The sequence below is a fragment of the Heloderma suspectum genome, chromosome 5, assembly GCF_057233095.1.
Source record: "Heloderma suspectum isolate Gila_16-S chromosome 5, 16-S_ref, whole genome shotgun sequence".
Lineage (NCBI taxonomy): Eukaryota > Metazoa > Chordata > Lepidosauria > Squamata > Helodermatidae > Heloderma > Heloderma suspectum.
Genome location: NC_139462.1, coordinates 67,969,920 through 68,042,008, shown reverse-complemented (window position 1 = coordinate 68,042,008; position 72,089 = coordinate 67,969,920). Strand labels below are relative to the sequence as shown.

The following is a 72,089-nucleotide window of genomic DNA, read 5'->3' as shown; positions in this document are numbered from 1 at the left end:
GACATGTTTGTATTTGTGGTGTCACTGTTTGACAGAAGGACGTGGGAATATATTTTTGAAGGCACAGACCATGGCGTTCAAGAGAGAATTTGAACTGTCAATCCCAAGTAGGCATATACCAATCAAAAGCACCACTCAGAAACCACTGAGCCATAACTTTCTGGATGTGTGCTTGCTTACTTTTGCAGGTTAGGAAAGAAAAATGGAAATTAGAGGTATATATGGTGTCACAATGATCGCAGTCACCTATTCGCAAAGGAAAATGCAATCCACATTCCAATTCCCATCTGAGAATGAGCTCCAAGGTTCAGGGGCAACATTATGAGCACCTCTTCCAATATCCTTTCAGAGCAAAGAGCAAAAAGACAAAACGAGACATAAATGAAGATACGCAAGGACAAGGGCAGCTGTCCCCAACTGGGTGCTCTCTGGATGTGTTTGACATCAACTCCCATCAGCCCCAGCCAGTGCGGCCAATGGTCAGGAATGCTGGGAGTTGTAGTACAAAACGTTTGGATGGGCACCAGGCTGGAGAAGGCTGGGCTAGGTGATGTGGTGTATCTCTGAAAAGAATTGGCAGGGAGGAGAGGGAGACTGAGGGCGCAATCCTATGGGTATGGCCATAAGCCACCGAACTTGGAGGTTTACAGCCATCAAATGAAGAGTGAGAAGTGCGATGGAGGCAATCTTGGACTCCGTGCTCCCTCAGCTCTGCATATTAGCTAGATGGGTGTTTTTGTCCATCTAGCTGAGGTGTCAGGGAGGGGAAGGGAAGGGGGCTGGGGGAGGCTGGGGGTAGCTCATATCCCTTCTTCCTCAGTCCCCTCCTCTCCTTGCCCATGGGAACACCCCCTTTCTGTCCTCTCCAAGTCCAAGGTCACCTTTGCGACCTTAGAGGCAGCTAGCGTGGTTTTCTCCATAAATACCAGCTGCAAGGGGCAGTGCGGAGAGGAACTTGTACTCCTGGGTCCAAGGTCGAAGCAGTGTCTTTGATCTCAGATCCAGGACTGTAAAGTATCCTATGGCTCCCCAGACTCTGTCTAGGGGCCACAGGATTGCTCTCTGAAAAAATTTATTCTTCACCATCAAAGTACCAAGGAAAAGATGCTACATCTTCTGAAGGCTCTGCTTAACCCCTCAGATGCTGCTGTCTGGATAGTTTGTAGATATGTCCTTTCCAAAGCAATGGAAAGATCTAAATCAGGGACAGCACAGGGAACCACCTGTGTGGCCCAGATGCGCCCCCTGGGGGTTCCCCATCCAGCTGAGAGCTTCTTTTGCGGTCATTGATCATTGATTGGAGATAAGAGGGTATTTCAAGGCAATTAACCTTTAAATACCCTGCAAAGAATTGAGTGGTTCCCTTCCCAGAACAGGGCAAGTCAGTGGAGCTTACAGAAGGGTAAGCTCTTCTGACCAGCCCCAATCCAAAAACAAGGGTTTCCAGGGCTGTTTCAGGAACTGCTAGTTCCTGTTGTACTGCCAGTGGGTCCCACAGCCGCAACAGAGCTAGCAGAAGTGCAGTGGCAGTGTAGGGTACTGCCCTGTGACCTGATCAGCTGACATCTCAGTCCTCCAAAGGATCTCCCCCCCCTCTACTTTTACAGAAAGATGGCTTTAGGAGATATTAGATAACTATCTCTGCAAAGCTCCTGCCTGAATGAAATTTCATCAGGATGTTCAGCCTTGTCATATTTTTGCATCTCCTGGAACATAGGACAGTAATGATGAAAGGATGCAAAATTTGTAAGGCTGCAATCCTATACCCATTTACCTGTGAATAAGCTCCACAGAACTCAATGTGACATCCATAGATGTAAACCTGTATAGGATTGCACTGTAAAGGTGTTTGCCTCTTGCATTGGTGGGATTTTGCATCCCCTGAACAAGGGGGAGGGATAATGTCCAAAACTGCAAATTTCATCCTGATATCTTCTCTGCACCAGATTATGCATCTCCTGGATTATGAATAATATGTGGATTAAGGGCAGGGCATGCAACTTGAAAAGGATGCAGAAACTGATTCACATACAGATTTTGTTGTCAATTACAACACCTGTCAAGGATGCACTTTCCAGGGCTACTTTGGCTCTGGTCGGGCATAACCTCAGTCTAATGAGTGAGCCAGAGAGTGATTGTATTACTGTGGAATGGCTTAGAAATGTGGTGCAGATGTGTTTCACAGGAACATAGGAAAGTGCCTTATACTGAGTTAACCCCCTGGTCTATCTACCCAGTATTGTTGACATTGACTGGCAGTGGCTTTCCAGGACTTCAGGCAGGGGTTTTTCCTGCCCTACCTGGAGATGCCAGGGATTGAATTTGGGACCTCCTGCGTGCATAGCATATGCTTTACCCCTGAGCCACAGCCCCTCCCGTTCCACTCATTGTGTGTTAGAAGATAGATAATGGGCTGTCTTTCTGGTTAGAGCCACTCCTTGGTGAGTTTTGAAGTTGCTACCATGCAGTAAATCAGGCATGTCGGAGATCAGGACCTTCTTAGGGTTCTTTGGATCCCCATTACTGTGCTTGTGATAGTCAATTTGAATTATTCATGTTTCACAGCCTAAGCTTTTCTGTTCCCATAGCAAATGGATGGTAAATTTAAGAAAAATGTTAATATAACCTTACTGCAGCTGAAACTCAGTGTGGGACACTTGTCTTTTCCTACTCTTGTGATAGTCTTCAGATCAAGGTTCTATCAGAGTTAGATCAACTTCAAAATGCCCTTCTGGTCAGGATGCCAACCACTGGGACTGACTGATGCACGCAATCTCATGCTCCTGTTTTTTCCACTGTGACCTTAATCCCCAGCAACAATATAGGAAGTACTTCAAAGCAATCAATCTCTGAGAATTAAAATACTAAAGGAATCAAGAGTTTGAGGAGCAGAAATGAGCTTAAGCAACAGTGCAACCCTATCTTCAAATTACATCTCCTGGATGAGGCCAGGATCGCTATTACATTCCCTACAACAGGGCTGGGCAAGTTTTTTGGGGTGGAGGGCTGATTGGTGGCTAGAGGTTCCAGCCTCAGCAGTGAGTGGGGCTATGGTGGGCAGGGCCACATAAACACCTTTCCCCTCTCACACACACTCACACAGAGATGTTCTCACACAGGGACACACGTATTCTTCCCCCACATGTCCACCTAGACACGCACACACACATACACAGAGACACACAACCTTCCCCCCAGACCTCCTTTATCTCTCTTGTGTGCACGCACATTTGCATACACATACACCCCTCCCCCACCCCCACCAATGCTAGGGAGCCTAGTAAAAAAAAGACCCAAATTGTGCAAATGGGATCTTTTTAATGTAACCTTCCTTGGAATTGCAGAGGAATCCTGGGCTTTCACTGCTGGATGACTCTCTAGCAACCATGTTCTCTATAGTCAACCTTCTGCTAGGATGTTGACCACAGAGAGCGCAGCAGCAACACTGTCATCCTCTCTCCATCGCAGTTGCGTGGCATCTCACCCAGCTCACTTTAACCAAATGCCAAGTCGACACTGAATCTGGCACTCTCTGTGGTCGGCAAAATCGTGGGCTGAAAATTGGAAGCAGCAAATTGGTGGCAGGGAGGGAACTTTAGGAGATGGCAGGCTGTAGGAGAGACACCACCACCAGGGCTGCATGCAGCCTAGAGATGCTGGAGAAATTCAAGATGGACTAAAATAAGCTCAGATTTCTAAGAATCTGACCTGTGGAATCCACTGCAGACCAACCCTCTCAGCCATGCGGAGTCTATGGACTTCTCGATCTTTTTCTTTTTACTTTCCTAAAATTTACGCATATTTATGTGTAGGAAAACACACAAGTTTCTGCTGAAACTGGTAAATATACGTGGGGGAAAGTTGACTGGAATGGAGGACAATACGCTAAATGTTACGTACTAAGGTATTTAATGTAAATTGTTGCAAACTCTCTTAAGGAATTATTTGCGTATTTTTCTGCACAATGAAAAAAAATTGAATCCGTCTGTGAGTGGACAACGGAATAAAAGGTGCCTGACAATCCATGAAACACAGACGGAGCGGATTTTACACAATCCATACATCCCTAATGCAGCTTATGGGCTGTGACTGCTTGTATGTACCCTACAATGATGCAGCTGCAAGTTGGCATCTTGCCCTTCCCCCATGGCTTGGTCCCACTTCCCTCACTGGAGAAAAGCTCCATCAGCCAGGCAGCAGTCCGAACTAAGTACACACCTATTGGAGTTGAGGGTGGGCCCAAGAGGACTCCCCCCCCTCTCCATCACCCAGCCACATTGGAGGATATTATTCCTCTTTCATTGAGGGGGTGGCAGGGACACATTGCTGACCTCACCCCCAACGTCAGCAGGCATGCTGGCTATGTGCCATCCCCACAGACTGGGGAGCTGTGCGAATGCATATGTCTTCGCTCACTTAGGTTCCTACACCTGACTGGGAACCCTGCATGCTCCCCATTCAGACCTTCTGATGAATGTGTGGCAGTGAGGATGCTGATATTGGGGTGGGGGTAGCACACACTCTCCCACTCCCCTACCACACATTCAGTGAACATGTGGAGGGCACTTGTGAAAGGGCCTTAACTCTGTTGCTGATCCCAGTGCAGCACCATCTAGACATGGCACGAGGCTTCCTCACTCTGTCCCAATGTCTATAGACTGTCGGGGTGTTCAGGGGTTGTGCCAACCTACAGACTCTAGTGTAGTATAGAGGCTGTATGCGGGCGGGAGCTGTGGGCTTTTCCCAGCATCATGGTTGTACATGATGTGCAAGATGGTTTCTGTGATGTCATCTCACTGTTCTCACCATCGCTGTGGGTTAATTGGTGCCTTCCATGCAGGGCAGGAGTCAAGGGTAGGCATGGTTGGGCACCTGCCAAGTGCCCACACCCCAGCAGGGGCCCACTGACAAGAGCCCCTGGAGTTGCGCCTTCTCTTCACCCTTGCAATCTGCTTGTTCACCTGACTCGCTCTGGCCAGGACATTGGTGGCAGTGAGGAAAGGGAGCAGTAGAGTAGATGCCACTGTCTACTTGCTCACAGGCTCTCTGCCTGTCAAGCAACCAAGTGGTAGCACTGATGAGAAAGTGCTCAAGATAGCAGCAGCTGGTGACAATGGCGGTGGGAAGGTAGACTCACTGAGGGAAGGGGGCCATTGGGGGTGCGTTGCCCAAGGGCCCTCAAAAGACTTGACCTGGTACTGCTTCTATTCTTGTGTTGTATAGGGGCATCCTGGCAAGAGCCACTGTGATTGGTAGGTGGCAGTGGAGTTCAGGTGACACTGGGAAGAGCTGTCAGTTTTGTTGTGTCGAAGCTCATTGCCTCTCCCCCCCCCCACACCATTACTATTGCTATTATTTTGCTTTTGATGTTGCTTCTGGAGAGGCACAGGATCCCAGCCAGTTATGCTGGTGTAAACTCTGTCATAGTGGTAGCCATTTTAGCTGGGCCCTTGGATTGTCCTGTCTGTCTCCTGTATATTTTATGGCTGAGAAGCCACAAGATAATACTCACTTTATAGCACAGAAACAGAAACTGGATGACAGAAAAACAGTTTTGTTCTCAGAGGACCAAAATCATTTGAAGGCTCAGTGCACAAGCTGCTCCCCTAGCCAGATAAAAGTTATGGCTTTATCTGTCAATATTTAATTAAAAGCTGACACATTAATTTTGTTCCAGGCACAGTGTGTGTGTTTTTGAAAGGGCATTCCAGAGGGAAACAAAGGTTACTGATAGATTTCATGGTGACAAGGCAGAGAGACAAGTGGGTATGAGTAAAGTGAAGAATATACAGTTCAATTGCATTTCATTGTCTGGACATGCAAAATGTATCTCAGCTTTCCAAACAGTACTTTTTTTATTTTAAGCGCTCACTCTTGATTTGCTGAATGACCAAGCCAGAAGGGGATGGGAAATTATGATAAAAGCTGGACTGGATGAGCAGGGTTGGTGTCAAGGTTAAGCATGGTTGGGTTCCTGCTGAGGGTCCAAACCCCAGCAGGGGCCCACTGACAAGAACCCCCTGGAGTTGCTCCTCCTTTTCACCATAGCACCTTCCTTGTTCACCTTCCCCTTGCTCTGGCCCAGACAACGGCGGTTGCAGTGCAACTGCTGCTGCAGTGAATCTGACTGGAGGGCCTCGTTTGAAAAGCAAGAGAGGCTGTGTGAAAACTCCTGATCACCACCGGCTTTCCGATGCGCAGTGAGTTCTTCATCAAGAACCCCATTATAAGCTTCCCCCCAAATAGACAGACTAGTTTAGGCTATAGATTAATGATACTTCTAGAGATTCTCTGGAAATTTTGCGACTAGAAGCCTAACACAACATCACAGCTCTACAACATGTGAAGGTTTGCGCTGCTGTCTCCCAACAGCCATGACAACACAACAGAGAGAATGAACTATTCATGTAATTGAGCCATATAGGGATAAGATACCAGTGATGCAGGAGTTTCAAGGACTCTGGCTGAGTCTGAACATGGGCAGGGGGGGCAGTGTTTTGTCCACAGTGTGATCCATTGGTCCATTGAAATGGGACTCCCCACATCTCCCAGGCTGTTTTTAACCCCTCAAGCATGTCCCAGAACTCCAATAGTAACATGGCATAGATATAGGGTCTCTTGTCTTGGTGCCTGCCAGGTGCCTTGCCCCTTCTGAATTTTTAAAAACCTTTTGAAATTGTTGTTGTTGCTGTTGTTGTTGTTAACTGGGAGGCATGCTGCAAAGCCAAGTTTCAGTCCCCAGCACCTCTTTAGTTCCAAGAATGTATCTGGCCCAATGTGGCAGAGAGCATCCTGGGGGATTAGAGGGGGGTGGGGAGTGGGGGGGGATTTCTCTGTGCTAAGTTACGGGGTTTGCCTGTGTGTTAGCTGGTTTGTTTTGGTGTGATGTGGGGTTTGCCCAGGTTTTGTGTGTGGCGTGGTGTGGATGTGTGTGTGCTTTACCTGATTTTGCGTGGGCATGGCTGCCTGTTTTGCTTCTGTGCACGTTTATGTGTGCCTCTGTTTCTCTAGGTATCACCAGTGCCCCTTCTGTGAAATGGGTATTTTGTTGTGCTTTCAGGGGGCAAATATGTGATTTGACTTTTTCGGCTCAGACCCCATCTCTACCCTGTACCCACTTCCTTGGCCAAGTTACTTTCTCTGATCAGGATGCCTTCTGAGAAATGGGTGCTGGAGCAGAAAACTCTGGATTTGAAAGAGGGGTGTTGTGTTTTGGAGCTCAGACACCACCCCTGCCTGGTACTTAGGTTCTTGGACAAGTTACTTTTCTTTCAGTTTCACCAGATTGCCTTCTGGGAAATGGGTGTTTTGTGACATGCCACTTCCAAGATGGCAGCCATTTTGTGCATAGACAAGCCCCCCAGCTAGAAAAATTAACTAAAGAGCTAAGGGCCATGCGTAATAATGGAATTGACAATGACATGCTGGCAACCCTGGATTTCTTTAGCCAACCAGAGCGATGAGGGATTGATACTTCCACAATCACATGTAACCGTCTGGAAAGACCTAATTAATTAATTAATACTCCCTAACTAAATCTAGATTGGTAGACTTTTAAGAGGAAGTTTAGCACATGTTGTGTCATTCACTGATGAAATGATAAAACTTTTAAAAAAGACAAGCCCTCCCAATGGCAGCCATTTTGTGAGACCACCCACAACACTCTCAAAATTCCAAATGTTCCCACCAACTCAAAAAGGTTGGAGATCCCTGGCATAGATAAGTGATACTTAGGGATGGATGGACTCACTCGAGTCCATGCTTGGCGGGCACTTGAGGAGGTGCTGCTTTTGCTCACCCGTGAGAGCTGGACTGCGCAAGCCCCTTGAGGGCTAGTCGGCAAGCAGTCCAGGAGTGCCCTGCAGCCACTCGCTGCCATTTTTATGGAAGATGGGAACTCTAGATTTTTGTTTCTGCAACATTAGATATACGAAAAGGGCAGAAATGGCCCTTTACAGCTGCCATTGTGTGCAACATTAGATAAAGAAAAATCTAGAGCCCCCATCTTCCATAAAAATGGTGGCTTGCATGGAGCAGCGGGTGTCTGCTGAGCATGAGCGGATGGGTCCAGTAAGTCCTGGAGATTCACTGAGATGGGTTCGGGGGGGCGAGCAGGGGGATTCCAATGGACTCCCAGACCCAGTCAGGCACACCTGACATCCCTAGTGATACTTGGCCTTTGGAATTAGCTGAAGTAGTTAACACTAGCCTTTCAAAGCCAGTCTGAAGGCCTAATGCCTTCTGAGTGACTGTAGGGGGCACAAGAAGATGTCTGGTTTGGTGCAAATTAAACCAATAAACTCATTGGGCCGATCTACATTGCACCCGCCATCGCAATGAATTCGGTGTCCCATCGGGTTAAACGCTCTCACATTAAAATGTGATTATTCACACTCACCCATTTTCCCCACTGCAGTGCTTCACTGAATGTGCAAGCTTGGTTCACACTTGAGCGCTGTGCTGTTTTCCTGCTGTTTTCCTGCGCGCGCTTGTCTGATCTCGGATGCTAAGCGGGGTCGGCCTCGGTCAGTAGTTGGATGGGCGACTGCCTGGGAATCAGGCTTCCTGCACTGAGCAGGGGGTTGTTGTATCCCTTCAAATGAGACTAAGTTTTACCCCCTCCTATCCCCCGCTCAGGATGGGTTTTTTTAAAATTAAGGTGTTATCCTTGCAGAATCGGGGCTTCTCCGCGATTTTTTTTTTCTAATTGAGGCATGATCTTCGAAGCTTCAAAGTTGTGAAGTTTCACAACTTTGAAGCGTTGAAGATCATGCCTCAATTAGGAAAAAAAACATCGCGGAGAAGCCCCAATTCTGCAAGAATAACGCCTTAATTAAAAAAAAAACACATCCAGAGTGGGGGATAGGAGGGGGTAAAACTTAATCTCATTTGAAGGGATACAACAACCCCCTACTCAGTTCAGGAAGCCTGATTCCCAGGCGGTCTCCCGTCCAAGTACTGACAGGGACAGACCCCGCTTCACTTCCGAGATCAGACAAGCGTGCGCACATCCATTCCTTTGCTTGTTGTTGAGGAAACGGGGGCTGCTGAGGAAGGTATGCGATCGGTAGCCAGAAGAAGACATGGGGCCGTCGAGAGCTGTGATTGAACAGGAGGAAAATACAAACACCGCCACATATGGACAGGCGGGGGAGGGGACTATGACTGGATATGGTAGCGAAGGCGGAAAATCAGAACACATTAAGGGGAAATACTGGGATATTAGGGTATTGAAAGCAGGAGCACGGAAGTGGGAAATTCCGGTTCCAATTTGAGGCGGCTACTGCATAGTGTGAAAGGCAGACGGTGAAACCTCATTGGAAGCGAAAAAAGGCGGTAAGTGTAGATCCAGCCTTAAAGAGTTTGGAGGAGTTTGCACTGAAGATCGCATCTGGTATGGCTGTTACAAGTTTTGCCAGTGCTCTACTCTTACTTATTTACCTCTTGGCAAGAATCACTATAAATAAGGTATAATTGAACAAATTTGTTTTAAAAGTAATCCTAAGAAACCTTTTACTGCTATGAAAATTGTATATTCAATAAAGTTTCCATGATAGACCATATAAATACTGTACTCCAGCCTGCTATAATGACACTGAAATATATTCGCCACAGAACTATCTTTAGCACACCATGAAATCTTTTCATGCTCCATTAAAAGTGAGGTGGGGTAGGAATTCTGAAACTTTAACATCTATGCTTTAACCTCCAACTATGTGCCCTTCAGAAATATATAGTCATTGCTAATCCCTTTAAGAACGTGATACTTATAAAGTAAAGAAAAGGAGGTCATAATTAGAAAGGATTTAAGTACATCTGAATCGGACACACCAAATCCCAATAGATGGTGTTTATTTGTAAGCAAAAAAAAGATTGACACTAAATACAGCACACGTTACAAAGCAAGCAAGAACTTGGCCTTTTTACTGCTACGCATTCTCTTCTGCTTTTCAAATAAATAAGGGGCTATTAAAATGGAACATTTAGGTTCTTCTCTTCAGGCAAACACACCTACAGCAGCAGTCAAGGAAAGGAAACTCTGTGGAGTAAATTGTTAACAACTGCATAGCACTGAAACAAGTTTACAGGAGGCACTTGAGTTTCATTGTGTTCCATCCCTGCACGGCTATGCTCAAAACATCTAGGCTGCAGGTAACCTGGACTAGAAAAGCAACCTGGAAATGGCAGTGGTTCCCAAAGGAGGGAAGTAGTTGTACATTAGGAATGGTTCTGAAATTTTCCCCATCTACATTTCTCTTAAGATTCATCCTAAGCTGCTTTTAATTAATATTTTAGTGCTCTGTAGGCTGTATCCAATGGATCTCCACTAATGGAGCGGACACTGCTGACAGATTGAATTTGTTTTCCACCCTGCAGCACACTGTGAACTCCCCAAAACTGTTCCAGAAGGTTAGAGGATCCTCTGGAGCAGATTTTGGAGGGCCTGCAGTGGGCTGCAGGAGGGAGGAGGGGGAGGGGAACGCCCATTGCTGTTCACATAACGTTGGATTTAGCCCTGTATTTATACTGCTGCTATTTTAATGTCTTCTTTTTAGCTTCTAGATGTACTATAGGCAGGGTTCTGCTGGGGCAATATTTTTGGATGTTTAAGGCTGCAACTTTTTCCTAGGAGTACATCCCATTGAACTCAATGGGGCTTACTTCTGAGGCAACATGCGAAGGATTGTACTTTGTTTTGATCAATGTGATGGTTTCCGCATGTTGTGAGCTGCCTTGAGAGGGCTCTCCTGAAAGGCAGCATACAAATGTTGAAATTTAAAAAAAGATTTGAGAGTTCCAGGTTACGTTGATTTATTTTGGAAATGGACCTGATGCATTAGGAATCTTTCTTTGTTCCATTTTTTATTTCTGAATTATGTACAAATTCTACACCAATACGCAGAAGTACATGTGCATATTGGTAAAACACTGCTCAAAAAGAATCTCAACACAATCATATGTACGATCACATCAACATTGCTTAGTTGCGGTATTTTAACATTCTGCAACTGTGCATCAGTACCATAGGGTGGGTGGGAGGGGAGAACATATAAATGAATGGAAGGAACTAAAAGCTGCAGCAAACTGCACATCCTCCACTTCTGGAATTCATTTTAGAAATTCCCCACTTCATTCAGAATTCAGAGCAAGTGAAATAACAGGGCAGAGTGAATCCATAGAACCATAAAGGAATAGAACAAGGGAATGTACTCATCCTTAGCACTATCCTCATAGATACTCAAGCTTTCTTCTGCACCACCTGCAACACACACACACACACTATATGGCTTATCACAAGTTGCTTGCATTCATCTATAAAAACTTGTATAACCTCCTGGGTCTGATCTTTAAGATCAGAAGAGGCGGCCCCACTTAGAACTAGAGCTGTGCACAAATGGCCTCTCAGCATTCTCCAGCATATTTGTGGGCAGAGAAATTGGGGAGAACAATGTCACCAAATTTCTCCTAGGGGAGGAGAAATTGTCCAACCATTTCTCACAGATAGGACTCACTATTGGCAGGGGCTGTCGCAAAGGTTCTTTCTTTTCTCTGAAGGGTTTGCGGTTTACTGCACTGCTTCTGTAGGGGGTAACAGCATCAACTGTGTTGAGGCTTCCACTTTTCTGAGGCAGAATTTTGAATTTCTTTTGGTGGTATTTTCGAGCTTACCCAATCGCTGCGAGCTGGCCGAGGGTGCTATGTGTGTTTTCTCTCTCTATTACACATCTTTCCATTGGTCTGCAGCCTCCCGGGCCACCTGTTCTTTCTGAACTGAACAAGCCCCATGGGAGGAATTGCCTCATGACGTCTTCCTCATGATGGCTTTAACTGAAGTCCAGGAAGCCAAGGAGGCTACAGGCTGCCATAGAGTTTATTGTACAATGACAGGCAGAACACTCATGCACACTCCTCAGCCACCTCATAAATAAGGTACGCACAAGAACCCCAAACCCACCCCATGAGAATTTCTCCAAAATTTCTCCTCCTCGAATTTTTTTTCAAAAGCAATTTATTTTCTATCAGATTGAATGAGAATGGTAAAAAATAATGTGGGAGAAATTTTCGGCACAGCACTACTTAGAACATGCATGTCTGTCAGAGGCATTTGCATTTGCTTATGTGCCATCAGAAGCTTAGTTACTGGCATTAAGAGCTTTAAGCTAAAAGATGATGGCATTTTGCTCATCCCTTTTGCCTTTGGCCCCATCCCCCACTGGAATGTGAAAATGGGAAAAAGTCAATGAGGTCAAGATTGATCTGCCAGTCCAGATTATCTGCAGTGTACAAGCTTTGAGTATACCTGTACTGGGATGATAAACACACATATATGCACACAATGACTGGATTTGCATAAGAAGATAACCCACACTCAGTGGTTGAGTGTGGGTTGTCATTGAAGTATGGGTTGGTGGTGAACTGTGGGTTACCATGTTGTCTGAACATTTTCTGCAGGGCAGCTTGTTAACCAGCCTAAACAAGCCAACAACAAACCATGGGTTCTCAAGGTGGCTTGTTCAGGAAAAATAAGCCACCCTGTGTGGTTAAGCCACCCTGCACAAAATATTCTGGGTTCAGACAACACAATAACCCACGGTTCAGCAACAATCCATGGTTCAATGACAACCCTCAACCACTAAGTATTTTGTGAACCCAGTCATTCTCAACTGCCCAGTTTCAATGAAAACTGAATTCATTGACATATCCCTACCATTGCTTCTGCAGGGCATCTTGGTACCTCACGGACTCCTGCTAGTTGCACCTGATGTGCTCAGTTTTGTCTAAACCAATGTGTGCATTTCCTTAGAAGTGCTTGAGTGAAATAGTAATAAAGGAATAGTGGGAAAAGAAAGATCTTAATTAAATCAAAGGGTAGCATACAATCAATTTAGTAATTTTAATGAAACATGCAAAATAGCTAATTAGCCACAAGACTTTTTAGGAAACACTGAAAACTATTTCATGAACAGATTAGCATGCTATTTTGACCGCATCTTGATCTGCTTTCGGCTCACTTGCATTTGCCAAGGAAAGAATGTTTCAATGCAGGCCAAAATGCATTTATTTTCCAGCTGCAGTTTCTCATGAAATGCCTTTGGGAGCACTCTGCTCTCCTATCAGGCAAACTCACAATGGCTTGATAAATTTCACTGTGCTCTACTTATGCTGTGCAATTAATTTAGTATTTAACCCTGACAACTTTATAGCAATGGAAAGCACCAGCAAACATCATCTGTGCTCAAAACGTCATATGTCAAGCCCTCATGTGTTTGATCATAGATCATAGAATCATAGAATCATAGGGTAGGAAGGGGTCTACAAGACCATCGAGTCCAACTCCCTGCTCAGTGCAGGAAGCCTGATTCCCAGGCAGTCTCCCATCCAAGTACTAACCAGGGCTGACCCTGCTTAGCTTCCGAGATCAGACAAGATCAGGTGCATCCAGCCTTTTGCTCCTGAGGAAGCAGCAGGCCACCCAGATTGGATCGACTCACATGAGCAGCTGCATCTTTGAACATCTACTCCCAGTGTGATGGCATCACAGGTGGGGCTAGCTTGGGCACACAGTGTCAGGGGCAGGGCCAGAAATGAACTCCACTCCTTAAATGCAGAAGTGGCCTATGCATAAGTCATGCATGAATAGGGCAAACAAAACAGGAATTGGCCCACAACCCTAAGCAACATAACAGCAAAACTACTGGGTTGGGCTTATTGGTGATAATAAATATATATAACAAAATCTAATGATAAAGGTTTTTTTATCTGTGTAGTTTAAAAGCATACATCTAAACAACAGAAGAGAATACAATATTATTGTGCTAAAAAAAACCTAACCATACCAAAAAAACCAATACCAAATGGACCAAATGCATTTCGACATACAGTCTTCCTCAGTGGTCTAGTACAATTAGGAGGACATGGTGTAGTATCTAAAAGGTATGCCAAAGAATGAACAAACATATGCATGCAAACACACTGTATACAACAGAGGTATGAAGAGGGCTACAATGTTCACCTTATCAGATGTCAGTATACTGTAAATGAGGGGTGGGCAATTTCTGGGGGTCTGGGGCCCAATTTTGCTGCTGTGGAACCCACCAGGGGCTGCACCCCTACCACCACCCCACAACCAAACTGCTGATCTTTGTGTGTGCTGCCGCCGCCACAGCTAATTTGGCGGGGGCAGTGAGGGGTCGGAGCAGTCACACAGAAGGTCAGAGGGGTCGCATGTGCCCCATGGGCTGCAAGTTGCCCACTCATGATATAAATGGGAAAACATAGTAAAAAGCAAAAGAGCAGTGAATTTAGAATATTGCACATTTTAGATAAGTGAACATGGGTAATGGAAGTTTCATCATAAGTTTTATTTTGCTATATTTTGCACTCTTTTTTTCTCTCCTGCCTTAAATGGTTTTTGAGTGCATGGGTGAGGTTGGTTTTTTTTTTTTAGTTTTTAGTTTTGTCTTTTACATAAGAGGCTTTGCCAGTTGCTTTAAACAAACAAACAAACAAACAAAACCCCTCAAAGTTCCATCATCGTTTAGCCTGCAGCTTATTTTTGGTTCACTGGTGTCACTTCTGGAAGAAACAGAAAACATAAGACCACCTGATTAATGAACATGGAGAGAAAAGGAACAACTAACTGCACATAAGAAGAATGCACATTATTTTGGTATGCTGTCAGAAATCATAGCTTTTTGGCTGCTGTTCATCTTGTCTCTTTAATTACTCATCGTTTAGCACCAAAAAAACAAAATATAAATATTCACATTACTTCAACATATTATATTGATCTGCTTATATTTCCATTTTGCTTCCATAATTTAAGAAAATAAGCAAGAACTTCTGAACATAAACTTTTCAACACTTTGAAAAATGTTGCTAATTTGATTGCTGTTACCAGTGTCCTTATTTAGGCAAAATATGCCATTTACTTAATGTCATGGAAAGGTTAGAGAACACAACAGTCAGGAAGCTAGAAAAGAACTTTGGTGTTTCCCTTAAGCAAAAACAGAACAGAAACAGGAAGTGCCAGATTCAACAAAGTCCAGTGCCACCTAGTAACTAAACTATATAATGACACTATCCACATAGGGATGTCGGAGAAATCCACAATGGAACCAAATGAGTTCAGATTTTCATGAATCTAACTAGCAGATTCCACAGCAGACTGTCTCCCCACTCCCTGCCCCTGCATTGGGTGGATTCTGCAGACTTGTAGACCAGTTTTCTAACTTTCCTGAATTTTGTGCAAATTTTATCGATGAAAAATAAGCAGAATTTTTAAAAGCAGGCCCAAAATGCATATTTCCTCCATAGGTTAAAGTATGGAAATGTGCATTTGGGGAGATTTGCACATTTTTGCACATGCAAATTTGCACAAATGTGCATTTGCGCAAATTTGGAAACAAAAAAAAATCAAATTCTGTCGATGTGCAGACGATGGAATGAAAGGCTCCTGACAATCCACGAAAACACAGACAGAATGGATGTTACACAGTCCATACATCCCTATATCCACACACCTCCCTCTTTTGTTTAAAGCAGGGATAAGGAGGACCCTCCCTCTCCCTGTCCCTCTTTTTCCTGCTGCTCAGCTGTTCCCACCAATCAGCTGAACACCATGGGGCCGAGGGGGCAGAGAAGTCATATGGAGACAGTAATTTTAAAGCCTCCCCTTCCAGTCCAATCCCCCCATGCTGCTTAGCTGATTGGCAGGGAGGGAAGAAAGGGTATGGCTTCAGCATGCCACTGATCAGAACAGTAGACAACAGGGGCTTTCCTCCTCAGTGTTTTCCTGATCAAAATTGTCCTGAGAGAGAAAGAGAGAGAGAGAATCTCCATTTCAGGTTAACAGCAGCTCCAGGAGCAATTCAGAGCAGGAAAACAGAATAGCAAGGAAAGGTTAAATCCTGGCCTACCACCACACTGCTACTGTCATCAAATTCAGAGCTTAACCTATCCCATGTGGCAGCTTTTCAGCAAAAAAGTAGCATGTCAGAAGATGCAATCACAGATTTCCAGCAGAAATTTGGCCCTTATGTAAACTTAGTACAGATAGCAAGTAAGATCTTTGGTACTGGAAACATGTTTTGTGAATCATTATTTATCATCATTATTTTCTATTACTTTGCACATTTTCAGTTCTTCATATAACCTGGGGATGGGGAATGTGTGGTCCCACAGATGCTGATAGACTACAATTCCCATCAGCCCTAGCCTGCATAGCCAATGGCAAGGGCTGATAGGAGCTACAGTCCAATCACATCAGGAGGATCACACATTCCCCCACCCTGATATAACCCATTATAAAACTAGCTTAGGGTGCAATACTATTCATGTTGCAACAGAAAAAAGTCCTACAACTCCCAGTGTTCCCCAGCCAGCCATGTAGGACTTCTGTCTAAACATGCATAGTACTTTCTAATATTATAGCTTGGTATTGGGCATTTGTATTTGGAAGTAAACTATGTCCAGTGGCAATTCCTTATAAGTAAGCACTTCCAGAAACAGGTAACCATATTATTATTCTATAACAAAGATCATTTCAGTCTCCCAGGACATTTCACTGCTGCTGACCTGAAAGTTGCTGTCCTTCAAGAAACACATTTCACAAGGAGACTTCTGTTCAAAATTGCTGAATTAGAATGTATCAAGAAATTGTGTTCCATGAAGTAGGATGGAACATGATCCTCTACATGATCTGGAGTCCCAAACATGTAGAAGGCTATGCAGGAACAGCTGCACATGCATACATTTCTTCAGTGCAAACTTCCATACCAATGTAGGGCATCTGGGAAGCGGGGGGGGGGGGAGCAGCATGTCCAATGCTGGGAGAAGCCCCACTTCTGGTCATCACCAGATGCCTCTTCCATACAATTCACAAGTAAAGGGATGCTGTACCTTTTGCATTTCATTGGCATTGGGTCCCATTGTTTACATTTCCCTGCTCTATGCCCCCCCCCCGAGCATGTGTGTAATACTGTCAACTGGGACTAACACTTTATGCATCAGATGAAATGGGCTGTAGTCCATGAGAGCTAATGCCAAATGCCACAAGCCTCTTCGTTGTTTTTCCCAGGCAACTGTGCACAGAACTGCAGCCTTTAATCATAATTTGGATCCAAACAATCATTTGATTTCAGTCTCCTGTTTCAACTGTCATTTTTGCACCAAACACTTCATTCATATTTGCAGTAAAGTTACTAAAAATGTCTTGCTTTCTAAGTTTGACTATAAATGGTGACATGCTAAATTAAACATCAACCAGCAGCTTATATGTGTCTGACTGGTCTGTCCATTTGTAGCAAAATCTTCTGCTGCCATCCTCTGGAGTTGACAAACATTACTACTTTAAAAAAAAAAGAAAAAAAGCCCACCCTGGTCCTAATGTGTTGTCAGTACAATGGTATTTCACAAGATTGGGAAGTAAAATGTTGAGACGTTTTCAGAAATTTGGGTTGCAACATTTTATGGACCATACATATGGTGGTCCATTAGAAGTCTAAAACTCATAATGGCATAGTTTGTCTACATTTTCTGTGAATGCAGAATAATGTATGCAAATGAACTTCTGCTAGTTATGCCTGCAGTTTTTTTTGTTTTTTTTTTTAAACATGTTTGTTAAATAAAAGGAGGGAAGACTTCAGGAGGCAGCAAACAGCAGGGGTGTTTGTGTGTGTGTGTGTGTGTGTATATATATATATATAATTTTTAAAGACCTAGGCCTAATATACACATAGCAGTTTTACCATTATCATACTGCAGTTATAACTATTGCTGCACAAGACACCAATGGGCACCAACAGTTATCACTGCAGTATGATAACAGTAAAACTGCTATGTGTAGATTCAGCCTTAGTAAGGGTAAATTATTTTTCAGTAATATAATGCTTAGTGCTGATGTTTTGTCATCTTCACTCTGAAAAATGAATTTACAGAGCAGGGTAAGAACATGCAGTACTTACGAGTACACATCAGTGACCCGTCTTCCAGTCCAAAAAGCCAAATGAGCAAAGTGGTACCACTACCAACTTGTAAATGTAAGAATATAAGAGCCTGGCTGGATTAGATCAAAGATTGATGTTGTCCAACATCTTGTTTTCCACATGGCTAGCCAGATGTTTCCAGGAAGTCACAAACAGCAGCTTTACACAAAAGGCCTCTCAAAATTCTCCACTCTATTTATGGAGAGAAAAATTGGGGGGACAATTTCACTGAATTTCTCCCGAAAGAGAAGAGATTCTCAACAGTTTCTCACAGGTAGGGTTCACCATTGATATGGACTGTTGAACATTCTTCTTTCTTTTTTCGTGTTTTGGTTTTGTTGTGCTGCCACTGCAAATGATAATAGCACTAACTGGTCCCCATTTTGCATCCACCGCAATGCAGGTGTGAGAGGAACAGTGTTCCATCCAGTTCCAGGGAAGAGGTGGAGCTAGTGATGTGCCAAAATCTGTCCTCCAATTTCCTGAACGTTTTCTTCCCCCATGAAGATGTCTTCCGCCTCTTTCACAGGGTGTTGTATAATTTATTTTTGTGGTGTTTTTTGTTTCCTTTCATTTACAGTATTACATGTCTATACCGCTCAAGAGCCGAAGCTCTCTGGGCAGTTTACAAAGATTAAAAACCATTAAAATATATTATACAAAGTGTAAAAAGTGTTTCTGAGCTTACCTAATAACTGTGAGGCAGCCGAGGGTGGTGTGTATGTTTTCTTTCTATTACACATCTCTCCATTGCTCTGCAGCCTCCCAGGATGCCTGTGCTTCCTGATCGGAAAAGGCCCTATGGTATGGGAGGAATTACCGCATGATGTCTTCCCCAGGCTTTAAATGAAGTGTGTGGAGCTGAGGAGGCTACAGGCTGCCAGAAAGATAGTTGTACAATCGAAGACGAGACACTCCTCTGTCAGAAAGTCTGGTGTGACCTACAGCAGAGTTACTTTATACAGAGAAAACATGGCAACACAGCCTTTATTATTGGAAGCAATAAACACAGGCTAGAGCCAGTTTAAAAGAAGTTCAAATCAACTTACTTTATTAGTGCTTTTATACACATTGTCAGAGAAGTCTATTTAATAGTATAGCTACAAGCACCATCTAAAGCTGGGTGAGTGTAAGTGAGTGAAGGCATGAGATATGGTCACTTGCTGTGTGGCGTTGCTTGTTGCAGAGGCAGAGGAAGGAGGGGGAAGAAGGGAGGGGAAGGGGAGGCAACAGGAAATAGGAATTGATCAAGCTCAGTGAAGATGTCAACCCAGTGTGCGGCCACTGTAAAAAAGGCAAACTCCATGTTAGGTATAATTAGAAAAGGGATTGAGAATAAAACTGCCAACATCATACTGCCCCTATACAAATCTATGGTGTGACCACACTTAGAATACTGTGTCCAGGTCTCCTCACCACACCTAAAAAAAGATATTGTACGGCTGGAAAAGGTGCAGAAAAGGGCAACTAAAATGATCAAGGGGCTGAAGCATCTCCCCTATGAGAGAAGGTTACAACAGCTGGGATTGTTTAGTTTGGAAAAAAGGAGGGTAAGGGGAGACATGATAGGGGTCTATGAAGTTAGCATGGTGTGGAGAATGTGGACAGGGAGACATTTTTCTCCTGCTCTCAAAATACTAGAATCCAGGGTCATCCTATGAAGCTGATTGGTGGGAGATTCAGGACAGATAAAAGGAAGTGCTTCACAAAGCACGTAAACTATGGAATTCGCTACTACAGGACGTAGTGATGGCCACCACTTTGGATGGCTTTAAAAGGGGGTTAGACAAATTCCTGGAGGAAAAGGCTATCAATGGCTACTAGTCTTGATGGCTATGTGCTACCTCCAGTACCAGAGGCAGTGAGCCTATATATACCAGTTGCTGGGGAACATGGGTGGGAGGGTGCTGATACTCTCATGCCCTGCTTGTGGGCTCCTGGTCGACAGCTGGTTGGCCACTATGTGAACAGAATGCTGGTCTAGATAGACCCTTGGTCTGATCCAGCATGGCTCTTCTTATGTTCTAGGGATGTACGAAACACTTACCTTATTCCGCGCTGGGGCATCCGCAGGGGGGGTAGGTGCTCCGTCCTTCCCTCCAGAATCCTCCCTGGCCGGCTCCACGGAGCCGCCAGCCAGGGCCGGCCGCAGCCAGAGTTCCGGCCGCAGCGGCTGCAAATGGCAGCTGTCGTAGCGGCCGCCATTTGCACCCCTGCTCTTTGCCGTGATAGGCTACATAAGTATTTACGTAGCCTATCATGGTAAAGGCAGCCACGCAAATGGCTGCCTTTACTTACTTACTTACTTACTTACTTAAATACTTACGTAGCCTATCATGGCACAGAGCAGGGGCGCAAATGGCGTAGCAGCCGCTATTTGCGTCCCTGGTCTTTGCTGTGATAGGCTACATAAATACTTACGTAGCTTATCATGGCTGCCTGCAAGGATGCAAATGGCGGCTGCAACAGCAACTGCTATTTGTGGCCACAGCAGCCCAGCAGCAGCTGGCTGGGAAATTAACCGGAGCCGCTGCTGGAGCCACCACCAGAGCTGCCGCCGCATCCGCCCCAGGTAAGCTCTGTCCCGGGGGGATTCCGCAAGGGGGCAGGGGGGCAGGAGGCCATTCCGCCACAGAATTCTCAGACATCCCTATTATGTTCTTAAGCTACATGACATTCTCCATCGCCCCCTAGTGTCTGGAAGCATGCGGCATTGTTCCTATTATCTAACATCCTCAGCCACTTCCTAACTAAGGTAAGCAAAAGAAACTAGGGTTGGAGGAGAATTTCTCCACGAATCTTCGGGAGGCCGAGTGCCGACGCATTCGGCCCCCCGAAAGTGTTGGGGAAATTCTCCGCCGGCCCCCCGCCCTCCCCCCCCGGGATGGGACTTACCTTCAGCGAATGTCCCTCTCGGCGGTGGGTCCCGGCGGCAGTTCGGCGGTGGTTCGTGGGGGGCGGGGGCAGCAGCCAGTCTCCCGACCGGCTGCCGCCACTGCCATTACAAAAAAAAAAAAGTAAAGTAAAAAAACAAACAAACACCCGTGATAGGCTACATAACGATTTACGTAGCCTATCACGGCTAGATTTCCAAAGTCAGCCATGATAGGCTACGTAAATCGTCACGTAGCCTATCACGGCTGACTTTGGGGAAAAAAATATCACGTACGCAAATAGCGGCGCCCATGGGGCGCTGCCATTTGCGTTCCTTATTTTGGCACGTCTAGACTATGTAAAGATTTGCATAGACTATGACAAAAATAAGGGCACGCTATTTGCGTTGCCCTTATTTTCGCCGTGGTCTACGTAAATATTTACATAGACTAGACGTGCCAAAATAAGGAACGCAAATGGCGGTCCCCATGGGAGCCGCCATTTGCGTACGCATTTTTTTTTTCAAAGTCACCCGTGATAGGCTACGTGATGATTTACATAGCCTATCATGGCTGACTTTGGAAATCTAGCCATGATAGGCTACATAAATCGTTACGTAGCCTATCACGGGTGTGTGTGTTTTTGTTTTATTTTTTACTTTCTTTTTCGCGGCCGGGTAGACGCGGCACTCCTACCTGGCCTGAATTTCGGCGGCGAGGGATGGGGTGCCTCCCCCCGAGCCTGAATTTCGGCCGGGCGAGGCGGGGCGCCTCCCCCCCTTGCCTGAACTTCGGGGGGAGAAGCGAAGCGCCTCCCCCCCACTGTGAAGCAAGCTGCGGGACGAGGTAAGTCCCTTTCGTCCATCCCTACAAGAAACCCCAACCCAGCCTGTAAGAATTTCTCTGAAAGCAATTTATTTTTGTCAAATTGAAGGAGAAGTGTAGAAAAAACTGTGGGAGAAATTTTTGGCACAGCGCTGTCACAAACAGGACATAAGGGCAACAGCCTTTCCCTCATTGTACCCCACCCCACCACAACTGCTTCTGGATCTGGAGGTTCCATCATGGTCAATATCTGCTGATATACCCACTTCTCCATGAATTTGTCCAAACCATCACCACATCTTGAAGCAATAAATTCAATATATATGCATTGTTCTATAAGTATGCATTGTTCTATAAGTATCAATTTGCATCCTTGATTGTGTGGATCACAACCACTGATAATTGTCATTGACTTTTTCCATACTTTCCCCAAAAGTTCTTTTTTGAACTGGGGCAATCAGAACTGGGGCAACCCCTGTACATTAGGGGTGGATGAAAGTCACTTACCTGTCCTCGAAGCTTGTTCGCGGTGGGGGGGAGGCGCTTCGCTGCTCCCCCCGCGAAGTTCAGGCCGGGGGGGAGGCTTCCCGCCTCGCCCCGGCCGAAATTCAGGCCGGGGAGGAGGCGCCTCGCCTTGCCCGGCTGCGAACTCAAAAGTTTTTTTTTTTTTTAAATGCCCCCGTGATAGGCTACGTGACGATTAACGTAGCCTATCACAGCTAGATCTGCAAAGTCAGCCATGATAGGCTACGTTAATCGTCACGTAGCCTATCACGGGGGCGTTTTTTTTTTCTTCTTTTATTGGAATGGCGGCGGCGGCGGCAGCCGGTCAAAAGACCGGCTGCCGCTCCCGCCCCGGACTAACACCCGCCAAACCGCTGGCCGGACCCGCCGCCGGGAGGGACATTCGGCAAAGGTAAGTCCCGTCCCGGGGGGGAGGTGCGGAGAATTTCTCCCCGAAACTTGTTCGGGGGGCCGAACACGTTGGCGCTCGGCCCCCCGAAGTTTCGGGGAGAAATTCTCCGCCATTCCTACTGTACATAATACCCAGAATGTGGCCACAGCCATAGATTTATAGCAAGGCATTACAATAATGACGATTGCATTTTCAGCAGCTTTCCTAATAATCTGAAGTATGGAATTTGCACTTTTCACTCCTGCTGCACACCAAGTTGAGGTTGTTATTGAGCATGCATGGGAACATGCAAAGAAACAGGCTGTTAAGCCTTTATATCACCTTTCTTCACCCTGGTCGCTTCTAGATGTGTTGGACAGCTGGCTGTGGGATTATGGGAGTTGTGGTCCAACACATCTGGAGGTCACCAGGTTGGAGAAGGCTGCTCTCTCCCCCTAGAGAAGAGAGAGAGAAATAAAGCACCACCACAGCAAAGCAACAAGGAGGCACTGGGTCCACTGTGGATGCAGTCAGAAAGATAGTGTTTTAGAACTCAGAGTCAGAGAGGCCACGGAGTGAAGGAAAAAGAGTTTCTTTATTTAACGCGCGGGCTTAAGGCTGGAATCATTTCCAAAGAGCCAAAAGCCCCGATTTACATCAGCACATTGTTTTTATAGATATTATGACACATAGGAAACGGCTCCTCCTCTCCCTCCCATGTGGGGTAGCAGTCCTCAACATTTCTTCTCCTAGCACCATTGTTTATAATACAAGAAATGGGTTATAGGGTAGCCATGATAAGCAGAGAACAGAAGAGAACAGCAGAGAACAAGATATACAACTCTATGCTGACCTTAGCCTTTGTTGACAAGATAAGAAATTCCTGTGTCTCGTCAGCTTACAAACATATATTTCAGAGAGCAAGAGCTCAGCAAGAACATGAAGCATGAGGCTACTTAGTCTGACCCCCGATATGGCTGCTACATTCCCCCCTTAAATGCATAATTTCATTACAATTATAGCATTTCATTATGCAAATAGACATTCTGGTTTGTGAAGCATAACACAGGACTCTTATAGCAACCCTCTTATTTAATATCTTGTTGAGCTATTAGAGCGTAGAGGGCGGCAGTTTTACTAGCCGAGACATAAAACAGATTGGTTAAACAGCGCATAAGACAAGGAATACAAAGGCATAACAGTATCTCTATGAACAACACTGGTAGAATTAGGATGAACAATGCTTTAAGCCAGCTAAGATCTGGAAGCCAAGGGGTTAACCAATTTAGCCAATTGTTTTCTTATTGTTATGTCAGCCACTATATTATGCATGCAGTTTATTGATTTGAACATCTACAGCATTACTATTATTAGTCAGATTAAATGATGGAGAAGATAAAAAAAACCTGTTTGCAGGTATATCTCTTGGCAAACAAAAATGTTTTACTCCAGTGATGTTAGCCAGGTGAAGCCAGTAATTATCAGCGAATCTCTGGGACAGATTTCCCTCTCTAGGGGCAGACCCCCCTTTTTCGCACCTTATTAAGGAAACACAATGCAACACTACTAACACTACAACATGCATGTTTGATCTTCTTTGGGATCTGACCGTACGCTGGGCAGCTATTTACCTGGCAAGCTGCAGTAGGGTCTAGTCCCCTTCTTCAATTCTCCAGGTGCAGGTCTGACCGTACGCAGGGTGGACAGGCTCCCGGTGTGCCCACAGTAAGGTCTAGCCTGAGTCTTCTTACTGCTTTTTCAGAATAATTTTTAAAGGATTTTCAGCTACAGTCCACTTTCCTTTTTGCTTTTTTGACTCGTGTCCAATGTATCCAGGGTTTAACTCCAGCTGCTTTTATAGCTGCGGGGGTGGAAAGTATGACAGTTTTCAGTCTTCTCCACTTGGGAGTTAAAGGGTTATTTTTTTCCCTCTTTAACTCATACTTTATTTCCTGGTTGGAAAGGATGAACTTCTGTGATGGGAATTGGGGCTTATTTTTTAAGACAAAGCGACGCTGGGCTTGAAGAACTTTGCCCAGTGTTTGGACTTCTTGTTTAAGGCTAATGTTTGCTTGCTCTTGATGCCGCTCCAGTGTCAATCATGAAGTCAATGTCACGGCTCCTCACAGTCAATGTCACTGCCCCTCTCAAGCTGTCTTCTCTCTCGCCCGTTCTGGCCCCTTTGGTTTTCTCTTTTGTGTATTTGATTCATTTTATTTGGGCATTCATGCCACCAATGTCTATCTTGTTCACACTGGTTCTTTCTTAAGAATCCTCTGCCTCTGCTGGGTCTTCTATTTTTTCATCCACGTCTTCTTGGGCATCTGGGTTGAGGGGGGTATACTGGCGATAGGCATCTAAAAGACGCTCTAAGTACGCTCTGGGGCCTTGGTAGCACCTTGCAGCACTTTAGACACTTTGGTCATATTAACTGACTTCTTCATAACTGCCTTCATGGCTTCGAACAGCAGGGTTTGATACTGGGTGAGGCGCTCTAGCTCAGCTTGTGTTTTGGGATTCCAGCAGGGGGGGGTTACTTACAAGGAGACTTTATTGGGTAACTTACAGCACACAGGTGTACCTAATGGTTGGATCAGACAGCTTCTCTGAACCACAAGCTATTGGGCTAAATGGGTTTTATACCATACATGTTACTCATGAGGCAGCACAACACTAGCAAGCATTTTCAGCATAGGCTAGAAGTGTTTGGTTCTCAGGCACAGCTTCCTGTAAACAAACTTTGCTTCCCAAAGTGCTTGATAACACTTTTATTCATTAGTATGGGAAGAGAAATCTCTCTCTCTTTCTTTTGCTTTCTTTTTCTTGCTGATCTGCCTGTATTGCAGATCATGTTTTAAACTTTTTACATGAAACTTTCTGCTCCATTCACCAGCCTTGTCTCTTCATTTGTCTTTTTTAAGTTAAACTCACTTACTTAAACCTTTTTGCCTTACACTAGTCCCAATGACACACACTTGGGATAGGCTCTTCTTCTCTTTCTAGTTACATTTTCTTCATCTTAAAGTATTACATTATTGTGGCTACTTTACTCCAGGTAATAATCTCCAGGCATAATCAGCTGCTTCTAATTCACCCTGGGGGCAACTATGGCCACGCTTCTTTATAAATGTTCTTTCTCTTTGCCTCTTGCCTTCTCTTTCTTCTTTTTTTTTCCTTTTTCTATCTGTCTGCCACTTTCTCTATTTCTCTGTCTTTTTCTACTTGCCTCTGTCTTTCTCTACTTGTCTTTGTCTTTTCTCTTGTCATCCATTGGGAAACACACTCAGTATCATTTGGAGTTGCAACTAACACTAATCTGCAAATATTACATATATTTTATGATATTTAAGAAATCATAAAATATACACAAACTTTTTCTGCAATTTAACACAATGAATGGAAAACACTTTTTGCATGGTAAGGCATGATGGAGCAGATCCAGCAATTAGGGGGGGGAAAGCTCTCGGGGCTATCTATCACTAGACAAGCTAGCCAGGGATTTACAATATCACACACACACACACACACACACACACCTCTTTTCTTCTCTTCCCCTTCTACTTGGTACACGAAAGCAAAGTGCTGAAACTCAGGACGCTGGGGGGTGATGGGCATCGCCTTATACTTGCATTTTTCAGGCAGCCATTAATCTTCTTTGGGGAGGCGGTGGGGTGATTTGCAGGACTTCAAAGGCAAGCTTCTCAGTTTGTTTGTATCTGTAAATCCCAAGCTCAAAACAGGACACAATGAGGTACAGGGCAGCTAAATTTTTGCTTTGGCACAGCCAACAAGTAACTCGGGTCAGCTTTCTTCGCTGGGGTCTCAAACAGGAAAACAGTCTTAATTTAAAGTTGTAACATCACTGACAGCGTCAGCCAGCCAGCTACACAGAGTTCACTGTTTTTTAAGACAGTTACTCCAATATCTTCTTCTCTTCTCAATCAGGTTGGGTCTTTCAGCTTACACAGTTTATTGCAGCTTCCAGGAGCACGGTAGTAGCGTGATTTTGGCTTGGCCAGGAACATGCTGTCTGGTTTCTCGGTCTCTTCAGCACTCACACTCAGGCAGTCTAACACTGGACACTCAAATTAGTGAGATTTCTTCATTGCAGGGAATCCCACAGCAAAAGCTTGACGGTTACGCTCTTCAGAAATCATATAGCTGATGGTCTACAGGCTCTACGAAATTCTAGGACAGTTCAAAGCTAAACATGGCTACCTTGACAGAGATCTTCATCGTGGTCTTTCCGCTTTATTCTGCCTTGGGACAGTCTTAGGGCACACTTTCTACTCGAAGAGGGGTCTAGCCTGTGCCCTGGGGGCTGATTCTTCACTTTTATTCTCCATTTTGCGCCTTCATCTTCTGGGTCTTCATTTTCAGTTTCTATTTCTTAGGGATTTCATTTCAATTAGGCGATGTGATGATGTTGCACAACTCAGAACGTTGTGGGCAATTTTCCTGCCCCCCCCTCTCGGCGCGCTAGGCTAACAGCTACTTCTTCGGCCTCACACTCCCACGCTTCATTAAAAGCCAGGCTGTCCTGCAACATTTCTCTAATTAACAGCCTCAGATCTTGTTCTTTTTTTTCTCTCAGCTCGACCTTGAGCTTTTTGCTGTTTCCTCTCTCTATTCTGAATCCTTTTTAAAAAAATCTTTTTCCTTCTTTTTTAACATATATCTCAAGGGGGTGCAAGTCTTGCTTCCCCCACCTCCCATAGCCTCCCTCCTAAGATGAAGACGGACACAAACAGGGAAGGGGATTGGTCAGCGAATAAGGGGTCTCACTGACCGACACGAGAGGAATTTCACACCACGCACTTTGCTACTGGCCTGGGCACCCGGTCAACGGTATGCAACAGAAACCGCAGTAGCCACTCACACAATCATCAATTTCACCACTTCATTCATATGTCCCTGCCACCCACTTTCCCACTTTTCCACTAGAGCGAAGCAGTTTCCTCAGCGCCTTGCTGAGTATTAGTGCCTGCTCGGGGGAGTGATCAAGTCCCCGCTTCCACCCCCAATCGGGTGGGTCACCTTTTGTATATGTATACTAACACTGACCTTCTTCATAAGGCGGGGCCCTCTTTTTTTCTGCCCAGTGGCCTTTCTCCCAAAGGTGGGGCCCTCTTTTTACTCCATATACTTGCCTTTCTCCTGAAGGCTTCCAATGTGGGTTTCAACTCAATTGCAGCTGCAGTATGGGCAGGGCTCAAGTTCCTTCCTCCGCTTCCCCAGCTTCTCTTGCTGCTTGCTGCCGTTTGGGCGATCCCGGCGCAGGCTCCCTCCCGTTTACCCGACAAAAAGGTCGGTGGCGCCAAGAAAGGGAGACGTGCGCCGAGCCCTCCCTCCCGGTGCGGCGATTAAGAGCAGGCAACTGCCACCTGTCTCAGAGCCTGCCACATCCGAGTCACGGCACCATTTATGTTGCAGAACTCGGAGTCAGAGAGACCACGGAGTGAAGGAAAAAGTTTATTTATTTAACGCGCGGGCTTAAGGCTGGAATCATTTCCAAAGAGCCAAAAGCCCCGGTTTACATCAGTTCATCGTTTTTATAGATATTGTGACACATAGGAAACGGCTCCTCCTCTCCCTCCTGTGTGGGGTTGCAGTCCTCAACATTTCTTCTCCTAGCACCATTGTTTATAATACAAGAAATGGGTTATAGGGTAGCCATGATAAGCAGAGAACAGAAGAGAACAGCAGAGAACAAGATATACAACTCTATGCTGACCTTAGCCTTTGTTGACAAGATAAGAAATTCCTGTGTCTCGTCAGCTTACAAACATATATTTCAGAGAGCAAGAGCTCAGCAAGAACATGAAGCACGAGGCTACTTAGTCTGGCCCCCGATATGGCTGCTACAATACAAAGACTAACAACAGAGTATTTAAAAATATATTTTGAGCGAAACTTTTTGAGAGGCTGAAACATTTAGCTCAAAATATGTATTTTTAAAATACTCTTGTTGTCTTTCTACACACACACACCCGAGGATAAAAACAAGCACTCACTTCTTGAAGTAAAAACTGAAATTGCAGATTGCCTTCTATGATTTGCACTGCATATAAGGCCAAACAGAATCCTAAACTACAACAAAAATAATATTCAGAAACACTTTGCCTCCCAATTTTGGGAAGAAAGGAAATTTCAGGTTCAAGTTTATTAACCGCCTGCATTGGAAAGGGCCGCTAACAGAACAATTATACACTGAAGCAGATGTTTCATCTTTCAATCCAGCTGTCCCAGCCTGCATGCTCCGGATCGACAGCCCCCACCCGCCATTGCTCCCTCCTTTTCCCGCCGCCCACCCTTGGTCAAGGCGACGCGGGGGTGGGGGGCGTCTTTATTTCGTCACATGTTGGTCCCGCCTCCAAACCCTGTCCTGTCGCGAAACCCAATCCGGGGAAAGGAGGCGCGGCTTGGTTTCCACGGCAACCGTCCCGCTGCTCTGTGCTGTCAGCGCCAGCGTGGCGGGGGTTGCTAGGTAACGCCTCTGGCGGAGAGGCCTACCTGGCCTGAGGCCTCTCCGGGCGCTTCATAGACCTGCAACCGGGGCAGGGGTAAGATCGGAGTGGGCGCTGCTCGGCCCTCTCGCCCGAGACCAGAAAGAACCTTCCTGCTGCGCGAGGTAAGGACGCGGGCTGGAGGCGAGGTCGGGGGAGGCGGAACCGAAAGCTAGACCGAAAGCCCCCATCCAGTGAGAGGGGCGATTCCCCGGACAGAGACGGGGGACGGAGGGGGCGGCGCGGAGGTCTGGAAGGGCGGATCTAGCCCGGGGCTCCCGCCTTGGAAGCCTCGCGGGGCGGGGGCTGGCTTTGAGGAGGGCGCTTGACTGTCGCCTTCCCCTGGATGTCATGACGGCGCTCGACCCCTTCAGATTCAGAAGGGCAATTGCTGCTCGGCGGCTGGTCGATGATGATGATGATGTAGCAATCCTGTTTATTTATTAATTACATTTCTGTACCGCCCAATAGCCGAAGCTCTCTGGGCGGTTCGCAACAACGACGTTGTCATTTGCCAATACAATACATTAAGAGTTTTGTCCAGAAGTCTCATTTTTGTTTTGTTTTGTTTATTAAAAAAAAACCCGTTTAAAGTACATGTTTCTGGCTTCTGCCCCTTCCCGCTGCAGCTGAGCGGTTGCCTCTATCCAGCGATGCTGCCTGAATTGCTTCTTCACCTTGAAAAAAAAACACCACCCTGTTCTATATAATATGAACAAATAGCCACAGAATTCAAAAGTGCCCTTAGAAAAGTGACTCAAGGTTACACCTGTGCATATATGTTTAGGAATAAGCCCCCTCGAATTCAGTGGAACTTACAACTGAGTGAAGGAAGGGTTGCGCTGCTTGTCTCCTGAACTACCAAACTGCAAAGTAGCCCATCCGCCCCTCTAGTTTAGGGAGCAGGGAGACTGTTTTCGGGGGGGGGGGGGGCTCTTAGTATGGATGTAGCTAGAAGTTACGATTTCATACTCAGGTCTGCTGAAATATGCCTCCAGCATCGGGAAATATTTTAAATTCTTAGGTGCCAGTATCAGATTTGAAGACACAGATGCCTTTGCCTTTTGTACACCCAGTACAGACTAACCTGTCTCACAAGGCGTTTGTGCAGAAAATGTAAATAAGTGTATACTGTAACTCATCTCTGGGGCTAAGATTGGAAAGAAATAAGAATAAATAATCAGAGCGCCATCTAGCCGCTTAGTATGAATGCATCCTTCCACTATGTTAAATGAACAAACGGGAATACAGTGAGTGGTTCGTGGGGTTATTTGGGTGGGTGTGAACTATTGAACTATTCACACACATCATTCATGCATGAGAACGCATTCTCTGTTTTCCTCACAAGAGGATCTTGTTAAAGGAAAGAGTGTGAAGATATTTCAGAGTATTCCTCTGTACTGCTTTCTAGAGGGGGCACAGTTTTTATTTCCAGTGGACAGAAGCCCCTTGGGAAGGTAACATTATTAACATGAACAAACTATTCAGGAGTAGGGCTGCTTCTTTTTCAGTTTAACTCCTCTTCCATTGAGAAAAGAACTGGGTTAAAAGGCATTAGTTACTGTTTGTGTTAACATGGCCATAGTTTATCTGCCTTCGACCTTCTGCAAATGTCATACATGGGAGTTCTGCATTGGTAATAAGAATGTATTTTCCACATAGCTGCAAAGAATGTAAAGACATTTCTAGTCTATTCATCCTATAGTAATGATTCAAACATTTTAAGAAAGTAGGCTCCTTGGTAGAGTGGTGTTCCTGAGGGAAGGGTGTGTCCTTCCCTCAAGAGAATGTCATTCTTGTGACCAACATCTCTTTCTGTCATTTAAATCCAAGCAGAAGATTTGCCTTCACTGGGTCACAAGTTGAGCATATAAGATTAATTTCCTCACATCAAGAAACATGTCTGATGAAGATATTATCAGTACTTTGGCCTACACCAAGAGTCCAAAGTTCTCCAAAAGAACCACTTTTCAGGTAAAATATTTTGATCTTCAAATATAAACTTCTATTTCTCATTCTGTTATCAGCAAAATTAAATTTAATATTTTCTACAAATATTTGCCTAGACACAGTTCATATTTAATATTTAAAGCTAGAAACAAAGGGTCAGATGTAAATGAAAAAGCTGTGTATGGCAGGTTTATGCATGATCGTGTATGGGTCAGAAAAAATATGATTTTCTCATTGTTGGTAGGATGATCACAAAGAGAGGCTCAGATTTTTAAATGGTGTGAAAGATGCTGCATAAATTGTACTTCTTCAGTGTTAATGGTTTGAGTTTGGTAAATGTTCTATGCCCTGATTTATTGTCTTAACCTCCGTAACAATTTACGGACTTTGAAGCAATTTGAAAGAAAACCAACCAATCACAAAATCCATAACAATACCATAGAAATCATTTAAAAACCCTAACCAACTTGGAAAATATTTCAGCAGCCAGACAAAACCTTTATATAAGCGCATAACAAATTGTTGAAATATAGGCTATACATGTTTCCCAAAAGCCAACAGTTTCTGCACTTCAAGAGGAATCTTCCATATCATTAGAACAACTGATGAAATGATCTTACTGTACCCCATTCTAGTTTGAATTTTCTTTAGAAATGTGATACTGTGGTGCTTTATATCCTAAATTGCAGGGAGATCATAGAGAGTGTGGCACTGTCTGAAATATGCAGGTCCCAGACTGTGGGGGGTATTACAAGTCAATATCAGCACTTATGTATACCACAGTATCAAAGCTAAGCATAGATCAAAAGGTGTAATTATTAACACTGGTTTAGTTCTGAGATAAACTATGCCTGAACTGTGTCTTAAGGGCGCAATGGGGAATGGCGGGAATTGGAGGATTTTTTCCTGTCTAAACTTGCATAGGATTGCACCCTTAGTCTTCAGAAATACCTGAGTTAAATGGAATATTATTATTATACAAATATATATATATATATATATATTCATTCAGATGATAATACCTGCTATGTATTTACATGTCTTAGGAAGAGCTACAAGAAGCACTTCTTGCTCGTGCAGCAAGACAGCAAACTGCTGAATATTCAGAAGACTTTGAGAGTGATGAAGGAGGTATACTGAATAACAAGACACCTTAGAGTAACATTTGTGTGTGTCCTCCCACTCCTTTTGTTTCATAAATAACATATCAGTAACGAGATAAAGAATGATCCTAAGCATGTTTACTTAGTAGTAAGTCTCAGTGAGTTCATTGGAGTACATTCCTTACTAAGTACGCTTAGGAGTAAGGATTATGTAAAATAATGCCCTGAAGCTTAATCACAGAGCTTTCATTGATGCAGATCAAACCTTTTATTTTATCCCAGCTCAGAAGCTATTACAATTTCATCTTGTTTTTTCATATGCAGGGAGACATAATGGAGTAGCTCTTTCCATGTAGTGACTTGGATTTTATGAAAAACAAGTGGGACTTGCAATAAAATGTTGCAGTGTAGAGTGCTCCTGTTCAGGTTTACAGCCACTCCATTCCATTCGCCCCCTCCTTGGGTTTCTGTTTTTTCCCTCTAATAGTCAGTCAGCATTCTGTGCCCACTGAATTTGCACAGTCCTCCTAGGAGGGTTTGGGGAGGGGGCTACTTCTGCAAGCTTGGAGTCCCCCACAAGCCTGTTGAAAACTCCTTCTTACATGTGGAAAACTCCTTCTTGGCTACTTAAGGACTGGCACTCTGAGAATTACTCTTAGTATATATGATTTGGTTCTTGAATGTGTATTACAATATGTTTCACATATTTTGGGGTTTGTTTGTTTGTTTTTCTCCCTATTTTATTTATGTATTATTAGCATTTATATACCGCCTTGTTTCCTAAAAAGTCATCAAAGTGGTGGATATTTGCCTTACCTTTTACGCTTAGTTTTGAATGGCTCAAAGGTGTTTTCATTCATTTATGTTTTATTCTATTAGGCTTTAGAGGCTGAAATGGGACAAGGTTTTTAAAGCATTAATTTACTTACAATAATTAAATGCAGGCTTTGAATTGCTGTACACTACACTTTTGAAACTTGTTTCACATTATGCTACAAATGGCTTCAGGAAGCCATAATGGAGGAAGACACACGCTGTTTCATGATTGGCATAACAAAGTCTGAGAAATATGTCAGAAGCAAAAGTGCATGGCAGAATTATGCCTTGAATTGATACATGCTTCCTGCACTTCTTTTTATAAATCAAATGCTCATCTAATCTGTTTTAGATACTGACGAAGAGTTTCCTGAAACTGTGGGAAACACCCCAGAGAAATCAGTTGCCTTTGCACTACCATTATCCAAGTATAATCTTTGCAATGGGAGCACTTTGAAAAGTGAAAGTGCGGATTACTTGTCTTCATCAGATGAAGATGAGAGACCTCAATACGTGTCCATGCTGGAGAGAGAGGTTTTGAGCGAAGAGCGGCAAGCTATCCCCTTTTCACTAACTGAACATTCTGGGTCATGTGAAGGGAGTGCAGCAAAAAAATCCATTCCGTTTGAAATATCTCTGCCAGACCACTACTCTTTTGAAAAAGAAACTGCTGATGACTTGGCTGTGGCAGAGGATAAAGAGAGACCACAAGAAACAACCGTGTTGGAGAGTAAACATCCGAGTGAAGAGATGCAAGAAGATGACTTCGTTTCTGAAGAAGGTTCAGGTTTTGAAGAAGATCAACGGGATGAGGCACCTGTGTTTGATTTGCAGATAGAGAGGGATGATAAGATTCAATACAAAACTGAAATCAAGCCAGTGCCAAAGCCAAGGGGATTCAAGACCAAGACAGCATCAGCATCAGGTAAAGCGAGTTTGTTTCAGTTCTGCTGCTTGGCGTGTGTACTTTTCTGATTTTTCCAATTATTGTTAAACAAAGTAGTTGTATAGATTTCTTTGTCTTTTTAATCATTAAGACTTAATGGAAACTTTCAGAATGTGTGTAAAGGGAAACCATTGTACAGTGTCAGTTAATGTTTTTCCTCTTTGACAAATGGTTTTTTTGGTATATTCCTATTCAAGGGTAAATTTAAGCTATATGTGATTGTTATTTACACATATTAAAAGTTGCCATTTTCTGGTCAAATATGATGCGCTGCAAATATAGCACAGGTGTTTGGCTCTTGAATGCCATATGTTGTTTTTAAAGTTTCCACCATTGAAACAAAGAACTTGTAACAACTTGTAACTGAACCTTGGTGACCAAGAAGGTTCAGAAGAGCATTACACCTGTTGGATAAGAAGGTGAATGCGAGTTCCTATATCATATTGTAACTAGTACTGCGTTTGCTGGAGGAATGACAAAGGTGTGCCCAAGGCCTTAGGCATGCCTAATAGGAGTTTTGGCTTTTTTTGTTTATTTGAATAGTAGATCCTAATGCTATGTCAGAATCTGCTTCCAAAAGTCTCCTTGGTCTCAAAAGAGGTTTGCCTGCTGGCATGAAGAAGTGTTCTTTGAGTCCAAAGCTACCTTAGGCACTCAGAACTCATGCCAGTTCTTTAGATCCAGACAAGGATCTTGACATACAGCAGAAAGGGAGTCCCAATAGGCTGTTTGTGTAAGGAACTTGCCTTTGGCAGGGGACTGGATAAATCCTATGCAGCTGTGGATGATCAAATGCTACTAGTGCTGAGGGAATTGTGCTATTCGTATTTTTACCACTGATAATGTGTTGAATTTTAGAAGATGACCAGATTGCTTAATTTTACACACACTAAAATAGCCTTCCCCAACCTGGGGCCCTCCAGATGTTATGGACTTCAACTCCCACCAGCACCAGCCATTGGTCAAGAATGCTGGGAGTTGTAGTCCAAAACATCTGGAGGGCACCAGATTGGGGAAGGCTGCACTACAGGTTACCACACTGTTTAATTTCTAAATCAATTATTATTAAGCAAAGCCTCAGAAAGCCCTGCGCCTTAATCCAGCTATGTGGGTCAGACTGTAGCTACTCATTGGGAGGGAAATGTACATGCTCATGCACTTTCATTATTGCTGTTTATTCCAGGGCAGATTTCTTTCACTGAATACAAGTGCTGGCCCAAATTAATTATATATTGGTGAAGTATTAGAGATAAGTGGTTATACCCCTTTCAAGTATTGATTCCAGCAGTGGCATAGTAACAGTTATACTGGGTTTGTGTTATTCCTTTCCCACTTGTAGTGTATAAGCAAACTATTCTTCTAGTAGTTATAACTGCTGTTATGCTTGGTGATGTAAGCATTCCAATAAGTACTGCAGGTATTCTAACAAATGGTCATGTGTACGAGACCAGAAAGTGCTTAAGTACAAAACACCATGTGAACCTGTGAAGTCAGCACTTCCTGGCAATTTAAACTGAGACAAAACATGCCTTAATTCATCAATATTTTGCTCTCAGTATTCCATAATCCATATTGCATAAGGGAAATAATTGTATACTAAATTGTTAAGGCTGCAGTCTGACTAAACAGCTTGTATTATTTTTCTCCACTGAGTGGCAGCACAGTTCAAGTATTCTCTCGAAAATGCTGTTTCAAGGTTTTTAAATACGTTATATGCTTGAGGTTTAAAAGGCTTTGCATTTGGAGCTGAGCCAAACATTCAGTTTTGGGATGAAAATTTATCAAACATCTAAGCAAATTATATTCAAACTCAAAGGTTTATCTGTTTTTTATGCATGTCTTGGACATGAATGCCAGCTCCAACAAGACTTTACAAAAGTTCCTATAGGCAGATTTTTAAGGGTCCAGGGAACTCTGCAGCCTCTGAACTAGCCCACAGGGCTGTGGACTAGCTGTGCAGTCCCTGAGCTTGTCTGAACTAGCAGAAGCTCCGTGACCTGACTGAACTGAAGCTTAGACAGAGTCCTTTTATATACTCTATATAAACCTTCTGTTCTAGGAATTTTAATGGTAACAACCCCACCCTTGTTGTTAGTCATATGGGCTGCAAGGAGAGCTTAAGAGAGACGATAAGAGAGGCTCTGCCAAGATTATCTTAGTTGGGTCAGTTGCGTCAGTGGAAACGAAGCTGGGTCAAGTGAAGGGATTGCACCACTCCCTTGTTTGTAAGGTTAGAGATGTTCAGGGACTTAATTCCAGGAGCCTTAATAATCAGTTTCTGAACACTTATTTTTAGTGTCCAGGTCTTTGATGATTTTGAGGGGGCCCTTGAAAGCATACCCAAAATCCAAGGTGCTTCTTGACAATAACAAGAATGAACCTGAGCCAAAGTACATTGTTTTGGTTCAGCTCTACTTGAATCATAGAATCAATGATAGGATAGTATTGATCATCATTTATTCTACTCTAGTATTCTGCCCTGGGAAAGGATTTATATAAATTCAAACAAAATGCCTGTCAGCACAACCCTATTCATGTTTACTTTAATGGGACAAAATTTTGCCCTGGTGGAAACAGTTTCTCCATCAATAGGGAATTATCAATATCAAAATTAATATTAATAATATTAATATCTGTCACTGAAACAAATTGTCCAAACTGGACCTTGAGGAATAAAGTACCATCAACTATGATGTGTGTCTCAAGAAAAATAATAACATAAATTCTTCCTGCCTCATGTCACTTATTGTTCTGTAATTTTTCAGATTGAATTAACTACTGCACCTAAAAACAACAGGTTGAAATTGGAATATGGAATACTTTTCCAATAAAATTTCCCATAAAAGAGTTTGAGCTAATCATTGTCAGTGATTTGGCTAACTTTTTAACAAAGCAGTGGTCATGTGTAAGTTATAAAAGTATTTCTGCTAGTGTTTCTGGAAAGGTAGATGTCAGGATTAGCTCTCTGTGAATTCTTCATTTCATTTTAAATTAAGAACTGGGATTGAATAATATTCTCATGGATGATTGAAATGCCCTGCCATTAGCTGATTAAAAAAGCAACTTTGGAAAACTGTTTAATTTCATCTAAATTAACAAAGTATTTTGAATGCCAGTTGTCAAATACATTTTTTTGTATTTTTATCAGCTGAGAATATCAGTATTCCTGCACTATATGATTATTCAAAGCCATCTCCTCAACCCAGGAGTGTTTTGAGAAAAAGTAGCCATGTGGAGGACTATGAAGGGACAAAGGCAGAGGATAGAGCATCTTACAGCCGCAGGTTGTTTTCGTTGTCTGCACCATCTTCCAAAACAAGTCTCAATGATCAAGTGATGAAATCTGAAAAAAGAGCACTTTCTGAAAGTCCTGGTCCTGAGGTTAGAAAATGCTTCTAATCTATTCTATACTAACAAAGGGCACAAGACAGCCAAAGCAGTGTACTTCTAAGGAGGGATGCTGGAGAATTTAACTTGGTCTGCATTTTTTAAGCAAACTGACGTAATTCCCACCTTGCAGATAATAATAATAAGCAGATTGGAATGCAGTTACCCTCTGGATTGTGCGCTTCCCTGATTGTTGCAATATACTTCTCTGCTCAACAATTATGCATTTTGTAGGGAATACTATACAAAAGCATGTATTTCAGGGGGAAGTGTCTATTTTAGAGAAAAATGCATACAATTTAACTGAGTTTTCATGCAGGCTTTTTTAAATAACAGAAAATGGGATGGAATGGGTTATTGAACACATGCAAAATTGACATGCACCATCTATTCCTACTTGTAAGCCCCACTGTTATCAGTGGCAGAGATCAACACATGTTTAACTGTCTTTCATTGAAATCAATGGAAACTTTTGTATGGATCATGCCCAAAGTATGATACAATTGTGGCATAGGTTTTTAATAGTGAGAAAATGTAATTTAATAAAAACAAGCTCGGAGCCTGATGTTATTCAATGGATATGTGTGTGTACATTTTTAAAGGGGAAATGTTGCTCTAGTGTGCAACAGAATCACAGATGAGAATCTTTAATGTTCTCATGTATACAACTCTTATCAGTAACCAAGGGGGGGAAATTCAGGCTAGGAATACAGTGAAGCTTTATATTGTTAAAACCAGCTCTGAGAAAAAGCGCTATGGATACATTAAGAAACAGCACACTTGTAGGATAAAATTTGTTTTTAAAATCTGGGAGCTGAATTTTACTATAGATCTGAGATAGACTAAATCATATTCCTTTTTAGGATTTATTTGGGGGAAAATAAATATGGTAACTTTCAGGTTGGATTGCTGTAATGCATTATATGTGGGGCTACCTTTGAAAACAGCCAGAATTCTGAGTGGTTCATCCCGATGGAGCCATATTACATGAATTCTTAAGGAATTACATTGGCACCCTATTTGCCACTGAGCCCAGTTCAAGGTGTTGGGTATCAATTTTAAAGTCCTAAACAGCTTGGGCCCCAAATGCCTGAAGCACTGCCTCCTCCCATACTAGTCTGCCCATGCACTAAGACCTTCAGAGGAAGCCCTTCTCCAAATACCATCAGTGGGCGAAATATACTATGCATATACAAAGGAGAAGGCCTTCTCTGTAGTGGCACCCTGATTTTGGAATGCGCTCCCAAAGGAGATACGGTTGGTACAAGCTTTGTTTTCAGCACCAAATTAAAACATTTCTTTTCACACAGACATTTTAACATTTGATAATTTCAATTTTTTAAATTTAATTTAGTTTTAAAAAATTGGTTTATGTGTTGTTATTCGGTTTACTAGTTGAAGAGTTGCTGTTATTTTTGCCTTTTAATTTGTAATTGTATGGGGGGGTTATATTGGATTTGTTCGTTTTTTTTATTGTTTTTAAATGTTGTGCACACGGCCCTGGGATCCCTTGTAGATGAAGGGCGGTTTATACATTTTAGAAATAAATAAATAAGTAAATGTTTGCTTCGTTGCATATAGAGTATGTGACATGCTTGCCAGAGGAGTTACATTGTTGGAAACTTCTTTTAAAGGCAGTTGGGTTGAATTTCATGTGTGAATTATGCACATTAATTTATTTGACATCTTTTACTATCAGTTTCTATTCTACCACCTACTGGTTGAATTGAGATTACAGGTCTTTGTCACACTACCTCACTACAAGAGATAATTAATTTAGAGATGCCAGGATTTTTATCAGCACTACTTTAGAAATGGTCACTGTAATTATTTTACAGATATCTAATCTTTACGGTGCAATCCTATGCATGTCTATCAGAAGTAGGTCCCATCAAGCTGAACTGAATTCACTCCCAGGAAAGTTAGGCTAGGATTGCATTCTACCAGTGCAATCCTGTGTATGTCTACTCAGAAGTAAGACCCACTTTGTCCAATGGGCCACTCCCAGGAAAGTATATATAGGTTTGCAGCCTACATGTATTTATCACTGTTTGGTATTTCTTGAATTTCATTCCACTCTGACTTCACTGCTAACATCTTTTTTTCTTTTCACTATACCCATGTTTTGTTTGTGTATGTGTGTGCACACATGTGTGCAGATGACATTTCATGCATCTGACAAAGTGGGCTCTGGGCCACAAAAGCATAAGCGTTTAAGATGTCACAAGAGACTTTGTTGTTTTTGTATCCAAGGGGCCATGGATTACAAGCTCCTCATCTCCATTCCCTATTCATTTTTCATCAGTGGATGAGAGAACTGGGGATTCCAACTTGACAATATCTGGGGAAGATTCTTCTTCAAAAGGTAAAGGATACTGACTCTACCGTATAATTTTGGAACTATTGATTATAATTGAGATTGTGTCTCTTTTGGGGTGGAGGGGCAAAATTATAAATACCTATGGTTAGATGCAATAAAATCAACTGAGTGGCTAATAATTGAGAGTACATGATCTTGTAATACTCAAATACGTATGTCTAAGTCACCTTTAAGAATCTAAATGCAACTTGCCTTGAAATAATTTCCTCCCATTTATGGGGAAAATTTCAAGCTCTATACTTGAAAAAAATCTGAAGTCAATAATGATCTCCTGCCATTGTAAGAGGGTTTTGAAGAAGTTATGCTAACAAGCTGAAATAATAGTTGGTATTTATCATTATTCTTTAGGATCAGATCTCAGTAGGGAAAGAGTGTGCTATATATATGAGCTTAATTAAATATGGAGGGTTGTTTGAAAAATAAGTTCCTGTGATTCTTTGGGGTATAATTCTTGTATTTTAACATGTTGATTCTATGCACGTGCATAAGTTCTGTGCAAGAGTTAATTCTATACTACATATGAGTATTTTAATTATCCATTTCACAGAATAGTTCCTGCTTAGTTTCCTGCCTGATCTCTTGCTCTGAACTGACAAACTCTTGGCTGTCTTTAATTTATCAAATATAAGTAATTTCATCTTCATGGAGACATACTTGAAATCCATACCACCACAAGTTCCCTGAGTGGCACAAATTTCCAGGGGCGCAATACTTCCCTGTGTTCGGTTTGATTTGGAAAGAAGGTCACTGGAGGCTTATGGCGTTTTTGAATCTTTGAATTTATTTACAAATATATGTTGAGCCTAGATGGAGGCACACAGCTTAACACTCCAAGAGACAGCCAAATCTACTGCTCCACATCAGAGAGAAGCAGCCCCTCAAAGCTACTTGCTCCTTTCCAGGCTCTCTCATGTCTTGCTCAAAAACTCTGTCTGTCCCCTTTGTTTCCTTTCCTAGGCACATAACAATCCTAGATTACATCACCTTTAGCTGGGGTGGGGGGGAGGTATGCCCCATACCCCCTTCTCTGGTTGGTCTTTACTATTCAGAATAATCCAAAGTCGTCCTGTATCAAGAGACAATTGTCTAACAATTAGCTCGAGACACATCACCTGAATATCCCAGGCTATTAACACTCCTATGTCAAGTGCAAGACTTTGTCCAGGTATTGCCTTAAGACAACCCATAGTGATAGTCCTTGTCACAGAAATCAGATAATAAACCCATATCATGTTCCTTCTCTTCATGAGCATGGCACCTACACAGAGAGGGACGCTTATAGAGCTTAGCAGAGTGCTGTTTCTGTATGTTTGAAAGTGCAGCTGAATAGTACAGGAATGGGAAGTTTGTGTTTGCCCCCTTTTTCCCCACTGAGTTCATATCCTCCACTCAGACAAGTATCTTAATTTCAGAGCTCCCATTTCACAGAATACCCAAGTACATGTGTGCTGAGGGGAGGGGGAGAAACCGCAGCTCTCTTAAGCCCTATGAGAATCCCTCTGTTTGGCCAGTGCATCTGTGCAGAGTGGGATTACGCCGCATGTATACTGTGAAATATAAGAAAACTGCACCTAAGCATGCTCACAGTATGACATGAGAGTGTGCCAGAGATGAAATTATGTTTATTTTGTATCATCTAGTGCATAAATGTCCCAACTGATAAGGGACCTGGTGTGAAAGGTATTTTCTAGTTGCATATTAAGTGACACCAGATACAACAATATATTTTCATCATAAGATGGAAAAATCATGGAATACAATAAATATGCCAAGTTTTTAATTTTGCCTGTCTCAGGTAATTATCTGAAATACCTTCATCTTATATAAAATTAATAAAATTATATAAACTATAAAATTCTATAAAATTCTATTTAATTATAAGGGTCCAGATACATTCTCCTGTCCCCTCCAGTCCCCTCCCCACACATGTCTGATTATTAAGCCCGCAAGGGTCCTTTTTTTTACATTAGATGATGAAGCAAAAGAAACTGATAACTGCAATGATCTGAATTTGCTGGAGAGTGGCAGAGAGTCCCCTTCTGTGATAGAACTAATGATGACAACAGTTTATGAGAAAAATAAGAAACTGCACAAGCCTGCTGAAGTTTATCTGGAAGGAAAGCTGCAGGCATTAGAACACAGTGCCACTGAGGATGGATCAAATGAGACAACAAAGGATGATAAATCTGAACAGAAGGTCACTCTAAGGACTTCACAGGCTGGACTGGGTGCTTCAGAGGATTCAGTAAAGGTATGTTTGATAGACTTTTACCATATTCATACTTATATATATATTTACACACACAACACACGGGTATGTCATTTAGGCAGCTAATGATTCGGAATTGTGTTTTTCTGGTGTTAAGCCAGAAAGCTCAACATCTGGTGTCTATTTCAGTTGGAGTTAACCTTTGTTCCCTCTCATCCCACTTAAAATAAATATATAATAGAAGAAGATCAATACGAATGGATGGAGACCTATTGCTAATAGTATAGCAGACATAGGCTTGGAAATTCTGAAGTTCTTGCTGTGGAAGTCATTTCAGCTTGTTCAGGGGAAGGTCCCTGATTCCTCACATACAGTCTATTGTCCCTGTACCCCCTGCCCTCAATTGCTCTGAAGGATCCCCCAGTCCTCTACAGCCTTGGAGATGGGGGGTATAAACAGGGGGGCAGGAGAATTTGATTATGCAGTGCTCCCTAGTCCTTGCTATCGTCTGGTTTATGTTTCACAAACACAGACATTTCACAAGTTTATATCATGGACTTTCGGAGTTATCATGGGCTTATTATTCTGTACACCCAATATCACAAAATAGGTGCTGCATAGGTAAGTCTGCTTTGCCAGGTTGTACAATCAATTTTCTTTTTGGTTTTGGTTTTATTAGGAGGAAGGTGAAGAAAAAGAGACAGTTCCACAAAAAGCAAAATCTTCAATAAGCAGGTAGGAAATTCAGACTTGAAATGTAAGCTCTTTAGAAACATGAACTGCATCAGATCATTATATCCCTAAAATTCAGTTGCCAAACCCCATTGGTTGCCATCTACATTGCTGACAATACTGGGCATGACTACTGTGGAAGGTGACATCATTTTTAACTGTACAGAAAGCCTATAGTTTAATATACAAATCTGAAATGGCAAATTTTGCCAGCTTACATTCCTATAAGCAGATTTGTGAGTTAAGTGACACATGAGGCTATACCAGTATTCAGAATTTGCATTCTGAAATATGTGAAATTTTTACACATTATTGATATATGATTGTGCTTCTAAAATCACATTGTTCTTGTTGAACAGCCAAACTTGTTATTTGTTAGCCTTTAAGGTACTACAAGACTGTCATTTTTGCTGTGACAGAAAGCAAAATGGATACCTCTCTGGAAACTGAACTTGTTTACTTATTCACTTTAGGGGGGGAAAAGGTCATCTAAGTGGCTATAGTCTTTATGAATTTCGCTAGCATGAACATTTCGCTATTGTACCTTTTCCTTTAAAATCCTTCCAAATAGAATTTTTGGCTCTGAAGGGTAGTCTCCAAGTCCGGTTTTCAAACTTCAGATAGTATGAGTATGCAAAGCATAGTTTTCCTCATTCGATTTAAAAGCATGTAAAGGATTTTTATTTAATTTTTTGCTCAGTCTTTTCACTTAAAGTTCTTGAGCTGCTAACAAATTGTTCACTGAAAGGGAAGATCTGAGTGGAATACAAGGACTTTTTTTTCAGAAAAGCCTACACTAATATTGATAAAAGATTAGGAGGAAGCTTTGGGAATTCCATCCCTGCAGGTTAACCTCAAATCAAAACTCCTTAGCAGAGAAAAGTCAGGTACTCTCACCTATGCCTGCCATGAATTCCAACGCCAGTCTCCAGCTCCCAAGGATATAGTAGGTCTTTGAACATGGAAATTTGGGGAGCCATTTTTTTTCTTCCATAGAATTTCAAAAGCACATTTCTCGCTATAAGATACATTCGGCTCAGAATGTAATCATTTTGATACTTGAGTCCTGGAGTCAAACTGGGCTGAGCCATATGGAAGCACATTTTGAGACTTCATGCATATCTTTTCTCCTCTTTAAAAGAGGAGACCTTTTTGCATTTACTGCAAGCTTCAATGTTTTATTTTACCTTTTATTTTACAGATCTTTGAGCTCTACATACTTGAAGAAAACTGGGAAACATTCTCCTATCCCAACAAGTACTTCTGCTCAGTACTTAGGAACATTAAAGGTCTTGGATAACAAGCATTTACAAAAATACAGTGCTGAACTTGATAAAGCAGACAGTTTACGGGCTGCAGTTTATCAGGTAAAAATTCAACACAATTTAAGGAATTTAGACGCTTTTAAGAATATTTGCTTAGAGCAACATGAATGTCCTCAGGTCTGCCAGACACTTATTGAAGATGTGAATATAATAATCCGTATTTCACCTTGCTGAAAAATAGATAGAGAAAAGACTACATAGTTTTCTTTTGATGTTTGTTCTTTCCAAAAAAAGGTTGAAGAGTTATTTCATACTGTATTTTATTGATTCCAATTCAGATAATTTAATTTACAAGGGAGGGTGTTGTGCTAAACTTCACTCAAGGAACCCGTTCAGAAAAGTGTGTGCATGCGTAAGGCATTTTTTTTTTTAATTCAGCACAAAAATCCTGTTTTCACATATACCAAATTATGAGAATAGCTTAGATGCCCTGTGTTTAGAAAACAAATGCTGGTGGTACTGATAATAATAAATTTGATAAAATACATAGTTTCATCACATTACTTCTAAAGATTGCCTATAAATCTTACATGAGACCTTTTGCTTTTCTTTCATAGGACTGGTTGGAAAAGAAGAGAATCTTCCTGTTGGAACTGCAAAGAATAAAAAGAAACAAAGCTGAGACCATGCGGGATAAAAATGAAAAGGTTTGTTTTTAAAAGAGCTGCCTTAAAAGGGACTTAAGTATAGCACATAACTGCTATCAGTACTTTTGGGCATGCTAAATGCTATGAGGTTTGTACAAAAGTGTTCTGAGTTTGAAGTCCTTTTGCTATTACTGTCATCATGTATTAAAAAGCACCTGTAGACTGCAATCCTGTACACATTTACCTGGGAGTAAGTTCTATTGAACTCCATGGGACTTACTTCTCAATAGACACATATAGGATTCCTGCAGTGTTGGGGGAGGCTTTAACCTCACCCTCATCCTAGCGCTCCTGCTCCAGATCGCTGGGAGGAGGGCAAGGTTAAAACTCTCCCTCCTCCTAGTGATATGAATCAGGACTGGTGGGGAGAATGTGTGTGTGTGCGCGTGTGGCCCCCAACCTCCCCCAGCACTGCATGTGGTCCTCGGGCAAAAAGATTGCCCATCCCTGCCTTATGGGAGCAGTAATTCACAATGCATATAAAATTATTATTCTACGCACATTTGTCCTTCAATTCTTCTGACTGAGTCCAAACTTTATGGCGAATGAAATCTCTAACCATTTTTTTACAATGCTAATTTTCTTCCTATGTAGAAAGAAGCTGCTAAGAGAGAAGAAGCACTTGCATCATTTGAAGCTTGGAAGTCTATGAAAGAAAAAGAAGCAAAGAAATTGGCTGAGAAAAAAAAGTTGGAAGAGGCGAAGAAAAGGAAAGAAGCAGAACTAAATGAGAAGAAAAAGGAAGAGGCACAAAAGGCAGTGAGAAATTTTTACCTTGCAAACATTAAACCTGGGGAGGAACCATGCATCAAATGGACATTGCAGCAAACATTCATTGTACTTCTGTGCACATGTTCATCTTAATTAGTGTAGAATTCTGCATATATTGAATCCACGGGATAGGATAACCTTTGCTTTCTGCACTCTGTATAGCAACATTCACTGTAGAGTTGCCAAAATAACTTTGCAAGTAGATCTTTTGATTTTTGAGATCTACTAGTGCGACAAAATCTTTCAAAAGTGATCTTGTAGGCTTTAATTTGTAGATTAATCAATAAAGCTTTAGTGAATTAATCAGCAGGCACCAATTTAATCTGTGAGGCTGAGAGGGGTATATTTGTTTGTTTGGGGACTGGTTTGATTCTGGTGTGTTACTGTAATGGAGAATAAAAATGTTTAAAAAAATGGGGAAGAGTATTTAGAAACTGTAACTGCAAAATACAGCAGTCTGATTAGTAACTGGGAATGTATTATACCAGTTTTGGAACAGCTAAACTGCTGATCTTTTTCCAGGCAAAATTGAAAGTGACACCATCCTTACATATTTTTTGGCGCCAGGTGAAAATTTCATTATTTGTCCAGGCCTTTTAGTTTTGTTTCTGTTTTATGTTGAATTTTTAACTGCTTGCTGCAGTTTGTTATATTGTATTTTAATGGTTTTATCTTGTAAGCCTCTCTCAGAGCCATACCGAAAACAATTATTATATTGTTCCAATAAATTAGGTACAGGTATCCTTTCCTTCTGACAGTAACTGTTAGGTCTAAATAGTAAATTATTTCACACTGATATTGGCACGATTTATGCACATTTAATCAACTACTTAATTGACTGGTTTAAAGCAGATGATCAATCAACAAGAAATTCTTTAATTGCTTGACAACCATAATGAAAAGCACCTAATGAACCTACTACTTTCTTTAGGCTTTTGAGAAATGGAAAGAAAAGAAAGCGGAATATTTAAAACAGCAAATACAAAGACAGAAAAGAATTGAAAGGTTAAAAAAGAAGAAAGAAGAGGAAGTTGTTGCAGAGAAGAAGAAAGACAGCAGGTCTGCTGTTGAGAAATGGTACAGTTAATTAATTTTGAATTTTATATACTGTTATGATTATAGGAAACTGACATATACTGAGTCAGCCCATTAGTCCATCTAGGCCAGTGTTGTTGACAGTGACCCAGTTCCCACAATCACCGCAGCCCACTGTGGCTTATTTAAGCCATGGTGCATTGCAGTGCGTGCTGGGCAAGTTTGGAATATTCAGGCTGCAACTGCAGCTTGTCACGTTGTCTGAATCCGGTGAGACTGAGATGTTGGCATGGTTAACAACCCACCCCAAACCCCTAGACTTGTGGGTGGTTGTTAATCTCGCCAACAACCCATCCTCGCCAGATTCAGACAATGTGACAAGCTGTGGTTCTGGCTTGAGTATTCAAAATGGCATCCTGTCTGCACCACAGCCCACCGTGTCTTAAATAAAACATGGTGGGCTGCTTCATTGTGTGAACCAGCCCACTGACTGGCCTGGCTCTCCAGGGTTTCAGACAGGAGTTTTTCCAGCCCTGCCTGGAGATACCAGGGATCAAACCTGAGATCTTCTGCACGCAAAGCAGGTGTTCTGTCTCTGAACCATGGTCCTCCTCCATACAGTTATGCTGGGAACCACCTGAATCGAGCAACTTCAAGCACAAGATTAAATCAGTTTATCTGGAGGACAGGTTTGTGTATATTGCTATTGCTTGTGATATTTGATTAGAGCACAGACATTTGCTTCCTGTTTTATAACATCTTCTCCTCAACATTTAGGAATGAGAAAAAAGAAGAATTCATGAAGCAAAAGAAAAAAGAAAAAGTTCAAGAAAGAAAAAAAGAAGTAGAACAACGAGTTGAGAAGGAAGAAAAAGATAAAAAAGCTATAGAGGAATATGGGAAATGGCTGGTAAGTGTATGCATTTGTGAGAATATACAAAGTTTGATATACAAATATGCATTCAAGTTTGTTTGTAAACTTCCATTATATAAAGGCAACCAGGAGGTGGCAGTATAATCTTTTTTACTACTTTCCTTTACTGCTTAGCATTCTACAGACATATTGTAGATTTCTGTCCACCATAATAAGATGCTGTTTAGATGATGTAGAGGAACTACTCTAAAAACATGTTCTTTACGCTTTATAGAATCTCCTAGAATTGGAGGAATGTGCTTGTATGTTCCAGCAGAATTTAATGGCAAGCTATTGCCACGAGGAACAGTGAGAGAGGACTGTACATGGTACTTACTAAACTGTATTCGACATTTTGTACAGACAAGTGACAATTCATGATGAAAATATAACAAAGTTTGGGTTTAGATAGCTACTGATAATTTAGGAATAAATAACAATAATGAAAGTGCCAAATTCCCCATCATGGATCACTGCCTTGTTGTGGCGAAGGGGCTTGCGTAACTCAGTGAAACCATAAGCTATGCCATGCAGGGCCACCCAAGACGGACAGGTCATGGCAGAGAGTTCTGACAAAATGTGGTCCACTGGAGAAGGAAATGGCAACCCACTCCAGTATTCTTGCCAAGAAAACCCCATGGAACGTATCACAAGGCTAAAAGATATGACGCCGGGAGATGAGCCCCTCAGGTCGGAAGGTGTCCAATATACTACTGGGGAAGAGCAGAGGGTATTTCCAAGTAGCGCCAGAAAGAGTGAAGCGGCTGGGCCAAAGCTGAAAGGACACTCATCTGTGGATGTGTCTGGTGATGAAAAGAAAATCCGATGCTGTAAAGAACAATATTGTTTAGGAACCTGGAATGTTAGATCAATGAATCAAGGTAAGCTGGAGGTGGTCAAACATGAGATGGCAAGATTGAACATCGACATCTTGGGAATCAGAGAACTAAAATGGACAGGAATGGGCGAATTTAATTCAGGTGACCATCATATCTACTATTGTGGCCAAGAATCCCTTAGAAGAAATGGAGTAGCACTCATAGTCAACAAAAGGGTGGGAAAAGCAGTACTGGGGTACAATCTTAAAAATGATAGAATGATCTCAGTACGAATCCAAGGCAAACCATTCAACATCACAGTAATTCAAGTCTATGCCCCAACCACTGAGGCCGAAGAAGTTGAGGTTGATCGGTTCTATGAAGACCTCCAACACCTTCTAGAACTAACACCAAAAAAATATGTCCTCTTCATCATAGGGGACTGGAATGCTAAAGTAGGAAGTCAAGAAATCACCGGGATAACAGGCAGGCATGGCCTTGGTGTACAAAATGAAGCAGGACAAAAGCTAATAGAGTTTTGCCAAGAGAACACGCTGATCATAGCAAACACTCTTTTCCAACAGCACAAGAGACGACTCTACACATGGACATCACCAGATGGTCAATATCGAAATCAGATTGATTATGTCCTTTGCAGCCAAAGATGGAGAAGCTCCATACAGTCAGTAAAAACAAGACCTGGAGCTGACTGTGGCTCAGATCATGAGCTTCTTGTTGCAAAATTTCGGCTGAAATTGAAGAACGTAGGGAAAACCACTAAACCATTCAGGTATGACCTAAATCATAGCCCTGATGAATATACAGTGGAGGTGAGGAATAGATTTCAGGGATTAGACCAGATAGACAGAGTGCCTAAGGAACTATGGACGGAGGTCCGTAACATTGTTCAGGAGGCAGCAACGAAATCCATCCCAAAGAAAAAGAAATGCAAGAAAGCCAAGTGGCTGTCTGATGAGGCTTTACAAGTAGCTGAGGAAAGAAGGGAAGCAAAAAGCAAGGGAGAAAGAGGAAGATATATCCAACTGAATGCAGAGTTCCAGAGAATAGCAAGGAGAGACAAGAAGGCCTTCTTAAATGAACAATGCAAAGAAATCGAGGAAAACAACAGAATGGGAAAGACTAGAGATCTCTTCAAGAAAATTGGAGATCTCAAGGGAATGTTTTGTGCAAAGACGGGCATGATAAAGGACAAAGAAGGCAGGGACCTCACAGAAGCAGATGAGATGAAGAAGAGGTGGAAAGAATACACAGAAGAACTATACAGGAAAGATCTTAATGTCCTTGATAACCATGATAGTAATGTCCTTGATAGCCATGATAGTGCGGTCACTGAACTTGAGCGGGACATCCTCAAGAGTGAAGTCAAGTGGGCCTTAGGAAGCATTAGTAACAACAAAGCTAGCGGAGATGACAGTCTTCCAGCTGAGCTATTTAAAATCCTAAAAGATGATGCTGTTAAAGTGCTGCATTCAATATGCCAACAAATTTGGAACACTCAGCAATGGCCGCAAGACTGGAAAAGGTCAGTTTACATTCCAATCCCAAAGAAGGGCAACGCCAAAGAGTGTTCAAACTACCGCACAATTGCGCTCATTTCACATGCCAGCAAGGTGATGCTCAAAATCCTACAAGCTAGGCTTCAGCAGTATGCGAACTGAGAACTACCGGAAGTACAAGCTGGGTTTCGAAGAGGCAGAGGAACTAGAGATCAAATCGCCAACGTTCGCTGCATCATGGAGAAAGCAAGAGAATTCCAGAAAAACGTCTATTTCTGCTTCATTGACTACGCTAAAGCCTTTGATTGTGTGGATCACAATAAACTGTGGCAAATTCTTAAAGTGATGGGAGTACCAGACCACCTTACCTGTCTCCTGAGAAACCTGTACGAGGGTCAAGAAGCAACAGTAAGAACCGGACATGGAACAACCGAGTGGTTCAAAATTGGGAAAGGAGTACGACAAGGCTGCATATTGTCACCCTGCTTATTTAACTTATATGCAGAGTACATCATGAGAAATGCCAGGTTGGATGAATCAGAGGTCGGAATTAAGATTGCTGGGAGAATTATCAACAACCTCCGATATGCAGACGATACCACCCTAATGGCAGAAAGTGAAGAGGATCTAAAGAGCCTCTTGTTGAGGGTGAAAGAGGAGAGTGCAAAAGCTGGTTTGAAACTCAACATTAAAAAAACGAAGATCATGGCATCTGGTCCTATCACTTCCTGGCATATAGAAGGGGAAGAAATGGAAGCAGTGACAGATTTTACTTTCTTGGGCTCCAAGATCACCGCAGATGGTGACTGTAGCCATGAAATTAAAAGACGCTTGCTCCTTGGGAGGAAAGCTATGGCAAACCTAGACAGCATAGTAAGAAGCAGAGACATCACCTTTCCAACAAAGGTCCGTCTAATCAAAGCTATGGTTTTCCCAGTAGTAATGTATGGCTGTGAGAGCTGGACTATAAGGAAGGCTGAGCGCCAAAGAATTGATGCTTTCGAACTGTGGTGCTGGAGAAGACTCTTACAAGTCCCCTGGACTGCAAGGAGGTCAAATCAGTCAATCCTAAAGGAAATCAACCCTGAGTGCTCATTGGAAGGACAGATCCTGAAACTGAAGCTCAAATATTTTGGCCACCTAATGCGAAGAGAAAACTCTCTGGAAAAGACCCTGATGCTGGGAAAGACTGAAGGCAAAAGGAGAAGGGGACGGCAGAGGATGAGATGGCTAGATAGCATCACCGATGCAATGAATATGAACCTGAGCACACTCCGGGAGGGTGCGCAGGACAGGAAGGCCTGGCGTGCTATGGTCCATGGGGTCACGAAGAGTCGGACACGACTGAACGACTGAACAACAACAACAAGTGCCAAATTACATATGACATTAAGGGCGCAATCCCATGACCGCTAGTCAGTGGCTAGACAGCCATAGAATAGGTTGGTTCCCGGAGAACCGACCCCCTCCCGCGCTGCCTCATAGGCAGCATGGATCGGCCCTGCACTTGTAAGAGCAGTGCAGAGCGGCGAAAATGGGGCGTTCCTGGCGGCGGGGCGGTGGGAAATGCTGATACGACACATCCTATGTGTCATCCGGCCACCGCTTCCCGTGCTCCAAGGTCCTGCAGCTAGACAGCCGAAACTGGCTGCCTAGCTGCAAAAGCTGGGCATGGGGGAGTGAGGAGGAGATCTGCTCCTCCCCACTCCTCCTGCCCTGCACTGGATAGGTGGTCGCCCCCAGGCTTGGAGGCGACCGTCGATCCAGGTAGGATTGCTCCCTAAATGAGTAGTTTGGCATTGCATGTATCCTTTTAGAACTGTAAATAGCCACTGGGGGGCCCAGTCAGGGTCAGGGCTGCTGGAAGGGGAGGGGGGTTAACTCTCCCTCCTCACTACACTTAGGGCAGTATCCAGTGCGGGCAGTCTGCCTGTAGTAAACATGTTGTGCTAGAGGAAACAACTGCTAGCACAACAGGGAACTAGCGTTTGGTAGTGCAATTCAGCTTACTGTCTCTCCCTGGATTCAGAAAGACTCATCTGTTCCTGCTTCTTTGGTTCACATTTTTTAAGTCCTTTTTCCAGTTATGATAGTTCTGGATTTGCTTGTTTTTAATAAAAGGGGAAACCAATTGTTTCTGTAGAGCAAGATGGCTACCTCACAATGACGTTGGTATGCATGCCACTGCCACAATGGTGGTTTCTAGTCCCGATACTATAGCCAGTGACAGCAGAGTCTTCTCTTCTCCTGTTCACTGCCAGGAACAGCCGCTTCTTCAAAGCCAGGTCAGCACAGCCCAGAACCAGCAAAGCGTAGCAGCAGCAGCAGCTGCACAAGTGAGTGAATGTAGACTAAAGGGAACCATTTTATAGATGAGACTTTTCATTGCTTAGAATTGTTAGAATAATTATACTCATTGCTTATCTTTTATATAGGTGTATGCATAGGTAATAGTTTTGGCGTTATGGAAGTTAGAGGATTCTGATTCGCTGTTGGAAGTTGTTTAACTCTAGGCAGTTTCACAGTGCTGTTGACAGGAACCAAAATGTGCAATACTGACCTGCAACAAACAGCATCGGCTCGCTTAGCATGACCAGAGCCAGTTTCTCATTCTTGGAAAAGCCCGAAATTATATATTATGTCAGAGCACTAATCACTGCAGGTGGGACAGTTATGTCCTTAAAGAGATCCTACAGCCTATTGTCCACTTGATACTTCTGCATGTTTCTCATTTGCTGTGTATTGTCTATACAACTTCCCTCTATCCACATTTCATCCACTCACTCCTTGCAGTAATATATCACATTTTACAAGCACTTGAAAGGCATTTTGTACTTGTGAAGAATGACATTCTTTCCCAAGCTATTGGATGCATTGTTATTATGAGTGCTGTGCAGAACATGGACAGCTATTCTTGTGTTTTTATAGCACTGCCATTAAATTTTAAGTGTTTACTTAAAATCACTTAAAGTGATTACTTAAAATCAGCACTTAAAGTGGTGTCAAATTAGTTTAGATAGCGATCCCCTTTTTTGCCAGAGAGGATAGCCCTATTCACACATTCTTCAGAATGTGGGAGGGCTAAGAGTGAGGGCGGGGCTGTGCATGCTGGCCCCGCCCCCAATGTCCCATGCATGCTGGGCCCTGACCCTTCGTTCCCCATACTCTCTGGTCCGTGTGACTAAGTCTGAAGCGGAGTTCTACTCGCGTTCAGGTGAACATGAACGTGATTGGGGACCTCCCTGTGATTGGGGATCATTTTATCAGTATCCTTGGTCACATGGAGTATTCACCTCATGTTCAGTTGAACTCAAGTAGAACCCCCTTCAGATCTTGCTGCTCCTAACAATGAGGGTGGGGAATGAAGGGGCAGAGAGCATGACCTGATGCTAATGGGTACATTGGGAGCGGGGCCACCATGCACAGTGCCAACCCCACTCTGAAGGATGCAGGGATTGAGCTGGTGACTTCAAGTGATCACACTGTCTGGAAAGTTTATCATTTCTCCTGGATACTTTTTTATTTTCTCTCTCCCCAGAGCATGCTTGTGATAGCTAAATCTTGTGAGGATGTCCATGTCAGTTTCACATGTTTTCATTCATAAGTCTGTTTTGTCCCTTTTCCACATCAGTCTGCAAATATTTTTAAACCGCATGAAAATTCACATTTAACTTAAACACATGAACATGTTTTTTTCAGAAAATATGCATTTTGTCCTCTTTTGCCCTAATGTGCATTTTTGTACACCTTTATCCCAAAATATGCATTTTAATATGCATTTTAATACACATTTTGGTAAACTTTTTGAGCTAAGACCTGTATTTCAACATTTGGAGAAGCATGGTAGGGTAACTGCATTCCAGTCCACATACTGGGAAGTGTGAAGCCGGTCAGTTCTCTTAAAAATGTGGTTGTAACAACATCCCCAAGCATGTGTTTCATGCTAAACTTTCTGTAGCCCATATTAAAACATTTTATTCCAGGAGACCTTTCAATTTTACTCTGAATCACTAGTTTAAACAAACATCCCTACGACTACACTCTGCTGGATGCAAGTTAATCAAGCTCCAAGCATGAGTAATTTGGATCATTCAAAGAAGGAAAACCAGCATAGTTTTGTGGTTAGAGTGTCAGAGTACAAATGAGGAGACTCAAGTTCAAATCTTCAGCCATGAAGCTTACTGGGTGACCTTGGGCCAGCCACTCTCTCTCAGCCTGAACTCTTTCACAGAGTTGTTGTGAGGATAAAATGTGTATGTGTGGTGTGGGGAGGAGGGTGTTTCGTGTGCTGCCTTGTGCTCCTTGGAAGAAAGGCATGAAAATAATAACAATAACAATTCATACAGATCTCCCTTTCCCTGTAATGGCCTGTTTTTTTGGCTGTGCATGCATCAAGGGGGAATGAAGGAAACGGGGCAATATCCAATTTTTTTTCCCCATTATGCTAATTATAATGTGCAAGCATTGGTTCACACTAGCAACATCATTAGCGCTAGTGCTGGGACAATGTTGGATACTACCCAAGGCCCTATTGAGCCTTGTGTGGATCCTCTGTGCACTTTGTTTTAGATAGGACTGGATCGCCTTCGTATGTACACTTACATACTCACAGCATCATAGCCATTTAACACTCTCTCGGTTAGTGTTGGCTCTGCCCTGTGCACACATATCAGCTTGGTGCATTTCACCAATACAGGTATTAAGGTTAAGATCTCTAGGGTCAGTATGTCAGCACTGCGTCTGTTAAGTGTTCCTTCAGTATGGTGCATCTTGGAGATCTGTACATGTTATGGCTTTATATAACTTTGAAGTTAAAAAGGGATACTAAAGTCTTCTCAAGAGTACTGATCAAACTTTTATATATTGTGTTTATGATTAATACTTAATAGATTAGTACTACATAGGTTGAAAGGGATAAGATGTTGATATTAGCAGATATTGAAACCAAAACTCTGTATTATCAAAGCACCCAAGAGTATTCTGTGGGTGAATCTTTAGCTGGATGTGCTCAAACACTATCCAGAAAATTATTTCTTTCTTGTTTCTCAAAGCTCATATTCTATATTTTCAGCATGTCCAAAATCACATTGTGGTAATAATGTTATACATAAGGCTGTCATACATAAAGAACAAATGAGTGTTAAATCATCAAGCAGACATTTGTTTTACAGTCTCCTTTCTACAAAAGTATAGCTAAAGTGCTGTTTCGTATTGAACTTCAGTAAATTCCACACCTTCCTTTTCTTGCACTTGGCTGTAGTCCTGGACACACATATCTGGGGAGTAATTCCCATTATGCTTCATGTGACTTACTTCTGAGTAAACAGGTATAGGATTGTACTGTTAGGGTACCAGCATGGCTTGCTAGGACATGCTGGGAGTTGTAGGACTTCTTTCTGTCTAAACATGCATAGGATTGCACCCTTAAGCTCTTATTTTTTGTTTCCAGTCTCTGACTGATTTCAGTCGATCTACAATGCTGAATTAAGAGCATGATTTGAACTGCGGAGTATATCACATGCTTGTCATGTTGAATATAACATGGCTTTTATGGAAAGCCATTGGTTTACTAAGGATAAATTCTTTCTTTAACAAAGTCAAATGATGGTATTGGCATAAGAGACAGAAGAATTCCCATATTATGCTTCTTGCATTTAAATTTGTTCCTGGCATTTGTATTGACAAACAAATGTCATAGCCATTCCCAGAATTGCCTCTTGGTGTGTGGGTGTGCACACATGCTGCCAGGTTTCCAGTGCAAAAGAATGCTGTTGTAATCCGGACGCTTCTTGCTTAGTAACTTTGTGAAACAAGCTACTACTTTTCAATCAAATGATGTTTTCTCCAGCGTCTCATTTATCTTCATTGTCTTTTGAGGAAGCATCATATTTTATTGCAGAGTAATGTCCTCCCTGTGAATATCTGTGTCTTCCCTTTTGAAGGGAATGGGCTGATTTTATCGATAGCAGTTTAAAAAAAGAGTTCTCAGGGTGCTTGATACCTTTAGCTTTAACATATAGCTTTTCTCTACGTCCATTTAAGGAATCTATTACCAAGACAGTGTTAAACGGTACCTAGCCAAAGGAACTGAAGGGTTTGTTGATTTCACTTGGAACTTCAGAGGTTAACTGAGATAAGGTCAAGCTCCAAATCAACCCTTCTCTAAGCTTCCTGATTTCCCTGGTGAGGCTGACAGTTGTCTGCTTGGCCATTCTTGTAAACCTTGAACATAAGTGAAGGGTGAGATGGTCCTCTTCATGATACGCTTTGTGAGAAGAACAATTTTAAAGTCGCATTGAATAGATAATTTGTTTTCTGTGGTTGTATTTGAAATATTTGAGATCGTGATAAATATAATTCCATAAGGGCAGCTATCTTTATAAAGAACATTATTAGTTGTAGTAATTGCTGCTGTTAAATGCAGCCACAGGAATTCTTAAATGGTCATTTTTCTCCACCAAACAGTGGATATTCAAATATTTATAATTAGCACAAACTAGATATTTTTCTTGTACCATCGATATTTTATTTTAATGAGGGAACTGGTGGAAAAGGTTAATTAATCGAAAAGCAAAAATAGTATCTGCAAGCCTTCTGTTTAGCCCTCATTATTTTAATTTTCTGGAAGCTGTAACAAAGCCATTAGGAATTTATGGCATTGTTACCATGACATGAAGATATCAGAATTGTTTCAGCTAAATTATTGAAATCCAGTTTAACAGCAATATACCCACTGTAATTAAAAATAGAAATCTACCTAGATAAATAATACTTAAGAGATAAGTACAGAGAAGCAGACATCTAGTGTGCCTGTAACTCTGTAAAGAAATATGAGGTTGTCTTGTAGAGATAAATTACCAGCTAATTAGCATTTATCCAAGCAAAATGTTACTAATTATCTACTTACAATCTAAGTAGTACAATCTACTTTATTATAAACAGGAAAAGAAAGAGATGAACGAAAGGATTCAGAACAAGCAAAAGAAGCTCCAGGTCATTCTTGAGGATGAAACTCCACCTCCATGGAGCCCACCTGGTAAAGCTGTGTCCTCAAGAAGCTATTGAGATGCCCAGTGCCATGAGGAAAGTTCCAACATTCTGCCATCATCTAATCATCATTATTGCACAACATCTGATTTTAACATGAATTGAAATTGGCTCTTGCATCCTTTCTTTGTAGGTGGGGATTTGGCTCTTTGGTATAGGAACACCATATGTCCTAAATCCATGGTACTCAGTTTGTAGCACACAACTTCCCAGGTTTTTTTTCCCGTGAACACAAGTGGCAGATCAAAAATATATAGTGCAGCAGTTAACACAAGCTGTAGTACACATCTCTTGATAAAAGGATATTTAGAATACTGAAAGGGCAGTACTCTACCTTTCAGTTCGAGGGGAGCAGTATAAGCAGCTGTGATTTGTCCCCTAAGTGCTTCTTAAAGCATTAGCAGACCCTCTTAAACCACAGTGTGTTCCCCTGATACCTTGTGAGGTAAGATTCTTTTCAGTTAGTCAGGGCATAATGTTCTGGTATTTTAGAAACAATGGTGCTGATAATCAGATTTGTTTTCATCCCAAAAGAAACAAGAATTTTAGAGATGACATTTGAAGCACAGAGGAGTGACTCATGACCAAGCTGGCTGGGGCTTATGGGTGTTGTAGTCCAAAACATCTAGAGGGCACCAGGTTGCCTACCCCGATGTACAGCCTAGTGCTAACAGATGAGGCTTTTATCGTGCCATCATCCTGCCTGATCCACAGAATTTCACAGGAGATCTAGACAACAATGTCTTCCGCTTGTAACCCTCCCAGGTTTTCCCACAGCTGCTTCCGTCTTTTTTCTTACTGCAGAAAATCCATTAAGGAGAAAAAGATGGAATAGCTGCACAATACTTTCTAATTGTTAGCACTGAGCCCTCTAGACATCTGGAAGCACCGTACTATGGCTGTCATCCCATACACACTTAAACTGGGACTAAGTGCCATTGAACCCAGTTGAGCTTACTTCTGAGGAGACATGTATAGGATTGCAAGGAGATCATTGTAGTTAGTAAGTAGCCTTAGGATAGCCATTTTCCTCTTCAGCTGTCATCTAAGGCAAATGGCTGCCACATTTTGTCCATCATAAGTGGCTGAATGACCTAGGCATGTATGGTAACTATAACACACTTAAAAAATAATGTCCTTCTATGTGAAATCCAGTACTTAAAACAAAACACAGGAGCTCATACAAGAATGCTTTGATACAAATGAAATACTTCCTAAACTAAGTAAATCGGGTCCAAAAGCTGGATTGCCAGACATTTACAAGATGAGATGTGTCATTTCGGTCCAAATCCTGCTTTCAGATTCTGTTATAAACACTCACTCTGCCACCATATTCCAGAATAAGTAACAGTGTGTTTGGGGTGTCACACGTCAGTTTCATGAAACCACTGGATCCTGATTAAATCAATTCAAGACCCATGACTCTTCCTGCCCTTTGGGTTTGATCATAAAGCATATTTAATTGGCACACAGTCGTAGTACTTGCAAAAACTAGTCATGCAATTGTGTCTAACACTATTTCAGAATTGGTGCTATAATTACATGAAAGTAGATGAAGGTAGATGAAGGTAGAAAGTTACATCCTTCAAGGGGGGATGTAAAATTATTGGGAACCATGATTCACAGATGTAGAAGTATCTCTCCATCTGTAATATTCCAATTTAACATTTCTTTGTTTTCTTTTACGTAGAAAACATTGCTCTTATGAACACTAATAGTTTAATTATCTGTGTTAGATGTTGGGATATTGGAGTTACGGTCAGTTAAAGTAGAGCCTGGTCCCCAAACAAAGCATGAATGCTGCCTCTAGCAGTGAGAGGGAGTGGATTAGGCCCCCTGCTCCTTCCCAGTTAAGCTGTGCACAACTTCTCTTAGTAGGGGTAAAGCACAGAGAACAGCTGCCACCCCAGTCTCCAGCCCACCCAGCCAGTTTGACCATGTTAGCCTATGGTTTGTCAGCAGTGCTGTCTTCCAGTTCATTTCCGGGAGTACTGACTTTAACCTTTAAAGCCCTAAATGGCTTGGGACTAGGTTACTGAAAGACCACTGTATCCCATATGTAACTACCCAAACCTTAAGAACTTGTTCAGAGGCTCTGCTCTGAGGCTTCCCTCCAAATGAAGGTGCAGCAGGTAACAACCAGGGAAAAGGCCTTTTCAGTAGTGGCACTCCAGTTATGAAACAGCCCTCCTAGAGAGATTCACCTGGCACTATCTTCTTTTTGGCATCAGGCGAAGACCTTTTTGTTCACCAAGGCCTTATAAATACTTCATCTTTTATGGCCTAGGCCTCTTGTTTTAAATCCATGCTTTAATTGTGTTGTTAGTTTTAATAAATTTGTATAGTTTCGTATTGTATTTTAATTGTTATATTTGTGAGCCACCAAGAGAACCTGGGTTATGAGGTGGCTATACAAATTTAGTAAATAAATACATAAATAGGTCCTTGACTGACTAGAGTGGCAGGTGGCAGCTTCTATGGGTACTTTTACCAACCATTTCCATGGTAGTTACAGGAAGGCAAGCGGGGATGGCAAAGAAAAAGAATGACAGCTTCCTTCCTTTTCCCTAACTTCCCATTCCCACCCACTGCAAATTTGCACAGGTCTCCACTGGTTCTCTTAAGTGCAGGTCTGTTATAGTGGCCCACAGAAACTTCACTGTGTTGAAGTTGGCACTTTTCCTGTTAAAAGGGAAAGGAACCAGTAAACATAAATGGGCAAATCATTTCTGCAGATCTCTTTTTAGAATATTTCCTGTCTTTAAACAGAGGCAGGCACTTCAGAAGCTTGCTTTGTTGTGCCAAACTTTGCAATATGTATAATCTTGCTAGAGACCCTGGCAGACAATGGTATGTTGTTTTTATAATACTGTAAAGATTTAAATTCTTTTTGGATGTAGTAAACTGTTTCAAGTACAATGTGCTAAGATTCTTTTGAGGTTGTTCTGGCAGAATCAAAATAGAAATCCTGTGGTACTCCATCATAACTCTTCTGACAGGTTGTTACAGTAGTGAGCTATTAAAATTCCTACTGCTTTCTTTCTTTCTTTTGGTTTACTTTTCTCAGATTTTAAAACAATTGTAGGTTAAAACAGCAGTACATTGGAGAAACTATCATGACTCCTGCTCTTCTACATTTTAGATTCTGGCTGTTTGTTATACTGACTTTTCTGCTTCAACCAAAAATAATAATTGCAGACTCTTGCAGAGTCTGCACTACCTACACCAATTAGATGTGCTGTTTTGTTTTCATTTTCTCTCCTTTTTAAACCATTTTTAAAGGGCTTTCTGAGACATTGAAGTTGGAAGCATTTGTATGCATCCTATTGGGCTGTCAGCCCCAGGTCACCAAGCACAGAATAAACAGATTAGCTGTGCAAAATGCTGTTTAGCTAAACTAAAGGGCCCCTGCACATGAGACAAATATCCTACCTGGAAAGTATTTTGGTGTAGGGGTTCGGGAGGCAAATCTTTGGTGACTGACCCATAATCACATATGCATCTGATGATAATGACACATCCATCTGATAATAATCACAAGTGCTTCCTTCAAAATTGCACACAGTGAAATTAAGCAAGTTAGCTTTCATCACAAGTTGCCATTTACATGCAATCTGCATAGTTTTTCTTACACCAAAGTTGTTTCTGTGTATGAGATTTGTCACATTTAAAGTGATTCTATATGGGGCTGGTTTTGTAGCTGTAATAGAATAATTGAGGAAAGTTACAGCTATTGCTGCTACCTAGCCATTCTTTTTGTAAACAAGTGCTGTTTGTGCTAAGTTGCTACTGTGCTAGCATCATAGAAAAGATCAATGCTCAGCTTGCAGTGTGGTCCCTGCCCAGAAGGTTTGCTGTCTAATTAAGAAAATTGAGGAAAAGGACACAGCTGTCAGTTTTATTGTCAGCTTTGATCATGGTTGTTTAAGGAATAAGCCAGGAATAGGGTATGAGTATGAGCTGATTTTACGGAAGACCGAGAAAAAAGGTGGGCTTATGTTGGTTCAGGAAAGTTGTCTTTCCGTCTGTTTTTTTTTCATCTTGCTTGTTCTATATAATGTTCATTAAATTAGATGTCTGTGAAAAATCTTGTAGAAATGCTCCCGAAGTGCAAACGTTAAGCTGTCCTCCAGATGGCCTTTGTTTCTCTGGGCCAACCTAAATCATAAACATAATTGTTCAACATAGCCAGGAACTCAAGAGGGAGCCTGTCTGGTCAAAGCCACCCTTCACTGTTTCTGCATGTGATGATGCACATTACCAGTCACTGGAAGCTGTTGCCCAACACCAAGCCTTGTATTGTCTAGGTGCTGCTTCCTCACCCACCACTTGATAAGTACACACCATCCATCCAGACAAGTCAAGTGGTTAAGGCAGCTCTCTCCACTTCCTCCCCATTTCTTGCCTGCCCCTGCCACCATGTGCCCTCTACCAGCCATGGATGCATTGACTGTCCTTGGACTGGACATAATATCAGTGTTCCCCATCTGTGCAATGGGTTTATGATTTCTGCATGCCAAATCCGTTGACCATACAATACGCATGTGGATTTGGCTTGCTTAGCTCACTTTTATTTCCTGTCTGTAGGTTATTTCTTGCTTTCTGACTGTAGCATAGTTATAGTCTGAATCGTGATCTGTGAGGGCTCGATATGTATGGATGTTGCTTGGCAGCATGCAAGAGACTGATAAGCATACAGCATAGTCCCACACCTTAGATGAACAAAGCATTTTCTGTGAGCTCCACCCTCTAATGCATGCAGGTTCTACCTCTGGGTACACAAAATTGCTACCACTGTACCAAAATGCATTAATTCAAGGCAACCCTCTCAAGGAATATAGATTTATATCTCACCAGTTTTCTGGCATGGATTTGATGTGACTGGGGGGTTATTTAATATTGGGGTCAATTAAAAAAAACATTGTTAGGTCTTCAGAAAGGGGTGTGTGTGTGTGTGTGTGTATGTAATTTCTCTTTTCTTCTTTGTGGTCTCTGTGCATCACACACATGGGCTCTGTGCCTGTGTGGAACCTCGATTCAGGAAACTTCTAAAGCTGAGGAAATTTTTGGTGGGAACCCTACCCCCACCATCCAGTACACATATTCCTAGCGAGTTCCCACCTCCTCCCTCAGTTCTCTTCGACTGCCATTGCATGCGCCTCATGGGGAACTTCTCTCTCTTTATCTCTGGCAAAGAGACCCCCCAAAATATAAAAATGCTGAGGTTTTATGAGATCTATTTCTCTCCTATCATTTTTCTGTCTTGTTTTTTAAAAAAAATGTTCTGTTCACATCTTGCACAATTGCCCTCATGGGCGTAGGGCGCTCCAGGTGCCCTTCCAGAAGTGCACCTGTTCTGGGGCGAAGCTCCCGCACAAAGACAGACACAATCTTTGTCTTTTTTGCTTAGGAGAAGGGCATATTGTAGAAACCTGCCATCACTGCAATGCCTTCTCTAAATAAGCTAGGAAAAATCGTTCTGATCAGCTTAAAACCACTTTGTGGAAAAAGGCGTTAGAGTCCCTTGAGGGCTTTAGCAAAATGGAAGAGGTTGTTGCCCCTACTCAGCTGGTGATATTGCAGCCCTTAGCATCGGGGTCCAAATCCCCTCAATTCCATGCTTCACCGGGCACCCAAGTCTACCCAACACCAGGCCTGTCTTTGGCGTTGATGTTGGCAAAAAGACTTTTGAAGAAAGCAAAGGTTTTGAAAAAGTCTACCCTGTCGGCTTCTAAATGTAAGAAAAAGGAGTCGGGCAAAAAAGTTTCTGACACGACTCGGGACCAAGTGAAAGCAGTTCATTCCAAATCGTCTCCTTGTGGGCATTCGTTACCACCAATGGGCATGCCGATTCGAGATGAGCCTCCTGCTCCCATCCCAACGACACCTTGGGATCAACACACAGGAATGCAGACTTCAACGGTACAACCGTCCATATTGACACTGCCACTGCTGTCATCTCCTATTCAGATGGTGTCAGCACCACAGATGGAACCTCATTTAACATCTACATCAGAGGGTGAGATTAGGGAACGTTCCCCTTTTCAACCCCCTCCGGGTCTGCCTCAGCCGAGGCATTAACCATATGAACGAGGATGGGATAGGCATTCACGTTCACCTGAATCTGTATATTCCATGGCATTTTACCATAGGTCTTATGAATAGAGCAGACGAGACCATCATTGGTACCGAGATCGCTCTAGGTCACCACATCCTGAATGGGACAGACCTCAGTATGACTATGGTTCTTTAAGACCAAGACAATGGGTTGAGTATGGTGATAGTGGGAGGCATTATCCTCCCTTGATGGAGCGCCCGAGATGGGAAGAGAGGCATCTTCGTCATAAACCGTCTGCTACTGTATCGACAGCTCCAAAAGAGCCTTTACCGCTTTTGGCAGAATCGGTGCAGCCGTTTCCACAGATTTGTGGAACCTCCGTCAACTACGGTACCTCAACTGGCTTCTAAGTCACCACTGCACGTGTCAGAGACGGAGGGCTATGAGTCTGACTCATCTTCTCAGTCATCCAGACCATTGTCACTTTCTTCCCCAGATACTCTGGTGGAAACCAACAAATCCATTTCCTCCTTGGAGGATTTGGGTCAATTTGCTGACCAGGTTCTTAGAATGGCACAAGCCCTGGGACTTGAAATGCAGCAAGCAGCACCTTCGTTCCAGAATCCTGTATTTGATGCTGTAAATATAAACGCACATAGGCCGGTGGGTATTCCATTGCTTCCTACTCTGAACAACATGATAAAACAATCATGGAATACCCTTTCCATGGTACCTCTGGTATCGAAGCGGTTGGAAGGTATGTACCATCTTCAGGACACTAACGCAGAATATCTATTCAAGCACCCTGCACCTAACTCTGTGGTGGTGGAAGCTGCACAGGGCAGGTCAAAGAAAGCACATTCATCTCCCACTGATAAAGAGGGGCGAAGGATTGATTTACTCAGCAGGAAACTTTACTCATCTGCTTTGATGGGTTTGAAAATCACTAACTATCAAGTGGCTATGTCGGGTTACCAATTCCTCCTGTAGGATAAAGTCGACAAGCTCCTAGATTTTTTGCCAGATGATAAAAAGGAGCTGGGTCGCCTTTTTTGACCTGAAGCTTTCAAAATATACATCTCGCCATCAAAAAGACTGTAACTCAATGGTTCTGGTAAGCTCAATCGCTCTTAGATGTCATGCTTGGCTTCGATCCTCTTGCCTCCCACAAGAAATGAGGGCGAGGATAGAAGATCTACCATTTGACGGGCTGCGCCTCCTTAACTCTAAAACAGATGAATTGTTGGACACAGTCCAAAAGGCTCGGACTACAGCGCTCTGGATGGGGTTCTTACTGCAACAACAGCACCAGCAACAAAACTCTTGGTATCAATGCTGGTACCAGTCTTCCTCTCCTCAGTACCAACCATACAACACTGGAGTAGGTCAACAGCGTCCACAGCCTAGCAGACAAAGAAAGCCCTTTCAGCATTCCAGATCCCGCGATTACTGTAGGAAACTGGACAACAGAGGTAAATGGCATCTTTGACTTTCTGCCGGTTCATCCTTTCAGTCTTCCAACTTAATTTTTTGGAACGTGCTTCGCGCGCTACCATCACGCATGGCGCAACATCACGATGGACGCTTGGGTGTTGACTGTAGTCCGAGAAGGTTATCGGATCGAATTCAACACCATCCCTCCACTTGGTACCATGAAAGTTACTACTCCATCTATACCTCTTCTTGCAGAGGTCCGGATGCTTCTGGACAAAGGAGCAATCCAACTCATACCAACCAACCAACTGATGGATGGGTTTTACTCCTGGTACTTCATAGTACCGAAAAGGGATGGTGGCCTTTGACTGATAATAGACTTGAGGCAGATCAATAGTTACATCTCGCCTTGAAAATTCCACATGGTTACACGGGAGTCTATTCTTCCCCTCCTCTCCCAAGGAGACTGGTTTGCCTCTATCGGCCTCAAGGACATTTACTTCCATATTGCAATAGAGCATTCCAATCAGTGTTACCTGTGCTTCGCCATTGCTACTGATGCTCACCAATTCAAGGTTCTGCCCTTCGGCCTCACCACTGCTCCGATGGTCTTCACCAAGTGCATGGCAGTCGTATGTGCCCATCTTCGATTGAGAGGCATAGAAGTCTACCCATACATCGACAACTGGCTTCTGGTAGCTTCAACGAGGTTGCTACTGGTACAATCGATAGAGGTGACCTGTGGTCTCCTCAACTCCCTAGGACTATACATCAATGTGGAGAAATCTCAATTGACCCCTACTCAGAGGATAACATTCATAGGGGCACTGTTGAACTCATAAGTGGGAAGAGCCTTCCTGCCAGTCAGCAGGATGGAGACATTAGTTGCCTTTGCTTCAAACATATTGGACAGCAAGGTTACGTTAGCATACAAGATTCAACAGTTGCTGGGCTTCATGGCAGCAATGACGGCAGTTGTGGGATATGCACGGTTATGGATGAGGCACTTACAAGGTTGGTTTATCTGTCATTTCGTACAGCTAACGCTTCCACTACCAGTCAGGGACGCGCTGCGATGGTGGCTTGTACTGACCAATTTCAATGAAGGGCTACCTTTCCTCACTCCTTCTCCATCTGTGGTTCTAACGACTGATGCCTGCCTTTTGGGATGGGGAGCACATTGCCAAACTCTGAAAGTTCATGGCAAATGGTCTCCCAGCAAAGCCGCTTGCCACATAAATGTTCTGGAGCTAAGGGCTGTGTTTAAAGCACTGCACACTTTCGAGTTGGACTTGATGGGCAGGACAGCTCAGATAGCATTGGACAACAGAACTGTGGTTGCATAGCTGAACAAAGAAGGAGGAACCAGGTCACTGCAACTCATGTCTCTAACGCTCCAGATATTTGATTGGTGCGTACCACGCCAATCAGTATTAGTGGAGATTCATGTGGCAGGTATGGACAGTGTTCTGGCTCAGCCAGAGGATGCTGTTATCCCATGAGTGGGAAATGGACAGGACGGTTCTGTGCAGCCTCTTCCAGCAGTGGGGAATGCCACAGATGGATCTATTTGCAATACCAAACAATGCAATCTGTCATCGTTTCTGCACCAGAGCGGGATGGGGCAGGACCTCCATGGGAGATGCCTTTGTTTTTGCTTGGTTGGGACTCTGTTTTACATTTTTCCTCCCCACTAATGATTCAGGCTCCGGAAAAAATTGTGAAGGACAGTACGGTTTGCATCCTAATAGCCCCATGGTGGCCACGTCAGCCTTGGTTTGCTCCTCTGATGCGGATGGCCCACGGTCAATACCAGTGGCTACCATTGATTCTGTCTCTCCTTACCAGGGAGTGTGGTCAGATTCGACACCCAGATCTGTCCACTCTTCACATGACAGCTTGGAGAATCGAGTGATTGACAATCCTGTGATTCCTGAAGGGGAGCAGAGGATACTTGACGCTGTGCGTAAACCATCTATGCAACGTTCCTATTCAAAGAAATGGGCTACTTTTGTGGCATGTGCTCGACAGCAGTCCTTCCATCCCAGATGATGCTCATTGCATCAAGTCCTGAATTTCCTTGTTTCACTTTTTGAGAAAGGACTCAGACTTTCCTCTCTTAGGATTTACTTATCAGCTGTTTCAGCATTTCACCTTCCAGTTGAGGGTTTTTCAGTTTTTTTGCATTCGACTGCAAAAAGTTCTTGAAGCGGATTAGGAATTTAGCGCCTCCACTACACTCTATGGTACTGAGCTGGAGTCTATCTGTCATGCTAAAAGCACTTTCCTTCGAAACCTTTTGAGCCTCGGACTTGCACTTACTTTCGTGGAAGGTGATGTTTCTGGTCGCCGTAACATCTGCATGTCATGCTAGTGAGCTGTGTGCGCTCAGGGTTGACCAGCCATATCTTCAATTTCATCGGGATAAGGTGGTGCTTCGACCTGACCCAGTTTTTCTTCCCAAGGTTGTTTCAGAGTTTCATTTAAATCAGGACATTGTGTTGTTGGCTTTCTTTGCCTCCCTGTCTACTCCTTTGGAATCGACCTTGCACACACTTGATGTGCATCGTGCCTTGGCCTTTTACAAGGCGAGGACTGAATAATTCCAACTGTCACCTCATCTTTTTGTCTGTTATGGCAGTAAGCGGGAAGGTCAACCTCTGTCTACGCAATGCCTTGCTTTCTGGATCGTCCAGACTGTTGAGCTTTCGTATGAGTTGACTGGACTCAAGCTTTCTGCCCCGATTAGAGCTCATTCCACTTGTGCTATAGCGACATCTGTTGCATTCGACAGAGGGGTTTCTATTCCTGAGCTCTGTCGCACAGCTACATGGTCGACACTGTCCACCTTTGTCAAGCATTACAGATTGGACATTTGGGTGAGAGCCGACTGTTGGTCGTGCCGTCCTTTCATCAATATTGTAGTAGGACACCAACCCACCTCCATTATAAGTAAACTTGCCCATATGTGTGATGCACAGAGACCACGAAGAAGAAAGACAGGTTGCCACCTGTAACTGTAGTTCTTCGAGTGGTCATCTGTGCATCCACACAACCTGCCCACCGTCCCCACTTCGGTGTCATATTCGAGTTCATTGTTCAGTACTGAAGTGTACTCTTCTCTTGGTTACGAGACCACAATGTCGGGCTCAAGGAACTGAGGGAGGAGGCGGGAACCCACTAGGAATATGCACACTGGATGGTGGGGGAAGGGTTCCCACCCCAAATTTTCTCAGCTTTAGAAGTTTCCTGAATCGAGGCTCCGTGTAGGCACAGAACCCATATATGTGAATACACAGATGACCACTCGAAGAACTACAGTTACGGGTGGCAACCTGTCTTTTATTTCTGTGTTCACTTTCATCTTTCTCCTTTCTCTGTTCATGTTTACTCCCCCAGCAACTGCCAGCAGTTCTGCATAGAGACTTCCTCACCATTTGGGGCTATACTTATAGTACCAACTTGTGCACAAAAGTAAAGGCAAGTCCTTTTTCTGAAGTAGTTATTTGCCATTTTTGCTGTAGCATAGCTATTCTGTTTAAAGTGATCATATTTCTCAGCATGTCATTTAGATAAGCAACTTGATAATTTGCTTCTCTGTTTTAATTCAAAAGGCACTTTTAGGGGTTATACTTATTCAGGAAATTATTGTATCTGGTCACTCAGAAGGGAGAACAAAATATAGCTGAATCTAGGATGGGGGGAGGGGACCAACACCAGTCTTCCCAGCCAGAAGATAATGGTTTAAGAAATATGAAGGATAGCGTTATGCCTCTATTTTAGTATTTTTCAGTTGGCCAGGAAAATTATAGGCAAGTAAAAACTGCAGGTAATGTGTGAAACTTTTAACTGGGCCATGTATGCTTACTGTACAGAGGGAAATTCCTTAAAAGAAATATCTGTGGTATATTGGATTTCCTTGAAGAAAATGTCATTTTTCTTTAAGCAGATGCCATGGATATATTTATTGCTTATTGTATTTTGAGGAGAAAATATTTATATATAATAAACTCTATTTTGGTATAAGGAGCGTGGTTTTATTTGGCCCAAAAGAATGAACTCTGAGCTCTTACTTTTAGATCATCCGGACGTTTTCAGTAAAGCTGGTAAAATCCATATTTGTATTTGGTACAAACAGTAAACAAATACAGTTCCAATTCTCATTGCTATGGACCTAACACTCCCAAGTGAGCCCAATGATGATAATACAATGATAGTAAGAATGTGCTAAAGAGGAATAAGTATTTAAAAAAAAATTGGATATGCACACTGTAAGCAGGGTTGGATGAGCAATCACCCCACATGGTGGGGAGCATGAGCAGCTCATGCTCCCCAACATCTGTTGCAGCTACCCAGATGTTTGCAGCTACCCAGATGTTGGCAGCTACCCAGATGTTGGGTAGGTGGGTGTATTGCAGAAAAGAGGGCCATGGAGAACAGGCTTGGATGGGTATCAGAGAGAGAGAAATATTGTTAATGCCCAAGGGAGCAACAACAACAGAGTCTGCCCCTAGATCACACCATTCCTAGTTCTTCCTTCAATCTGCCCCTGGCCAGGTTCAGTACAAACACCATGTACTTGCACCGCACTCTGTTCAAAAATGCCTCAACATCCAAATTTCACATTAAATGAAGACTGCATATCTATACTACACATCTAGACTTGTTTAATTGCAACCTCTCCATTGAGAATTGTTATTCCAAAGGTGAGGATAGGGGTCTCCCAGAAAACATGCTCACAAACTCCAGTTTCCAGGATTCTTTGGAGGAAGCCCTGACAGCAAAACTGGCATAAAGCCAACACATGTTTTTTAGCATAGATGTGACCGGAGATTCCATTTCTTTCATTTACTCTTTATTTCTGGCCAGGCTGATAATACTTAAAAATAGGTTGTTTGAAGAATAATTTCAGCGGTAAGCATAGTGATGCCACCTACTATGGAGGAGCGCTGGTGGTTCAGGATATGAATTTGACCTGCTTATAAGGATCAGCCACCACCTTGAGTTCTTCTTGGATCACAATAAGATCTAGAGAAGAATGTCTTGGCCCTGCTTTGCCCCCCATCCTTCCCACTTGCCTAGCCTGGTGGCAGTTCGTTAGCAATGGCAGAAGCAAAGGGAAATCTGGAAGCCTAAACAGCCTGCTTCTTTCCTACTGCCTGGAGCATTTTGAGTCCCAGTGGCCCTGAGAAATGTGTTTTCCACAGCATGTTGAGCAGTATCCCAAGCTCAAAGAGCTCTGGGACATAGAAGTTTTTTGGGCACAGTATTCTAGGTGCTAGGGAGGTCTCACACAGATGCCTCTAGTGGTGGGAAGGAAGGGGGGTGAGGAAGGGGTATGGGGCCGTTCGGGGAAGTTTTCAGCTTACGTTGTGCCCCCAGATACTTTGTTGGGAGCATGATAGAATCTAAACCGGGGTCAGGAAAAAAAATAGCTCAATTTGCCAAAGCCGAATTCTGAATCAGTGAAAGGTGCCTATCACCTTTCATTATTGGCAGGAAGCCTGTGCTAACAGGAAGGAGAAGACTAAGCAGAAACCAAGGGAGATGATTGTTAGAGGAAGAAGTAGCTTGTCTTTGTTTTGAATCTAATGCAAGTTATTGGAGCCAGCTGAATTCCTGAGACAAAGAATTCCTAACAAAATTCCTCAAAGGGACTGAGTTGGTTGTACAGAAGCAGCGATAAGGGGACAGTGGATCTGGCAAGCCTATTTTGGTTGCTAAGAGAGCTGTTTGGGAAATCATACTTATTTCAGTTCATTGTCATGCCCTGGGGTTACCCTTGAAGTCTAAAGTCCAAACAGGAATATAGAAAGCGGCTTCATCTCTAGTCAGACCATTGGTCCCATCTAACCTACGGTGATTTATGGCAAAGCAGGTGCAACCTGATCCTTTCGAATTTGCTTAGGGTTGAACCCAGGTTCTTCTGCATGCAAAATGTGCGCTATCACGGAACTAAATACCCCCTCCCCTTATTAATGTCGCTAGTCTGTTCATAAGCCTGTATTCAAAGAGTAAGGCCACATTGTAACTATCTTATGCAGATGGTAGGATGATGAACAGTCCTATCTTATGCATGTTTATTCAGAAGTAAGTCCCATTGAATTCAGTTAGGCTTACTCACAAGTAAAGGTGCAAAAGACTGCAGCCTTATGGGTGGGGTGGCCACTTCCACAATGCCAAAAAAAGAAGACATGGATTTTTATAAAATGTGCATTGTTGTTCAGTCGTTCAGTCGTGTCCGACTCTTCGTGACCCCATGGACCATAGCACGCCAGGCCTTCCTGTCCTGCACTCTCTCCCGGAGTGTGCTCAAGTCCATAAAATGTGCATATGCTAATTTATATGTATAGATGCAAATTTGGAAATAATTACTATCACTTAAATAGAAATACAATGTATCTCACCCTTGATGGGCAACTTCAAAGCTCCTGCTCGCCCTTCATTTGGTTCTTTAAGCCAGAGTTGGACTGGGCAGCCCTTCAAATAGAACACTAAAGTAGGATTTATAGCCACACAGAGAGAGGCTGTGTGTGTGTGTGAGGGGGTGTTAACCTGGGGACCTGATCGTCTTAGGGCCCAGTCAGAACAGATTTTGGGATTACCAAAAAGAAAGAAGACCACATGTGTAAAAGAGTAGCATACAGTTTATTGAATATACAGCTGGAATATGGATGCAGAATATAAACAACTAATGCAAAAGAATGCTTACATGACCTTCTACCACAGTCCCCTCAACTGTTGTTGCATTGGTTCCCAGAATGCAACGGGGTATTACTCCGAGGGCCTGAAGTCTTGGGACAGGTGAGCTCTCTTGCTCCTCCCCAAGAGAGGACAACCAGCAAGCCAGCCTGCTAGAATTATGTAAACATCTCTCCTAAGCCCCAGAACCTGTCATGGAGAAACGCAGGGTTGGAAAACAAATCACCCCCCTCAGGAAAAGAAGGGGCTCAGCTTCTCAAGGGAATGGGGGGCGTTAACTTCAGTTTCTCATGGGAGAGTAAAGAAAACATCTCTAAGAAATGAGGTAAGGTGGGAAGAAGAGCCATGCAGCCCAGTTGTGAGATTATTTATATCTCATTCTCCGCCTCCTTAGTACCATCTGTACTGCGTACGGAGAAGAAATCTACTTCTAGTATGGCCTCAGTAAAATACCCAATATATAGGGCTATACAAATCTCTATGCACTAAAGGCATCATATAGGATGGTGTGTAAATTCACACCTGACTTCTCATCATTCTTCTGATACTGATTCCAATACACTATATCTCTCTCCACAGATAATCATTACGATATATGGGCTGACTCAAAAGGTAAGACAAGGAAACCTTTTCTGGGACTAATGCTTTACATTTTTCTCCCATGAACAAAAATGCTGGGAGCAATTATGCATAGAGATGCTCTTTGCAAATGACTGGATATTTGCAGCCCACTGGAGAGTAAAAGCAGAAGATAATGACACCTCATACCTGCAGCGTGCCACGTCGCATTTTGAAGAATGATTTTATGTTCAAATAATATCAAACAAACAGCAGGTGGAAACATCACGACCAATAGCACTGTGCTAAACGAGAGTAAGAGAGACTTTATACTTTTCAGAAATTCAAGAACAGTCTTGTTATGTATCAGATCCACAACACAGAAGCCAAATGGTGTTTGAGGCATGCTTTTACCTTTTATTCCTCTCCAGCTGGCAATGTTCAGTTATTGTATGTGCTGGCTAGCATAGCCCTGTATTGTTATTTTGAGGGCAGTTTCTGGATATATTTTTTTAATGTCCAGCAACAGCAATTTCTTAGGTAAATTTTCAACACTGGTCGGTTGCCAGATGGCAAATTGCTCTCCTAGAGAAATGGATACAACAGTTAAGGATAGCCCGAGGGCAATTAAAGACAGATATGTTTGAAGGGGTAT

General features: G+C 42.8%; 1 protein-coding gene across 1 annotated transcript; it reads left to right on the top strand.

Moving 5' to 3' along the window:
• Positions 1–28,992: 28,992 nt before the first annotated feature.
• MAP9 (microtubule associated protein 9) lies at positions 28,993–56,785 on the top strand. Its single transcript, XM_084860278.1, has 15 exons — positions 28,993–29,211; positions 30,923–31,060; positions 32,083–32,167; positions 33,308–33,880; positions 37,050–37,282; positions 39,542–39,653; positions 41,639–41,919; positions 42,557–42,612; positions 43,811–43,976; positions 44,492–44,581; positions 45,176–45,340; positions 46,284–46,429; positions 47,165–47,297; positions 51,897–51,971; positions 56,578–56,785. Exons 2-15 carry the CDS (start codon positions 30,986–30,988, stop codon positions 56,698–56,700), a joined length of 2,313 nt encoding a protein of 770 aa, XP_084716404.1. The 5' UTR covers positions 28,993–29,211; positions 30,923–30,985; the 3' UTR covers positions 56,701–56,785.
• The last annotated feature ends 15,304 nt before the right edge of the window (positions 56,786–72,089 follow it).

Bases quoted from the DNA above. Each gene is read 5' to 3' on its own strand.
- MAP9 (XM_084860278.1), top strand. From the start codon at position 30,986: ATGTCTGATGAAGATATTATCAGTACTTTGGCCTACACCAAGAGTCCA. The intron at 33,881-37,049 runs GTAAAGCGAGTT...TATTTTTATCAG, and splicing joins CAAGACAGCATCAGCATCAG to CTGAGAATATCAGTATTCCT. The intron at 39,654-41,638 runs GTAAAGGATACT...TTTTTACATTAG, and splicing joins GGAAGATTCTTCTTCAAAAG to ATGATGAAGCAAAAGAAACT.